This window comes from Osmerus mordax, chromosome 27 (genome assembly GCF_038355195.1).
Source record: "Osmerus mordax isolate fOsmMor3 chromosome 27, fOsmMor3.pri, whole genome shotgun sequence".
Lineage (NCBI taxonomy): Eukaryota > Metazoa > Chordata > Actinopteri > Osmeriformes > Osmeridae > Osmerus > Osmerus mordax.
Genome location: NC_090076.1, coordinates 8,291,276 through 8,361,823, shown reverse-complemented (window position 1 = coordinate 8,361,823; position 70,548 = coordinate 8,291,276). Strand labels below are relative to the sequence as shown.

General features: G+C 44.3%; 5 protein-coding genes across 6 annotated transcripts; 1 reads left to right on the top strand and 4 right to left on the bottom strand.

The window, feature by feature from the left end:
• Positions 1–32,192: 32,192 nt before the first annotated feature.
• On the bottom strand, positions 32,193–35,512 carry lrrc8db (leucine rich repeat containing 8 VRAC subunit Db). Its single transcript, XM_067230746.1, has 2 exons — positions 35,265–35,512; positions 32,193–35,158 (listed from the first exon to the last, which is right to left on the bottom strand). Exon 2 carries the CDS (start codon positions 35,154–35,156, stop codon positions 32,622–32,624), a length of 2,535 nt encoding a protein of 844 aa, XP_067086847.1. The 5' UTR covers positions 35,157–35,158; positions 35,265–35,512; the 3' UTR covers positions 32,193–32,621.
• A 4,139-nt stretch (positions 35,513–39,651) lies between these two features.
• Positions 39,652–46,622, bottom strand: LOC136937036 (volume-regulated anion channel subunit LRRC8C-like). Its single transcript, XM_067230772.1, has 3 exons — positions 46,508–46,622; positions 44,834–44,976; positions 39,652–43,478 (listed from the first exon to the last, which is right to left on the bottom strand). The coding sequence occupies exons 2-3, from the start codon at positions 44,969–44,971 to the stop codon at positions 41,208–41,210; spliced, it is 2,409 nt and encodes an 802-aa protein (XP_067086873.1). The 5' UTR covers positions 44,972–44,976; positions 46,508–46,622; the 3' UTR covers positions 39,652–41,207.
• A 531-nt stretch (positions 46,623–47,153) lies between these two features.
• Positions 47,154–51,021, bottom strand: LOC136936613 (volume-regulated anion channel subunit LRRC8B-like). The gene is made up of 2 exons (XM_067230221.1): positions 48,940–51,021; positions 47,154–47,525 (listed from the first exon to the last, which is right to left on the bottom strand). The coding sequence occupies exons 1-2, from the start codon at positions 51,019–51,021 to the stop codon at positions 47,154–47,156; spliced, it is 2,454 nt and encodes an 817-aa protein (XP_067086322.1).
• A 918-nt stretch (positions 51,022–51,939) lies between these two features.
• Positions 51,940–56,301, top strand: LOC136937037 (kynurenine--oxoglutarate transaminase 3-like). Its single transcript, XM_067230773.1, has 14 exons — positions 51,940–52,061; positions 52,324–52,406; positions 52,500–52,564; positions 52,655–52,799; positions 53,026–53,175; positions 53,259–53,345; positions 53,459–53,584; positions 53,693–53,813; positions 53,918–53,994; positions 54,121–54,210; positions 54,342–54,528; positions 55,271–55,344; positions 55,483–55,569; positions 55,668–56,301. Exons 2-14 carry the CDS (start codon positions 52,326–52,328, stop codon positions 55,725–55,727), a joined length of 1,350 nt encoding a protein of 449 aa, XP_067086874.1. The 5' UTR covers positions 51,940–52,061; positions 52,324–52,325; the 3' UTR covers positions 55,728–56,301.
• A 776-nt stretch (positions 56,302–57,077) lies between these two features.
• On the bottom strand, positions 57,078–69,009 carry LOC136937035 (serine/threonine-protein kinase N2-like). 2 transcript variants are annotated; one of them, XM_067230770.1, is made up of 22 exons: positions 68,708–69,009; positions 66,060–66,360; positions 64,529–64,683; positions 63,968–64,091; positions 63,649–63,803; positions 62,957–63,170; positions 62,486–62,668; positions 62,250–62,359; positions 61,594–61,737; positions 61,382–61,457; positions 61,120–61,294; positions 60,454–60,592; positions 60,210–60,340; positions 60,053–60,122; positions 59,872–59,963; positions 59,544–59,720; positions 59,392–59,454; positions 59,210–59,286; positions 58,971–59,113; positions 58,641–58,748; positions 58,416–58,496; positions 57,078–58,327 (listed from the first exon to the last, which is right to left on the bottom strand). In XM_067230770.1, exons 1-22 carry the CDS (start codon positions 68,729–68,731, stop codon positions 58,124–58,126), a joined length of 2,946 nt encoding a protein of 981 aa, XP_067086871.1. In that variant the 5' UTR covers positions 68,732–69,009; the 3' UTR covers positions 57,078–58,123. The 2 variants fall into 2 exon arrangements, with proteins under 2 accessions (XP_067086871.1, XP_067086872.1); XM_067230771.1 differs by having other exon boundaries at positions 60,454–60,574.
• Positions 69,010–70,548: the final 1,539 nt, after the last annotated feature.

Sequence of the window (70,548 nt, the reverse complement as noted above, 5' to 3'; positions counted from 1 at the left end):
GGAGGCCAGGAGATCTCACAGTGAAGCAGTTTGCGATGAAGGGCCAAGGCATCGGGTACAGGGCACTGATGATGGTAACCCCTCATTAGCTAAAATGGCATAGGAGCGTCCTCCTAGCAATTAGCTTAATAGCATATTTGATATGTTAAAAGAAGTGGGGCCTAATCGAGGGGGCCCTCTCGACTCCTCCCAGACACGATACTAATGACAGGACAGACCTGTTTCCTCTTGAGGTTCTGTGAGGTACAAACGAACATCGAAATGTAAAAACTGTCGTTGAGTAGAAGTAAAAAATGTACGGAAAATAAAAGCATCAATATTGTGATTATAGTGACGTATTTAGGATTTTTTGGGGAGGAGCGAAAATATTATGTTTATCATCCCAGCAGATCACACAACCAAGTCCTTATTTTTCAGATATTTTAATTTCTGTCTTGTTTGCATTGTCGTTCTTCCGTCATCCTCCTTGGACGAGGTCTTATTTTTGTCCCTGACCTCCATAGAAGCAATGCCCTCCCAGACTTGTTCAGCAGCCATCTTCCTACGTAAGCACGCCTCCCTCCCTCTCCTCACACCCTCGTTCCTCGCTCTAATTGACTTCATGCCTGATCATGTACGAGATCCTGCTTTCCACCTGCTCCGCCCTTCTTCGCAAAGTAACACCGAATTCTCCTGTGCTCTCACTCTATTAACGGAGTTGATACCCAGGCTCTGCTCCCTGCTATTAGACTAGAAGATGCTAAAATCTCATTTTCAACTCAATTTAACCTGTCTCAGCTCAAGGGGTTAGCAGTGTTCCATCCTCCCCTGTACGACACCACAATTAAAACAAGATGTGCCTGTGTGTCGTTAAAATCACATATTAACATATTTGTTAGCGCACAGCAGTAACAGAGGAGTAGTTATCTCGAGCAGCACAGCACAGTAGTCTTTGAATAAACTATTTACTGTTATTGAAGTTTCCGCTGGATAAAGCCTGACGGTCTCTGGTCTAATATGTTGTTTGGTATTGTCCTGTAGTGGGGGGTTCATAATTGCATTAGTAACTGTAACTGTAAGAAACTATGGCCTTTCCTATTGCACTTGAGTTCCCCAAAGGTGTGTGTACAAAGGATTTCGACTCTGACTTATTCATAGCGATTCTTCTAGCCTTTGATTCAGGTTTTTCAAGTAGGTATCCCAATTATAGTTAATAATTCAGTATGCTTTATGCAATTAGTTCAAGTGACCTAGATAGCAGTGACTGAATATCAGGATTTAAAATTAAGTAGTTTTCAAATTCCACTTTATAAAATTGAGAATCCCATTACCAGACACTTTACCTAGGTTCAGTGGGCCAGACATAAAGCATAATATTGCATGACTCGCCTAAAGCAATATTACTGTATATATCACATATGGAGGCAGAAAATATAGTCTTTTATCTGTTTCATGCTGAGGAACCTTGTGATATTTAGATTAGAATGCTGGACAGCTGGAATGCACAGACAGAATGGCTGAACTGCGATTCCATATTCTACCCCACACGACATGCGACACAGAGTAACCTCAGTAGATGGCAGGCACCATTTGCATCAAGTCTTTCAAGGTGGAACATTTCCTTCTACCCAGAGTGAAAGGGTCGTTTAGGTAGCATCCTTTAGGAGCTTGTCTCTGGCTGTTGCTTTGGGCTCCCCTGAAGCTGAAACACAGATCCTTAGCCGACACAGTCAGGCTCTGTGTTTAATGGTGCTCCAATACCAGGTTCACTCTGCTGTGGAGGCTCCTGTCTGTGCTTGTGACACGGGGATACTTCCCTCGCAGCTATCGAGCACTGTTACCAGGCCCGCCTGCGACTAAGTGCTGTGCAGTTACCCCAGCTTTAGTGCATTACCCTCTGCACAACCATGATCTTAATGAACCCTCCGGCTTCTTACAGCAAATCAATAATTAAACAACCTCGAAAGGAGCTTTTCTCCAGAGCTATTTGAGGAGTGACAGAAGGTCGGAAAGTTTACCAAGCTTCTTACAGCGCGCGATGCGAAGCACACATTTCTACAAGTCCCGTTCACAAGGGTGGAAGCATATTTGGAACCAGATTTTTTTGTTGCAGTTGACGGTCTTGGCAGATTTCCCCACACATATATACTGTAGATGCAGACATGCATACTAGTATGTGATGTATAATGTATAATAGCACAGCCACCCGAGCAGTAGATGAACACAGCTACATTTTGTAAGTGCACGGTCTCAACGCCATCACACGCAACAGGAGCGACACACAATCGCAAGGACTTGCCCGGGTTTAATGGATGGTCTCAGCCGCGGTGAGACAGCCTTCATTTTCACCTCCTTCACACCTATTGATGTATCTGACTGGCATTAACATGAGGTCGGTGCCCTGGCCTCTGAGGCTGCCCCCTGCGGCCGTCAGGAAGAGGCGTCGGTCTCATCCCCTGGATGAAAGTAGAGGACATCCTCCTCGCTCAGACGCAAATGGGAGTCAGGTGGCTGAGCGGTTAGAGAATCAGGCTAGTAATCAGAAGGTCGCTGGTTCGATTCCCGGCCGTGTCAAATGACGTTGTGTCCTTGGGCAAGGCACTTCACCCTACTTGCCTCGGGGGAATGTCCCTGTACTTACTGTAAGTCGCTCTGGATAAGAGCGTCTGCTAAATGACTAAATGTAAATGTAATGTAAATGAATGACACTTTACAGTGGATGATTACAGAGTTATGGATGTCAAATGCCTGTATTTCGACCGATCTTTACAGATCGACAACAACACAGTGAAGCTGCACATGATACCATACAGTACTGCATGACGGATAACAGTGCAAAGAACCTTTGATTTATGAGCCTATGCAGCATAGTTGTTGATAATTTGCCGTTATAAACAGAGAATGTATGCTAATGTAAAGATTGCATACTATTTTAAAGCTTTACGTACAGAAAGACTTCAAGATCAATATAATTTGTGATATTATAATGTGAAATACATTTGACCAAGCCAGCCTTAGCCTGTTTATATATGAGTCAAACTGGTTTTCATGATATTATGGAACATCCAATCTGCTGGACCAAACACAGACATACCTGCTTCAGAGCGTACTAGGAAGTGATAAATTGCATCCCTGTGTTTACATTGACAGTTCTATTCAAATGAGGCATGAACATAACGAAGGCTTCACGTTTGAGTGTGATACCTGCACCGTCGGTTGGCAGAAAGCAAGTTCTCTCGGTGCTTCCAGTTGAGGAGGTTAAGGACACCAACTCCTAGCCGGTATTCCCCACAGGCACGGCTAGGTTCCTCGGTTCTGTTAGCCCTCTTTATCCACGTACTCTGACGGAACCGACCTGACCCAGCCCTCAGCACCTCTGTGTGCCGTCATCATCCAATCACCAGTGACATGCAGATGCACAGGATGGGAGAGGATCTCCGCGTTCATCCATTATGGATGAACACGCAGCAAGGGTATAAACGCTAGCGCCTTGTTGCGGAGTACTTGGCCTTTCCTACCCCATCCGCAAGGCAGGGAGATGTGCTTATGGATGGAGCTTTCGGGGCTTTTGTTGCTCAGGTTTTGAATGTATCGTCTTGGTGAGAGTCTGTGGACAGGAATGAAGCGGGTTAAAGTTGCTCTTACACGTCGAATAAACTTCTTCTCGTTCACGTGCAGAAGCATGATGTCGTGAACGAGCTATAGCGCTATCTTCCTTCAGCTTTTGTCTGAGTGGAGTTTCCCAGATGTGCACCTGTGTCCCTGGATGAAGTATTATCCTGGGTATGGTTTGTCCTCTGTCCCCCCCTCCACCCCCCACCTCCCCTCCTTCCTCCTCGAGGGAGCGGCAAATCCATCTCCACACAAACTTCCCCATAATTAGCTGGCCTGCGTGTAGTGGCAGAACAGGAGGGATGCTTTGCCGAGAGTGGGAGTTTGAATGACAAGGTCCTGCTCTTGCCTTTTGTTGAATTAAGAGAGGATCGCCGTCAGAGGTTTTGGTAATATTGAAACGTCCATTTGCATATTTGCGGCTATATTAAAGGGATCAGTTTTAGCCAGTGAGACACAACAAACAGACCGAATGAGGACAGCACGGTTTAATATCACAAATGACACCCAGAGAGCAACCCCCAACATTCAAGCCTGATTACAGCTACTTAATTAGGAAGACTGCCCAACGCTCTCTCTCTCTCTCTCTCTCTCTCTCTCTCTCTCTCTCTCTCTCTCTCTCTCTCTCTCTGTCTCTCTTTCTTTCTCGCTGCTCCACCGTGTATGCCAGGAGTTTAGTCCTAGATTCAATATTTACCCTGCACTCCTGCACTTATACCAGGAGTTTCTACTGAGAGGACTTTGGGGGGGAAGAAGGGGTGGTGGTGGGGGGGGGTAATATTAATCATAAAATCTACTCCCCACATGCAGGTGCAAACCAATTAACTAGCTGGCATTTAGAGGACTTTAATTAATATTTTGTCACAGATGAAATCGGATGTCTGATGTGTTTAAACGCCTTAGCCATGAATAATCAGACAGTGAGTGCTGAGTAGTGCATTGGCAGCTGGGAGGGTCAGGGTGTGGGGTTAGGGGTATCAGGCTCCTTCTGTTGAAAGCTGGTGCTTTGTGTGTTCCACAGGCATGAGGAGGACAAGGTCTGGAAACAGTTCAACAATGATACATGAATGTCCTTTTTTTTTTTTTAAGAGGCTCCATTTCTAGGTTTGAGGACCATTCTGAGCCTTCCAGATGTCTGGTTCTTGCGCGCAGTGCGACCTCAAACCCCGGATGAGAAACAGGAGGAAGGAAAATGAAGTGAATTGTCTTAATCGATGTCTGTTAGTTGGTGACCCAGTGCTGTTCTGATTCCTCAACATACCTAAACTCACTACAGATACACCCTCCACCAGGGCCATAATCATAATATATATTGGGGGGACACATCCCCAATATTCAAATCTGGTCTAAATGTCCCCCCCAATATATTGATATAAAAATATAAATAAGATATAAATGTGCTACGTTACGACAGGCAACCACGCACGCTGTCCGAAATTCTCTTAAAAAATGTAATCATATTCGCTACTAAACGTAAAAGGTTTTCGGGGGGGGCATTGGGGGCAGATTTCATCCCCCCCAATGTTACATTTACATTTAGTCATTTAGCAGACGCTCTTATCCAGAGCGACTTACAGTAAGTACAGGGACATTCCCCCGAGGCAAGTAGGGTGAAATGCCTTGCCCAAGGACACAACGTCAGTTGGCATGACCGGGAATCGAACTGGCAACCTTCGGATTACTAGCCCGATTCCCTCACCGCTCAGCCACCTGACTCCCAATGTTGACTCCATGGTTACGGCCTAGCCATCCACACCATAGTGCGGTCTTGGGTGGTCCTTCAGATGGAAGCTTCAACGCTGCCTGCTCCTGTCTGCTCCTGTTCAGGTTTGAGCAATCGCCCAGGAGCTGCAAACTCGCTAGGATTGGATTTGAGCAGGGGGGGCGGGGGGGGGGGGGTGCTAAGGGTCATAGGTCAACAGTCACAGAGGCCACGAAGGACTCTCCTGGGTAAGGATCCGGGATACTTTCCCCTTAAACAGACACACTATGGCCAGGTTTCATAGGCCAGCCCTCCAGTCGCCCTGGGGCTTGAATGCATTGTGAGGTTCATGAGATGCTGGGCTGCTACTGTCTCAAGCCTCTCTATCAGTCAAGAGCTCTTGGGCTACCTTCCTTGTTGATGTCTGCTCGATGTTTCACCCGGGAAACACAAGTTCTGTGTTGTATCTGTGTCTTGCTGTGTTCGATGTTTACAGTAGCCACATCAACATTCTCCAAGTGTTGATGTAAGGTGTATGGTTGTGGTAATGAGCCCCGTGGCTTCGTTTCGTGTGATTGAATGGATTGTTCCCTAGGTCCAGGCCTTGCTCTGTATTCTGCTTGTCAGAAACCAGCTGCTTAAAGAACTCAACAGTGCCTGAAAATGTTCAACGTATGTGAGGTAATATCACAATGTGTTAGTCCTCAACATCCTATCTCACCAATGTACTAAAATGCTAAGCATCTCACCACAAACGACCATTCATTAAGTGTCTAATTCATTTAAAGGACAGTTCATTTGCATGTTGGTCTGTGTGTGTGTGTAATGCCTGCGTAAGGACTGATTGGGAATCCACTCAGCCAGAATGGTATTTGCTCTATACACAGTAGGAAAAAAAATCGTATTAGCAAAAATAAATGTCGGTGGGTTGTTAGAGAGTCTGATTATGTGTGTCCCTGGCAAATTGGCGGTAATGAGTCAAGAGACTGCACTCGTTCACATACATTAAAACAGCGATCATTACGAAATTAGGGCCTAGATTAATCCTGTTAATGACACGCTGGTGCTCGTGGGAACAGAGTCGGCCCCAGATGGCAGGACACGCCGTCGTGATGGAGCATACACTCTGCACCGAGGCTCCTCCTCTCCCGCCCCTCTCTCCCTCTCTCTCCCTCCAGCCCTCTCTCCCTCGCTCTCCCTTGCTTTTCCTCTCTCCCTCCATCCCTCTCTTGCCCGTCTACCACCATCCCTCTCCCACTATCTCCGTCCCTCTTTCTTTCTCTTTCCACGTCTTTCCCTCCCTCTCTCTTTCTCTTTCCACGTCTTTACCTCCCTCTCCCTCCCCATTCCTCTCTCCCTCCCTCTCGCTCTCCATCCCTTTCCCTCTCACCCTCTTTCTCTCTCCATCCCCCCTTCTCTCTCTCTCTCTCTCTCTCTCTCTCTCCCCCTCTCTCCCCTCTCTCTGATGCTAATGCAGGCCTGCTCCTGCGCTGCGCCGCCACTTGAAATGCAAACGAGGGGTCCTCCGTCGACTGCTAATGAGAGCATATCCCCGCGATAAGGAGGGAGAGGGAGAGGGAGAGGGGGAAAGTGCATAAATTAAAAAAAGGAGAGATCTGAACTGGGGATAAGAAGCGGCATCAGGAACTCTGATGTCCCCAATTAGGAGTGATGTCACCCCCTGTCTGGGCCGCAGTAATAAAGCCCTCACTCTGTATTCCAAATCACAAGGCTCCCACACTGTTAACATTCTAATGTCTTGGGCGTGCGCGGTAACATTAATTACTTGGGCATTTGGATGACTCTTGAATCTCCTTTATGTTTGCCACCAAATGGAAATCTGAGCTCAGGCTTAGGACTGTTACATTGAAAAATAATAAGTCATATTTACCCAACTGGCGAGCAGTCATGCCTACGATGCGATTGATTCAACTTTTCTTATTGACTGTTTGGATATACTGGCACACAAAGTACATTATTCTGTGAATTCTAACAAGGAATGATCTCTGCAAATTGAGTAGTTTCTGTATTTTGTGCGTTTGCTGCTGAAACTCAAGCTCTGTGTTTTAAGTGAGGCCATGGCACATTTAGATTTCATTACAGGTGTTTTAAATCAATGCAAATCCCGCTAAGCTATGCTTAACAGGCAATTCCAATAATTTAAGTCAATCTCCCAAAACAATTTCCACTCACATTAAAATTTATGGTCACTTGGAGAATTCCAAGCACATCATGAAAGGCATGTGTGGGTCTGAAAACCCCATCTTTCTTGGCGCTTCTCTTTCTATCTGTGTCACTCTGTGGAACAAACCCTCTTGTCCTATCCTAGTAGATACGAAATTGCACAGGAATGGACATTCTTTGGGATTCACTGACTCCAAATTGACAACTTTCATCTGGTGTAAGTCACGACTGCTGTATTGTTTTCAAAGTGTGGTGAACCCAAACAGAAAAGGGTAAAGCCATTTTGCTGTGTGGTATATACCAGAGATGTGGTCTTTGGGTGGTAATATACAAGAGAAGACCTAGATAAAGGAGAGAGATTACAATTCCTCCCCCTGTGTTGCGGTGGCAGAGTCAGCAGCGAGGCGCTGGAGAGGAGAGGGAGAACGTAATGGTTGTATTACTGCATCCGGCCATGCATTATTAATGCTAACGTGATCAAGGCAGGTGGACAAGCCCAGGAGAGATAGCACTGCTTAATGAACAGGCCTCTCTCTCTAGGCGGAACAAGGCCTGGCAGCTGTTAGTGTTGCACTGTGAGGTGTTGGCTCCTGTGCCTTTGTGGCTGAGGTAGCCTCTATTTAATTTACAAATAATCTACAGCCGCTCCTAATTGACTCTGTTCATGTGTCAGTTCTGCGGTCATGCACTCGGCCCATATTAAATGAGGAAGTAATCAGGTTTGGGGCTCTGTTTGTATATTTCTTTTTAAAAAGCAGGAGAAAACGCGTAGAAAATTGTGCAAGTCAATAAATTACCCTTCCATGTCTGATGCTCACTGTTTTCTCACTGTTGTGACCCAATGCAATTTTCACAGCTTTTACCTCACACTAGACTTTTTGTTGTTGTTGAAAGCACCATTATACTGTTTATCCAGAGCTAGTGTTCAATAGCTCAGAATTTCTTTCTAGTTACATCAGCAAGTTCTAAAGAATGACATTTTGTCCATTTACCATTGTATTTTTTTTTTATCAAACCAATACATGGAAAATAACTGCAAAGTGTACCAAGTCATTTGAAGATGGAGGCAGGACAGCTCACATACTGCCTCCATTTTCAAATGACTTGGTACACTTTGCAGGTTCGGGACAATGCTTGTCTTCGACAACAGTGTCAAACACACAGACACGACAGGGCTCACTGACAATGAAATATATTTTATGGTAAAAGTAATTGTTGTTGTATGGTACCGTTCCCTTAAAGCTTAGCCCAAATATCCAGCAGGCCTTGTTATGACATCAAAACTAAGATCAGTCAGATTAATTAAGAACCAGTGAAAAAAATAACGTAATGATCCAGGTGTTTCGTGTGGTAAAAACGCTATTTAAACATCATATTACTCTGCGAAGTGCCGGATCCTTCCAGATTCTTTGTGAAGGCAACTGAGCAGAGGTCAATGTGTAATCTCACTATTTTAAATCGTACTAACTTAGGAGACTTTAAAGTCTAATTCATTCATCGGTCCAGAAAATAAGGTATCATAACAAATGTGGATAACTGCAATTCTTTCTGAGTAGCCCTGTTAGCAGTACACATCAGATACTCTGATTTGATCCTTCAGAGCCTATTGAGTGTCTTGTAGTTTATGTTTTTAGGTCACATACTGCCCCCTGGTGTACATTGGCCTTATTTCAGGCATAAATCAGTGCTTTTCAGTGATGGCAGATGGCATCTGCAAGTGTTCTGAGGCACAAAGCTGAAAGAATGAACAACAGCAAAAGGGTTGGGCATCTGACACAAATAATTATTTTTTCTAAACAACTGATGGACGGGTGAAATTATACTGAAAGACAGTCCATGTACATACTGTTGACTTTATTATTTATTTTAGTTTGACAATTAATCATGGCTTGTTGTCAAACCCTAACCAAATGTCCCTGTCTTTGAAGGGTATTCCCTACTAACCACAAACGAAAGTAAAATCAGCCCTAACCCGTCTTCCCCCCCAGCCCGTAGCCTCCCTGGTCAGGGTGAGGGTGGTCGGTAGTCTGGGCCTTGGAAGGAGGTCTCATCCACGAGAGACATCCGCCATTTTGTAATGCAGCCCAGTCCCTGGTTTACTTCAAGGATCTCTATTCTGATGAGGAAGGCAGCAAACATAATGCATTAGGACCTAGGGATGGAGAAGAGCTCCAGTCAGGTGTACACACACACGCGCGCACTCACACACACACGCACACACATCCATTGATTCACTCACGTTCAGCTCTTCAGACAGGTATGACTGGGGTTAATGTAATACTTATTGATGTGCTATGTTTGAGACTGAGAGAGAAGGATGGGGGGTGGGGGGGGGGAGGGATTTGGGGGGGGGGGTTGTGATGCCGCTTGGCGCCTCGGCCGAGCCCCCCGCTAACCGGCAGAGCGGCGCTCCTCGTCAGGCCAGATTAGCGGCACGCCCCGGCCGGAGGAGTTGGAAAACACTTCTCCATTTGTGTTAGGCTTTAGTCACGGCGCCGCGACGTTTCAGAAGCGGCAACGGGGTGGACGTGAGGAAAACAAGGGCTGGGATTAGGTTCGCTCTCTGTCAATGTTCTGAATCGGGCGATCGCTGATGGAAGGGATGCAACCGCTCTCCAGAGGTCGTCTCTGGTAGGATGCCAAAGCTACGGCGTCTGTCGTACAAAATGTCAGATAGCTTATAAAAATTGCACTTTCAACTAGTTTAGTCAAGCTGGTACTGACATGCCGGTGCAAGCGCTAGGCGTACCACTCAGATCTGTTCGTTGTGCTCTAACTTGAGGTACAGTCAGGTTTCTGTAGTGTTTAGGTGTGGGGCCTTACTGTCTTGTTATGAACAATTAAGAAAACGATCCAGCATCACCACTCAGAACAAATATTTACCCTGAGAACTATCTTCATATTTCAATAGTTGCAAAAACCTAAACATTACGACTGTGAAGCCAGGAATTGATTGTAGCTTTCGGGAGGGTAAGACTGTAGGTTTGCCCGAGGCGGAAGCTTACCACTGCTTTTATACATACTTTATTCTTACCTGTTCTTTCTCCATGTCTTGGGTCTGTGTGAGAGGCAAGGCTTCTATTCCCAGCCTGAACAATCTGTTTGAATTCACAAGGTTGTGAATAAAACAAGTCTGTTTCTCGTGCTCAGCTTAGTGTATAATTCAGGACCTTGCCATTGGTCATGAATTGACAAAGTCCACGTAGAGCTGTATACCCACATACCTGGTAAACAACACAGGCTGCGCAAATCGCGATGGCCGTTGACCGAGTTAAGGAGTGGGATTTTGTTAATTGGGAAAATGTTACAGGTGTACAGGAAGTGATTTGGGAGTGGCTACCTGTCAGTGCAGTGTGGTTTGCGGTGAGGAGAGGATGGTGGCGTGGAGCTGGATGTGGTGAGCCGTGGGAGAGAGCTGCCATGCTAACAAAGCCACCGCCACCAGCCTGGACTCGGGGAGACGTCGATCCTGAATATTTTATGACTCCTCCGAGCTCAAAAAGACTACAAAACTGGGATGGCTCGATTGGAGAGAGGTGTGCTCACTGAAGGTTGGGACCTGGAGCGGAGGATGGGAGGCAGAAGGCTTTTCCAGGCAAAGGCAAAAACAATACAACCATTTGAAGACCGGCACATAAGACCAGGAAAATTGTGAAGTTCGTTTTTTTGGTGTGAAAAATGTATACATTCCTAGCAAGTACCAAAAAAAAGACATATTCCACCTAACACCACCACCACCGGAGAACGTTAATTTGCGTTACGTGAAGTCGGAGAAGAAAGAAGACAATAACTTAGATATGTCTTGATGAGAGTGTGTTAAACTCACACGAATCGCACAATTCTCACCTTAGCTCGAAAAGAGAAACAACAGCTAGGGCGCCAAGCCCCACGGGGGCCTACGAGAAGCCTGCGACGTTTGTGTGCAAAACCATCCCGTCTCGCCACGCTCCAACATGGCGGAGAACAGCGGAGAAACTCGAGGGCTGTCGACGGCGACAGAGAGCTGGGCGTAGAGCTGCCTGGAATCCCTGCGTTCCTCTTCTCCTCTTCCCTCCCCTAATCAATATCAAACACAACCAAAACGCAAGTGCGAGGAAAGACGCGCGCACACACACACGCACACACACACACGAAACAGGCAAAAGCAAACAAATTCCTGTTCAGTGGGGGGAGAGAATTAAAGCTCTGTGGGTGTCTTTGTCTTACCTGTCGTTATCTGCTTTAGCACTTAATGAGAGCTCCTCTATTGTCGGTCACATCACATTTGTTTTATACAAGTCCCTTTGAACAGCTTAGATATTGAGCCGCCTTTGATCATGGAATCCTTCTGAATTTCAAATCAGAAAGGAACCCCCCTCCCACCACCCATCTCAGGCTAGGTCGTCTTCCCTGTTTGCTGTGACTATTTTGTTTGTTTACACCCCAACCGATGCCAGGAAGAAGGGGGCGAAACGAGAAAAAGAGATGAGAAAGAATGAATCTAACGAAGAAAGGAACGGGGGGAGAGAGAGAGAGAGAGACCAAGGAGACGAGGCCGCGTGGGTTGTGTAAATTTTCTTCATTAATGTTTATAAATTTAACAAAGAGAGAGAGAGCAGGGTTGGAAAAGCTGAAAGAGAAACATCGCCACAAGACTCTCTGGCGCGTCGTCCTTTTTTTTTTTTTGAAGCCAGACGTTTTCTAATGATGACCCTTGGCGGCCAGTGGCACCTGGGACTCCCCCCCCCCCCCCCCCCCCTTGCGTGAGGGAGCCTGATGAAAATTAGCCCATTCTCATTTCAAACAGAATTTCGCCCAGCCCCTGATCACAGTGGAGGAGGGGGTGGGGTGGGGGGGGACCTCGCGGTCCTGGGGAGAGCACACGCACCACCAAGAAGCTCCCCGCCCCGGCCGAGGCCCCCCTCCCCTGGCCGTTGTGGCGGGGAACATGCGGTGACATGACTGGGGGGACACGAGGGGTCTGGATGTTCTCCGGCTGTTATTCCCTGTTAAAAGATTTAAACCATCGGGGTATGATAGGTCCCTTTGATGTTTGTTAAGCACAGAAGCCAGGGAGCGAGAGAGAGAGAGAGAGAGAGAGAGAGAGAGAGAGAGAGAGAGAGAGAGAGAGAGAGAGAGAGAGAGAGAGAGAGAGAGAGAGAGAGAGGGGGAAGGCTGAAAGCGAAGGAGAAAGAGAGAGACAGAGGTTGAGGGAGAGAGAGAGAGAGAGAGAGAGAGAGAAAGAGAGAGAGAGAGAGAGAGAGAGAGAGAGAGAGAGAGACAGACGTTGAGGGAGAAAGAGAAAGAGAGAGAGAGAGACAGAGGTTGAGGGAGAGAGAGAGAGAGAGAGAGAGAGAGAGAGAGAGAGAGAGAGAGAGAGAGAGAGGTTGAGGGAGAGAGAGAAAGAGAGAGACAGAGGTTGAGGGAGAGAGAGAGAGACAGAGGTTGAGGGAGAGAAAGAGAGAGAGAGAGAGAGAGAGAGAGAGAGAGAGAGAGAGAGAGAGAGACAGAGGTTGAGGGAGAGAGAGAGAGCGAGGTTGAGGGAGAGAGAGAGAGAGAGAGAGAGAGGGTGAGGTGGTGGGCCATGGATTTCTTACCAGAAGGCGATCATCTTTTCTTTTTCTTTTTTTTCCAGAGCCACATAGAAGGAAGGAGGGAGGGGTTGTTGGGGGAGAAGTGCAGCCACTTCAACAGAGGAGAGATAAAAGTACAGAGGTTGAAGCAGAGGCCAAGGCCCATTGTGAGGCAGAGATTACTGGCAGAGACGAGAAGTTGTGGCACTTCTACCACTCCGGCAACTTTCGCCTCCTTGAAATCCCACTTTGACTTGTATTTTGGTTGTGTGCAGCCCTGTGATGGGTTATTAGCATCGACCCTGGTTTATACACATAAAGAAAGTAGCCAACATCTAATGAAAACGTTGAATCCCCCCTTCTCTTTGATGTTCCACATATATCAGTTGCATGAATACGCTCTCCTCCTGACCCACCTTCCCTCGAACCAGTCAGAGAGTGGAAGCCTCACCAGTCGCCTCTTTTATGAACTCACCTGAATCCAGCTAGTCTACTACCTCATTGTGTCATTCCCAGGGTGTGTTCAAACCACGTGCATGTGTGTGTGCACGTGTGTGTGTGTGATCTGAGTCCCGTATCAGTGTTCAGTAGACAGATGGAATCCAGTCTCAGCATAGGGAATACCAAAGATCTGGAAGCGTTTTCGAAACAATTAAAATCTTTGATGGTTTAATCTGTTCACATCAAAAGCAGCAATCCCTCTGTTTGATTTCCTTTTGATGACACAGAGTATTCAAACCGATCTTGCCAATTGTCAGTAAACACGGAGCTGGCCGGGAGAAACCCTTGGAGAAGAACGATCCACACATTGAGGAACGTCTAAATGACGACGAACCAACTACACAAGAGCTTCTGCACGTTGAATAACGTCTACGCAACTAGGAACGTCTAAACGATGAAGAACGCCTACACGCTGAAGATCGTCTACGCGATGACAAACTACACAATTACAATTACAACTTAGTCGTTGTGTAACACATTATTCAGGTCAATCGTTTTTTTCTTTTGCATTATATATATGTTTTAGGGTTGGTAAGAAGCAGGGATACACATATCTGATCACACCAGCTAGGGAAGGACAACATGATAGTCAAATGTTTGTCTAAGGGGCGTAGCTATGGAATTTATAATCTACAAAACATTAGAGGGCAAAAGTCTCTCAAACTGCCTGACGAGCGTTATTCTGACCTATTTCCTTGTTCTCTTTTCTGTGCATGCTCATTAGGAAGGTAATCACAGGAGAGAATACTTCCCAGTCCAGAGGATTAGTTGAGTCAGGAAGGCTTTCTGACATTCTGACAAGGCTCTGTTGGGATCACCTCTCCTCACTCTCTCTCCTCCAGAACTCGACTAGGTCTGCCCCTGACTCTGACTGGGCCCTCTCCCCACGAGAGCGGGAATTCATTTACGCAACTGGCCTTTTAATTGAGCGACGCGCACGCCGACAAAAATCCATCCATGCCGTTTCATGTGCATACATATTTTGTGTGTCTGATATGTGTAATTGAATTCCGACAGCTCTTTCAGAATAGTTTGAGCTTTACGCCGTTCAATGAAATACAGTGTTTTCACAGCCGTTGCTTTCCAAAAAAAAGATATGCATTGTTTTTTTTAACATTTCCATTCTAATTTACACATCCTTTGTGTGGAGAAGCATATCACACTGCAGGGTGCCTGGGTTCGATGCCCCTCGCGCTCTGGAGGTTTGCACTTGATTTCAGTTGCGTGCAGTATGTTTACATTTGTCTAAAAGCAGTGTAAATTGAATTCTCCTGAACGTTCCCGACAGTGACTACAAGTGTAAAGTGGTGTATACAGAGTTGTATACGCCCCCTTTGGGACCGAGCCCCCCCCCACACACACACACACACACCCCCACACCCCCTTCATTCCATCCAGCTTTGGAATGACGGGAGGGGAGAAAAATAATCAATAACTCACATGGCATCTAGCACTCCGGAAAAGTCCATTGTAAATTAACTTGACAACAGGGACGTGAAAGAAGGGGGAGGGCGGGGGGGGGCGGGGGGGGCGGGGGGGGGGGAGACTCCTCTGAATATCTGTGTGTCCGCTTTCTCCTACACGTGTGGGGAGGAAGAACTACCAGATAGGGAGTAATTGAATGCAAAGTGCTCTCTTTCTCCCAGTCTTCTCTGCGAGCACAGCCCGCCACCGACCCCTTGAGGCAAGACCAGTCGAAACCCGCATCAGATCACAAGGTGACATATCAAAAACCGTGTCACTAAAAAAGGCAGTAATGGCTGCCAAAGATGTGGCAGCAGTTGGAGTTTTTTTTTTCTTTCTCTTTTCATTTTTCGGCTGGGCTCTTCTCTATCGCTCCCTTGCCTATCGGGGTTGTAGGGTATCAGAGGGAAGCCAGCGCCCAGGCCTGCCGTGGAGCTCTGGGATTTGATCTGGATGGCTTTGTGACAGTTGGGATGAAGGATAGCGGTTAGCGCTGAACAGCAGCCTCAGAGCTGATCAATGGGACCTCTCAGACAGGCCTGTGTGCAGGAGAGTTATGGGATGATGTTTCTGCGTTGTTCTGAAGCCCCCCCCCCCTTCCCCCTACCCCCCCCCCCCCCGCCCACCCCTTCTCTCCCCCCTTCTCTGTAACCGCTCCCTTCTTTCTCCTCCACCTCCAAAAGCAAGTGGATGACAAAGTCATACACCAGCACGCTACATGAGAAATGGGGCCTGCTGTCTTGTACGTCTCTCGCTGCAGGGGTTGGCCTCGTGACGTTTGCGAAGCAGGCGTGGAGTACGAAAGCGAACACATCAGCTGCATTCTAAGTATTTTGGAGAAACCCCAATAGATTATCCATTTGTCAGGGAAATTGATGTCCGGTTATAGCTGTTCGTTGTTGTTTACGAATCACTTCAGATCAACTGACCTTTTTAGACAAGTTGTACAGCATTGCTCTTTGTGCGGTGTAACAGAAAGTTGAGAAGGTAGTTAGGTTAGTTTTCCCCCGAATCAAGGTCGTGGCCTTCAGCTATGACAGATGAGGTTGTGATAAAGGTCTTTAAAATGGGACTCTCTTTCTCGGTCAGAGGCCTTCATCAAAGATCCGCGGAAAAGGGCACGGATGTATCTAGAAGGACCAAAGCATTCCAGCGGGCCACTCCGCCTCAATGGAGGGTCCCCGAGGGGCGGGCCGCGGCGTCCGAGAAAGAAGAGAAACGTTATGGATCAAACGCCAGCGACCATGTGAAATCAGAGCGTGGAGGAGGATCGCCGAGGCACCTTTCGCCATTTAGAGGAAGGGTGCCAGAAGAAGCGGAGGCTTTCATTATGGATGTAATGGAGAGCCAGCCCAGGTCAGGAAGCAATCATCGCCGTGACACCCGGCCCAGTGGGTTGCACCTCTCCTCGGGGCAGCAGGGCTCTGGGCGAGGTGTCCTTCCCAGGGACGCCCGGAGGAGGGTGGGGTCCACAAGTAATGTCACAGGTCACTCTTCCATCCATGGGAGTGCAAAGGACCTGTAAGAGTGTTTTCCCAAAGCAAGCATAATAGGGCCTGTCAGTGTGTGGGGGGATTTCAGGTGCTTGGTGTCAGCCTCAACATTGTCCAACCTGAGTCGGGCTGAACTCTGGATAAGAACGGGACAACATTCTTCATCAAAGTATCGTTTGTTTGTTTTGGGGTTTTATAAAAAAAGAACTACGTTCAACCGTCCAACAAGTCGAAGATCCGTCTCCAAGCTGATACCAGAATGGCGGGATCTAGTCAGGTGGCTGAGCAGTGAGGGAGTCGGGCTAGTAATCAGAAGGTTGCCAGTTCGATTCCCAGCCATGCAAAATGACGTTGTGTCCTTGGGCAAGGTACTTCACCCTACTTTAAGGGAGTCAGGTGGCTGAGCGGTTAGGGAATCGGGCTAGTAATCCGAAGGTCGCTGGTTCGATTCCCGGCTGTGCAAAATGACGTTGTGTCCTTGGGCAAGGCACTTCACCCTACTTGCCTCGGGGGAATGTCCCTGTACTTACTGTAAGTCGCTCTGGATAAGAGCGTCTGCTAAATGACTAAATGTAAATGTACTTGCCGGGGGGGGGGGGGAATGTCCCTGTACTTACTGTAAGTCGCTCTGGATAAGAGCGTCTGCTAAATGACTAAATGTAAATGTACTTGCCGGGGGGGGGGGGAATGTCCCTGTACTTACTGTAAGTCGCTCTGGATAAGAGCGTCTGCTAAATGACTAAATGTAAATGTACTTGCCGGGGGGGGGGGGAATGTCAATGTACTTACTGTAAGTCGTTCTGGATAAAAGCGTCTTCTAAATGGCTAAAATGTAAATGTAATCTACGTGGTCCCCTTCAGGACACACGAGACAGTGCGGCTAGAGGCCAACGTCCAGCCGTCAGTTGGACTCCCTGTAGAGCCGCCCCTTCATTAGCAGGGCTAATGAAGAACAGAAGTTAGACTAATGTCCCCTCTTACCCCTCCCGGGCTCAGCCGGGCCTATTGGCAGGGTGGGAACATGGACCTCTACAGTGCTGAACATGATGCCACTGTACGGCCATTAACCCTAACCCTGCAGCCCCCCCAGGGTTACATCTGGCTCAGGGTTGGACCGGTACCAAGTCTCAGTGGGCGACTGCAGAATACCAGAGTGTCTCATTTGAATTCTGAGAGAGCAGGGACAAATTATTTCCCCAACCACCACCTCGAGATTCCCACACCAGAAATAACAATTCATGGCTTCTTCCTCCTTTTGTTACAGCCAGGAAAAAAAAAAGAACCCATGACGATTGAATATGTTATGCATTGCTTTCACATAGTATTTTTTGTTTTGCCTGAGCTATGTAAAACTATACATTTCGTTGTAGGGCTGGCGAATATGGTCACGCTGTACCGTGAGCCTGTTAACGTCTCCAGCGCGACACACACCTTCCACCACAATTGTATGGAAATGGATTCTGGCTTGGTGTTAGCAGGTATAAATTAATTCTATGATAAAAGACGCCCCTGGACCCGAAAGCAATTGTCCCATAGGACAGCAGTGTATGTGCCTCTGCAGGAAAAACATGATGGGGGGGGTGGGGGGGGGGGAGGAAGAAAAACAACAGTGTGCAAGTCACGGCAAGGAGACCAGCCTCTGTGTATCTGTTTGATCAGCCCTGGTAGCGATAGAAGGAGCAGATAAATATTGTATAAATGAATTTATTGTATAATGTGAGCAATCAAATTAATTAAGGGGGTCCACAGCTGTTGGAGGCCAATAAGGCCCATCAATTTTTCAGCGCTACCACTTCTGCCTAAGATTTCATGCTAAATATTTCTGGAGGTCTTGGATGAATTTTTCATGGCTGAGTGTGGGAGATGAAAGGCGATAGAGGATCCAGGGGACGGCTGCTCTCAGCTGCTGACATGCCACAGAGAGGTGCCTCAGCTCCAATCTTTATCAATGACATCCGACCAGCAGCATTGCTTTAATTACCCTGCTTTGTCAGGGTCCCGGCGTATCATTACGGGCGGCACCCGGAACAAGAAGGAGCCATATGGTCGGCGGGTGATTGGTCGCACTCGGTTCAGACACTTGCATGTCCGGGCCCCTTTAAAAAAAAAAAAAGGAAATGATGCAATAGTGATCAAACGGAGATTCTAGAACAATGCGGGGCCCCTCCTCCTTGTGTGTTTGCAGTCGACAGAATTAGAGGTTCGTGGATGATGCCCTTCAGCGTGAAGCTTAAGAAGTACCTCCCCTGATACAATACCTACACAGCAAGCCAGACAGCTCCAAAAGTCACCTTCAGATCTCATCTGTAGCATTTATGACAGTCATTACCAAATTAATTAAGATTTTGAACGATACAAATCTGTTGTCTGTAACTTAAATGTGTTTCCTGCATGTTTCAAATGACAGAATATTTTATCTGCCTGTCATCTTTTCTCCTCTCAGTCTGTGCTCTGGGGTTGAATAAGACCCCCCAATATTCACCCCCCGGTACCTCAGTTTCACATTGAGGGGGTAAGTTAGGTAAATACTTCAGGAGAGGAAACATCTGGTACAAGGGCAGCACAACAGCTAAACCCCATCTGGGACAGCGTTCACTTTGAGCATTTTCAAGGCCTGTTGAAGCTTGCAAACAGCAAATGAGCTCCACAGTGAATTGCGTTTTTGGTCAACTCCTAGTCACTAGAATGTTATTATTTGAAATATTTTCATCCCGGTTCCAACAATGAAAACCATGTCACAGTCTGCATTGGATTTAAAAAATAAGAAATTTGGAACCGCAAAGTCTGATTGTATGAACCAATTTGTTTGTTGGATTGCTATTATTTTAATTTTGTTTTTTGCACTTATTTAATAAATCTTTAATTAAATGGAACAGAAACTTCCCATGACAAAGATCTCCACTTTGGAGGACCAATTGTTTAATTCCTCTATATTCTCACCGATCAATGCATTCACTTCAAAGCGATGGGAAGCACTCGCATCCAAAGCAGATTGATCAGTTCTACAACAAGTCATTAACATACAAGATGTTAACAAGTAAGGCCCTCTGTACTGTATCTTAGAATCAAGTGATGCATCGATGAAGACAACCTGGAACTGTTAACGTCTTAAAACCTTTAGCGCACACTCTTCCCGGCTGCAGTGAGGGATCAACCACCATTAAACTGATCCCTCACTTCTCTCTCTCCCTCTACATCGCCCATCCCCTCTCTCCCATGCTTCCTCCCTCTGACTCTGTTGCTCTCTCGCCCTCTACATCGCCCATCCCCTCTCTCCCATGCTTCCTCCCTCTGACTCTGTTGCTCTCTCGCCCTTTACTCAACATTGCCACTTAGCTTACATTTAGTCATTTAGCAGACGCTCTTATCCAGAGCGACTTACAGTAAGTACAGGGACATTCCCCCCAAGGCAAGTAGGGTGAAGTGCCTTGCCCAAGGACACAACTTCAGTTGGCACTGCCGGGAATCGAACTGGCAACCTTTGGATTACTAGCCCGATTCTCTAACCGCTCAGCCACCTGACTCCCTGAGCTTCCAGGCAGTGCCAAGGCATGAGACCACTTTACTGATGTTAAATTTATAAGCCAAACTGGGGGGGGGGGGGGTAAAAGTATTAAACAACCTTGTGAATAGCCGGGGTTCACTTTACCAAGGCAGTGTATCCTTTTCATCAACAAAAATAACTCTTCAAAGGCAGTAACAGCATGCTTGGAAAGTAAAAGGGTCGTTTTAGCAGACGAGGCGAATGGTAGAGTGGCAACAGAAACAGTCCACCCATCAACTTCGATAGCCCATAACCACCCCGCTGCCCCAACAGCCCCGCCCTGGGAAGAAAAAGAAGTAGCTAAATCAAGCCTTTGAAAAACATACAGTGTCTTCAATAATTCAGGCTTTAGTGGGTTTGAATAGCTTCTTTAGCGTAGAAATATGCAGTCTCCTGATATCAGCCCAGTTCCCTAAGGAGACCTTCTCAGCATCGCCTGCATGCGCTGCACTGCAGTGTACCTTCTCGTCCATGATCTAGAATGCTCTTTGAGTCACACACACTACCTGCAACATTACAGCAGAGGGGGTATATGCGTCATATGTGCTCCTGTATAGTTTATCAACAGGTTATTTACTTATTGTTGATTCCCAACAATGCCAAAAATAAAAATAAACATGCATTTTAATTTTGCTTACTGCATGCATATACTGTGCGATGTGAACCAATAAATTAAGTGCGAAGTTGTGCAGCACAGCAATTATTGCAGTTGACTAGCATATTTACAGGGGTTGTAGACTAACATAGGGTTGTAAATATTTAACTATCTTTGCACCCAACACGCATTCATATTTCATCTGGTTTTATTCTCAAAGCAAAGTGTTGGACTGCATAATTATTTCAGTTTAGCATTTATTCCAACCTATTACTTTCATAAATACAGGAATTGGAGTTATGGCTCCTCTGAGGGCTAATTTAAGAAAAACATGCATTAATTAAAACAATCTAGATAGAAAAGAAATAAGCTGTTGGTAGATAATCAAAGATGAGTTCACTCTTCAAAGGAAACGGGAATGATTATCCAAGGGACTTGTCGTTTCTGTTTCACCAGTTGCCGGGTGACCGTTCTCTCTCCCTGGTAGGCACATAGATATATATAAACACTAGATGTCCGCATTGCCGGACAACGGAGTCGAACGTCCGCACATGGCGGCCATCTTGCGACAGTCAACTCGCTCACCCATAACATTGTGTTGAATCTACATGAACTTTTTAAATGACCATAACTTGCTCAATTGTCAACCGATTTTGAAACGGTTTGGTTTGTTATCAACGTCAGAGATGTCGGTATGCCACTGCATACTTATGAATAATTATGTTATTTTTTTAAAAATAGAATAGAAGTATGCAGTGGCACAACGACATCTCTGACGTTGATAACAAACCAAACCGTTTCAAAATCGGTTGAAAATTGAGCAAGTTATGGTCATTTAAAAAGTACATGTAGATTCAACACAATGTTATGGGTGAGCGAGTTGACTGTAGCAAGATGGCAACCATGTGCGGACGTTCTAGACTCCGCCGTAAGACATCTAGTGTTTATATATATCTATGGGTAGGTATCTCTTTGGGAGCTTGGGGAGAACTAAGCTTTCTTCCACCAGGTTCCAGCTTGACTGCAGCTGGAACCTGAGTGTGTGAGTGTGGGTGGGGTGGGTTTTCAAGACTACCTGGATATTTCCAAGGTCAGCTCTGATCTATTGATAGCCTTAATAGCCGGCTGCATCAGATTATTCTATGAAAGATAGCGTGGCAGTTTGAAATATTAACTTGACCTTTGCGTATTTAAACCATACAGTGTATCAAATCTTCAATATTTTGTTCTGCGTTCATCCTTTTGTGACTGCCCCGGTTCCTGATCTGGGAATTCAGCGTGTGGAATAATGAAATAAATATCGAACCGATTAATATTTCAGTGCCAACTAGGAGTAAAGTGGAAGTGTTTTTCTGCCAGACCTTGTTTTTTTTGTGTTCCCCCCCCCCCCCCCCCCACCCTTCCTCACAAATGCATTGTGTGCAATGGCCGGCCCAATCCATCACTCTGTGTCTAGCGGGAGAAAAACCACTTTCCCAGGGTGGGTGTTTTTTATTTCTGCCAGCGCTGCTGTTTCCATGGGTACCCGTGAGACCTTGCTGATGGACACTCTGGTCATCACAGGCTGGGTGCTGGGGGACACTCTGCTACCTCCTATCCCCCTCCCGCCCGTCCCTCCCGACGCCCCCTCTCTGTTCCACTCCTGTGTGTTTTGCCAGGGCCTCCCTTTGTCCCGGCAGTGTTACACTCTCCCATGTGACAGCCGTACCTGCCCAGGCCCTCTCTGCTACGTGACTCACTTACCAGAGGCGAGCGCACTAGGCTGTGAGGGGTGTTAGGATTGGCAGGCTATCAAACTGTGACAGTACAGGGACCCGAGGGGTGGGTGGGGGCTGGGTGGGGGCTGGGTGGGAGGAGACAGTGACATTAACAAGACACACACAAACCAGTAGCAAATGAGTCAGTAATTAGCAGGTGAGTGAAAGGTACTAAGACGGTGTTTAGGCCGTCGGAGGCCAAATGGAGGATGGATGCCTGATAGAAGTGTATGTAGCTTGATAATCAGACACTAATGACTGTTTTCCCCCAAGAGACTGCCTTACGTTTCTGCATTTTTTCCCTGGTGACAATTTTATTCCACACCAGAGCAATGAGGAGGGGGAGGTACTCCCAGGCAAAAGGATTCACACTGTTTTACATTTGGTTTGGGAAGATGTGGGGTGGGGGAGGGGGGGGGGGGACTGTGTGTATGAATGATGTGCTCAAAACAATTATGTTGAGGCAAATCTATTCAAATTGAAGTCTGCTCCAGTTTTACTCAGACAAACTGAGATTTGATTTCCAAAATGCTCGCTCGTCTTTTTCCTACACAAAGAAGCCAGTGGGGAGAGAGAGCCCTCGCAGGAGAGATGTGGGCTGGAAGGCAAATGTAGGTGATGCGTATGTTCTTTAAGCGCCCCTGGGTCTATCATGAGTAGGTAGAAACTGACAAAGAGATCTGTGAGAGAGAAAAAATCCTCCACTCTGCTTGAGCATGGGAAATTAAGCCAATATAAAGACTCTCTTACATATACTCCCATCTTCCTTTTTTCTTTTCTTTTTTGTCTCTCTGCAGTGGCAGGAGAAATTACTCATCGTACCATTAGATAAACCCAAACAGCTCTCTTGATAAGACCTCCGGTTCGTCGTGAGGTCCCAGCTTGGTGTCCCAGGGGTGCTCCTTCAAAGGCAGTGCTATTTGGAGCCTCCTGGGGATGTTTAACTCATTGCAATGCCAAGTATTTAGAGAGACTTCAACAAGTTTGGGCCTGTCAGAGCCAAAACCCAACTGTCAGGCAGCATTATGTGGCTGAGGTCCCTGATAGGAAATAATGAACGATTGCATCGCTCTGACAAACGCATTGCCCATGAGCACTGGGACAGACGGCTACTGCTTTCGTACGAGCTTTTTTATTTCTATTTGAAATGCTACTGCTAAGTGTATTAAATGATGAAGATTAGCTGAGATTACAGCTGCAGTGAAAATGTGATTCCCTGTTTTGATATCAAGCACAAATTGAGGCAGAGCAAACAGATTTTTGAAGGGTTGCTGAATAATTTAATCAAGTCAGCAGAGGATACAACAGGAATGTGGTAATGAAGCATTTGTGTGAAATTTTTAATTCAGAAAATTGACACTTGGCACATTGATAGTTGATACACTTGTGATACACAGTATAAGGTTCCTAAAAATTCAAACTAGATTTCAGTCATTATCTACATTTACTTTTATTTAGCAATGGCATGCATTCCAAACACAATGCCTTTGAGAAAAGGAAACACATTGAGAGATGAATTTAAATCACACAATTATGTTGATTGACGTTCCTTACCTAAAACACTTTCACCACATCTACCATGATGGTTATAACTACACTATAAACTACAACTACAACTAAAAACGGATAATGCCAATAACGTTACTTTTTATCCATTAAATCTGTGCTTTTCGATTCAGTGCCATACACTCCATAATTGGAGTTAGGGCGCCCTCTATCTTTTACTGGCGAAAATGACTGAAATGTTATTTCTTAAATATCTCAATGAGGGATAGCTTAATGCTTGCTCTGAAAATTTTAAAACTATTGGATGATATACAGAATTTCCAATCATGACCTAGCCACCGAACATCCATCTAAACATTATTCAGTCTTGTGGCAGCGTGCATTAAAGCAGTGAAGGCACTACCGACTATACTACGTTTCAAACCTGCTGTGATGTTCAGTGTTGTTGAATAATTCATTTTAAAAAATGTGAAAATGTAAGAAGCTGTCTCACACCTTCACTTTTTTTTCTCTCTCTCTCCCCGACAGTTAAGTCTACAGGTCACCCTTTTTGGTCTAAAACTGTTTCATTGTTCTGTCTTTTTCTTGCACTGTTGCAGCTGATGTTGTGTCCATCAGGAGTTGTTGTTGACCTTCTGCAAGGCAACCGGGTAGTTAAAGAAGTCAATTTTCAAGGCCCTTGTAGCTCAAATCAAAACTCCATTATAGATTTTACCTCCAGGGGAACCCGGGGCTCACAAGGTCCTTGGCAATTTTACCTGTGGAAGAAGCTAAAAGGATCGGATTCTCCGAGGACGGTTGAGATAGGAGGGTGTGAGGACGATGATGTGTGAGATCCATACTACGGGACCGCAAGCCCTAATCTTCCTCTGCCAGGCATGGAGCAAAGCAGAGGAAAAAATTGAGATTTGAAAAATTCTTCAACGGCAGCAAACCCCCGAACGTCGGGGTCCACACCGCAGGGAGGGGGGGTGGAGAAACATCCAAATATTGGGGTAGAGATGAAGTCCTCGGAGCGTGGGACTGAGGGATCGCCTCGGGAGTTTTCGTTCCCCTCTCCCAGGGAGAGAAGGGCTCCAAAGAACACACTTAACAGTTATTAGCGGATAACACTGGACTCCCTCCCCACACCCACACCGACCATGTGTACTAACAAGACAGTCGGAGGCCAAAGATGCAGACGGATCACATCAGGACATCTGTCACTTTACAGCAACAGTCTCCTTAATAAGTGACAAGGCTTCTATGCCCGTGGGCATAGGGCCGGGGAGGGGGGCACGGATGGGGGAGGGGTGTGTGTGTGTGTTGGGGGGGGCGGTGACCCAGAGCAGCGACGAGGCAGCGCAGCCGTCAAAGTCATGCGATGCCCTTTTTTAAACGACTTGTCCCAATTACGGCCAATCAGCATCCCTCTGTGCCCTCAACGATCGCCCTGGTCAGCAGGCATCAAAGCCGCCAGACCGAGAGTGCCAACGCGAGGTGCAGTAATTAGTGTACTTCACAGAGCACAGTTTCATCACCAAATGTTTTCAAAATACTCTACATTTTAATTTGAAGAGGGAGGAGGGGGTGGGGGTGGGTTGGGTTTCACACTGGGAGAGAAAGATGCCCTACAGAAATCATTAAAAGATAATTGCAGCTCATCAGCTGTGCAAGTGCTTACAAAGTGCCATCGCTGGAGATCTGCTTCCTTTCTCCAGGCAAACCTGAAGGAACACTCATTCAAACACTTCAAGAAACCGAGCATAACACATAACCATAAACTGAGCTAACCATTAAAGAAATGCTTTCCTCTCAAGTTTACAATTACATACAGTTACTTCCCTCCCACTCGCGTTGCATGTGACTTACTTAAACAACTGAGTCCTGTGTGCTTCTGTCGAGATAGTTTACACAGTTTGTCAAACCTATGATTGTCTTTATTAGTACTTATGTGGCCGCAAACACAGACCTATTTCATGACCATGCGTGTCGGATCTGCAAATATCTCAATGTGTCACACGAAAGTGTCGTCGTTTCAAGGACAGAGCCCTCTCAGGCTCCATCATGGTAAGGCCTCCAGTTTTCCGTGTACAACCAGGTCGTTAAAGCAGCTTTGTCTCCAGGCACGTGTCAACCTCCATGTAGCCGGGATAATGGAGAAGCACAGGCTGAGGCCCCCGGTGGACTTTAACACATCTCATGCCGTCTCTGTCCCCAGGCCTCGTCCTCAGCCGGCGTCCACGTCCACCCTTACGGTCACCTCACGAGCACAGACGCCAGCCGTTTCGCATGAGGGAGAAGCGGGGTGACTGTTTGTGACGAGCGGCTGGGGCTGCTACTCGATTCCAGGGAAATAATGATGTCCACCCCTACGAGGGATGTTCTCCGGCTTCCTGCATGTACAGTCTAATGACGGATTCCCAACGACCACAACCGCAGTGTCGGGGCTGGTCAGGGACACCCAGGCATCGCCTTTCATCCCTCCACCTACGTCATCGCGGGTTACGCGGCATGCGTTAACTCTTCGAGGCCATGCGGCGCGATCACTTCTGTTCGGGGGGGTCAGGAGGCTGAGCGGTTAGGGAATTGCGCCAGTAATCTGAAGGTTGCTGGTTCGATTCCCGGCTGTGCATAATGACGTTGTGTCCTTGGGCGAGGCACTTCACCCTACTTGCCTTGGGGGGAATGTCCCTGTACTTACTGTAAGTCACTCTGGATAAGGGCGTCTGCTAAATGACTAAATGTAAATGTTATGTTCAGGGGTACACATGTCATAGTTTCTGCCCCTTGTAACCAGACAACCCACACCATACACCTGAGAACCTTGCTAATAAAGTAAAGACAGACACAATATTAAAGATATTCGTTAATAGTTATTATAGTATTAGTCATTATATATATATAAAATAAAAAAGATCTGTAAAAGAAATTGTTGAATGACCCAAGGTATAAAATGTGTAGGTGCATGCCACAACATGCCTGGTAGCTGAAATAGGGTTACTTCACACTGTGCCTGGTAAGTACAGACCATTCGATAACTCTGACCATCAAAATACGGTTTCAACTATGCACTTCTGATCCGATATTCTGCTGTACTATGTGCACCATTTGAATGTATTGCACTTACATTATTGTGCCACATGGGGGCGCTGTCATGTAAGAGTTATCACCAGCTTTAACGCTGGCCATAATAAAAGGTTGGAACTCCTAATCCCGTACCCATTTGTCAGGTTTATAAAATACATATTAAGTTTTCACATGTAAAAATCTGCAACTTGTTATTGATTCCAGACTATCATTGATTGTTTCTTAATGACTATTTTATGATTTAATGGTGTAAGAACAGACTACACCTTCTCCTGAAAATTAAAGACAGACATTTTTTTATTCATTTGTGTTTATTGTTATTGTAAAAAGCATACTTCTTGACTGCTGTACATGTTTAAAATCAGATCTACAATGTGGATGAATGTGAGCAAGACTAATTAAAATAAAATGTAAATTCCATAATCTATTCAATTTTTGCCAATATTATTCTTGTTAAGAATACAGCATGAAACTTTGTGCCCTGTTAATAATGCCCACAAGAGGCTAGCTAGCTATAAAACACAATGTGTAGTTGTTCATACAAACAGGATTCTACCCCAACACTGAAAGCATTGTGTATTTGGAATGGTATGTTCGGACACAAGAATAAGTGTACCTCTGTGTATATCTTTCACTTTAAATTTGGTTTAAAAGTTTGCGAACCACATTATATAACTCAGAATACAAACAAAAGTTTCATTTAAAATAAATATGCAAAATCATCAAAGTAGTACTTGGATGGTTGTTTATCATTAGTTTGTTGATTAAATGGTGCATATTAAATACAACCCCCCCTTTTACAAAGGGAGACTTGAACCAGTGACCTATTGATTGGCAGTTAAATGCTCTAACCGCTAAACTAATCCTGCCTCCCACAATAATAAATGTGAAAAGTCACACGTCTATCACTCTCTGATTTGTGAATCACACCTGACAATAATTTGTCTTGATTAATCTAATGATTGATCTAATGCAACAATCCCCAGGATAGAAACAGTTAGCAGATCTAGCTCTAACATTGAGTCTAACCAAGTCCTCAAAACTGACTGCTTGTTTTAGTTCTGTAAGTGCTTTTAAAACTGGATGGGCCTCAGCATTAAGCCAATCACAAACACATTCAACTCTCTTTTTGTGCTCAGAGCCGGATTCAAATTTTACATATTATTATGATTTTATAAATGAGCAATAAAAGTATGTTCTAGATGTGTTCTAGAGTGCTGCAAATACAATTTAAAAATCCATAATCTGGATCTATAAGATTTCCTACAAAGCCCATCCAGTTCGAAAGCACTTACATATCTAAAACAAGCAGTCAGTTTTTAGGACTTGGTTCCCCATAGACTCATTGTTAGAGCTAGATCTGCTAACTGTTTCTATCCTGGGGATTGTTGCATTGGATATAATTTATCTGGATAGGTGGTATCAGTCATGTGATCTTATTGACATTTAACTCAAACTCTTGCCAGGTGTGTTTCACAAATTAGAGGGCGATTGTGAGCAGCCATGACTCACAAGAAGGTTTAGCTCATTGGTTAGAGCACGAGATAACACATCAAGATGTCACAGGCTCAAATCTTCATGTACTGTGTTTTGCTTTGGTTAAAAGCAGCTGCTAAATTCATACATGAAAAATAATCCTAATCTCGTAATCAATGGTCGTTCTAATTTACGTTCACATGCAAGGTCCCTGCTGTGTGAAAATGTGTATTTCTAAACAGCATATTTTACCTTAAGGATGTATTCTCAATGTGTTCACATTTGTTTTTCACACATGAATGCTTGTGTCCCTGATGGCTCAGTGGATAAGCATGTGTACCATGAAAGCTAAGGGTTGTGGGTTCAAATCCTATAAAACTCTGCAATGCTCTTTCCTTGCAGAAACTGTCTCTTTAATGACCTCACACTTAACTTTAAGGATGTATTTTCAACAAGTTCATGTATGCTGGTGTCCCTGATGGCTCAGTGGATAAGTATGGGTACCCTGAAAGCTAAGGGTCTTGGGTTCAAATCCAATGGAAGTCTGCAATGCTCTTTCCTTGCAGAAACTGTCTCTTTAATGACCTCACACTTAACCTTAAGGATGTATTTTCAACGAGTTCATGTATGCTAGTGTCCCTGATGGCTCAGTGGATAAGGATGTGTACTATGAAAGTTAAGGGTCTTGGGTTCAAATCCCATGGAAGGCTGCAATGGTCTTTCCTTGCAGAAACTGCCTCTTTAATGACCTCACACTTCACCTTAAGGATGTAATTTCAACGAGTTCATGTATGCTTGTGTCCCTGATGGCTCAGTGGATAAGCATGTGTTCCATGAAAGCTAAGGGTTGAGGGTTCAAATCCTATAGAAGTCTGCAATGGTCTTTCTTTGCAGAAACTGTCTCTTTAATGACCTCACACTTAACCTTAATGATGTAGTTTCAACGATTTCATGTATGCTTGTGTCCATGATGGCTCAGTGGATAAGTATGGGTACCCTGAAAGCTGAGGGTCTTGGGTTCAAATCCCATGGAAGTCTGAAATGCTCTTTCCTTGCAGAAACTGTCTCTTTAATGACCTCACACTTAACCTTAATGATGTACTTTCAACGATTTCATGTATGCTTGTGTCCATGATGGCTCAGTGGATAAGTATGGGTACCCTGAAAGCTGAGGGTCTTGGGTTCAAATCCCATGGAAGTCTGAAATGCTCTTTCCTTGCAGAAACTGTCTCTTTAATGACCGCACACTTAACCTTAAGGATGTATTTTCAACGAGTTCATGTATGCTAGTGTCCCTGATGGCTCAGTGGATAAGGATGTGTACTATGAAAGTTAAGGGTCTTGGGTTCAAATCCCATGGAAGGCTGCAATGGTCTTTCCTTGCAGAAACTGCCTCTTTAATGACCTCACACTTCACCTTAAGGATGTATTTTCAATGAGTTCATATTTGCTTGTGTCCCTGATGGCTCAGTGGATAAGGATGTGTACTATGAAAGTTAAGGGTCTTGGGTTCAAATCCCATGGAAAGCTGCAACGGCCTTTCCTTGCAGCAATTGTCTCTTTAATGACACTTACACTTGACCTTAAGGATGTATTTTCAACGAGTTCATATTTGTTTGTGTCCCTGATGGCTCAGTGGATAAGAATGTGTACTATGAAAGTTAAGGGTCTTGGGTTCAAATCCCATGGAAGGCATCTGTGGTCTGGCCTTAAAGAAGTAAAAAGTGGCTGTTATATTAAAACATTTCTTTAAAATGTCCACACTTAGCTTTAAAAACTTATTTTTTATCATCTTCCTGTTCCATTTCAAGAATGATGGGAATCAAGCATGATGGGAACCGGGAGCTTGCATGTCGGAGACCTGGCTGTCCAAGCATGATGGGAATTGGGGAGCTTGCATGTCGGAGACCTGGCTGTCCAAGCATGATGGGAACTGGGGAGCTTGCATGTCAGAGACCCTGCTGTGGGTCGGAGGGCCCTGCTGCAGTCCAGGCGTACAGGACTGATGGGAACCGGGTTGCTTGTGTTTCAGAGGCCCTGCTGTATTCCAAGCATGATGGGAACCGGGGCCCTGCTGTATACCTGCTGTGAGCTGGGATTCGATACCATGCCGCTGTGTCTGACCGGCCTACCTGCATGGTTTGCGTGCTTATCCATTACGCCACTGGGGCCCCACTTCCCCTACCTGGAATAGTAACATTTATCCTGAAAAACACCACTAGTTAAAGACATACTATCATGTTTTACATGACAGCAAGGAAGGAGTGGGAACATTGCACAGAGTCCGCCAGCCAGATTCGAACCCGGATGAGCTGCGACCTGAGACCCACGTGGTACCCATGCTTATCCCCTAGGCCACCAGGGACTTGCTTCAGTTTCCTTCAGAATTCAATGTATCTTTACGAAAAGCCCACTTTAAAGACAAAGGTTCAACAGCACCTTGGGGGATATGAACCTCCAACCTCTTGCTCTGCAGTCATACACTTTAACCACTGAGCTATCCCTTCCACCCCAAAATGAGGATGTGGAAAGTCACACATGCTCATAATCAGTCACTCATTTGTGAAACACACCTGACAATCGTTGGTCTTGATTGGCAATCGGATCACATGACCAATACCACCTTCCCAGATGAATGAAATCTAATGCAACAATCCCCAGGATATAAACAGTTAGCAGATCTAGCTCTAGTGGATGCAGATCATCTGCTTTATTTAATGCTACTAATGGAATGATTCATATAATTATTGTAAATTTTATTGTCATGATTTGATAAATGAGCATTAAATATATATGCTAATGTCAAGCATTACCAGTCAAAGTTCTAATGTATAAAGGTTGGCGAAACAAAGGATCATCAATATCCCTTAGGTTAATCATTTGGTTAGGTGGTCATGCTATATACTAATGTACAAACTATTACAGTATATAAATATATTATATCCTGATAAATATCTTGGGAGAAAAGAAACCATATTAAATGCGAGGCACGTTTCTTTGTTCCCCTAAAGTGAGAATAAAATCACAATCATGGCCAGCCAGCTATCTCATTCCATTCCATTCCTTGAACAATACAATATTATTTATCCTCTAAATTAATGCACTGCTGCCTTGTGAGAATGTGAACAATTTGAGGATGTGGCACACAATGATTATACAATTTGGGGCTCCAGAGAGTCATCTGGGTCTAAGAACTGCAGCCAGTCATGCAATACTAACTGTTCTCATCCAGAACAAAAACAATAGGTTGAAGCAGTTGTTACACAATGCATGCAAGGCAAAGTGGATATAATTTGGAGTCAAATGCATCAATAATCTGTGTCATTAGGTCTAGTAGACGGACGTCTGGCTCTCGTTATGCATATTATGTTTTCATGTTATCCGATTAAACATGAAATAAGACCACTATAACAAAAAAACACTAAGGACATTTGAAATTCATAATTCGATTTTAAAAAGTTAAATTAAAATACTTATTATAAAGCTATTGATTGTTTACTTCAAAGACCAACATTAAGATATTCTATTTTAGTTATTTTGGGAGCCGATAGAAAAAGGAAATCTATGCTAAATATTGTTATTATTTCCATTAAGATTAAAGTAATATTTTCCACCATTATAAAAAGTTATGACCTGTGGCATTTTGTTAGAGGCAAAGATATTTCCAGCTACCCACTTGACAAAAGTGCAAGTTACAGACAAACCTTTGGGAGATGTCTTTCACTCTTGGTCCAAAGTATGAACAACATACAAAAAGGTAAAACAAGTTAAAATAGTTGTATTCGTAACTGCTACATTTTGACATTCATGGAATCAGGTTAAAAAGCTTAAAATATCTATAAAAGGTTATAGACAAAACAAAAGACAAAAAGGAAAAAACAGTTAAACTTGAGGCAGAGCCAATCTAGGCATCTATCATTTCTATCACTGCCATTTACAAGTCTGTCATGAGCATCCCTACATTTCTCTTGAACACCTGCAAACACCAACAAAATCACATAGTTATTGCACAAGCATTTGGACATTCCCATAGTACCCAGGGTCTACTCTGCGCATGGACACAGTGCTATTTTCTATCAATACGTTTATTAGATCATCTGTTCATTCAAGAAGAATCAGCCCTGAGCAAAACCTTTCTTTCAGGTGACATGCAACAACCCGTCAACTCTTCCACTCATCAACTCCACCTACACTCCATTTGGAAAAGAGACATTCGATTCCTGATTGATGCCCTCCTTAACCTCCAAGGGGAGCGAGTCGAACAGATGATCTTCCACCACGAGGCAGTTCCTGCGGAGCAGGTGACACTGGCCAAGCTGGGCCGGCAGGCGGTCCAGGCAGTTTCCTTTCAGTTCTAGTTGTGTTAGCTGCACCAGTTGGCCTATTTTCTCTGGGAGGGCAGAGATTGAGTTGTGTCCGAGACATAGAGTCCTCAGTTTGGTGCATTTGAACAGCTGCTTGGGTACCACATCAACCTTGTTGCCTGTGATGGCAAAGTGCTGAAGGTTCTGCAGAAACCCGATCTCCAAAGGGATTACCGCTATGGAGTTTTGACTAACATCAAGGTACCTCAGTTTGAGCAGGTTGAACAGAGGTATGGGCAGCGACTCGAGTTTGTTGTGAGAAAGGTAGAGTGACTCCAGGTTTTTGACATGGCTTATGGACAACGGTATGGTTATTATTTTATTGTGCCAAAGTTTGAGACAGATGAGCCTTTTGAGGTGCTGAAAGCTGATGACCTCTTCAATCGTGCGGATATGGTTGGACTTCAGATCCAGCTCCTGCAGGTTGGTCAGACTGAAGATAGCATGAGGGATCCTCTCCAGTTCACAGTTATGAAGCTCCAACTCAGACAGGTTCATCATTTTCTTCAAGCTGTTTAAAACCAAGAGTTTAGTGCCGTCGTTGTGCACCACCAGCTTGAGCAGGTGTGGAGAGAGATCTGTGATGTTGGTTGGGATTTTCGTGAGGTTGCTTTTGAGATGCAGAGTCTTGAGATGCCTAAGATCTCGGAGGGACTCCAAGCCAATCATTTTGTTATTTTCCGAGTTAAGATTCCCCACCAAATATAGCTCCCTCAAACTTTTCAACAGGTACACCCATGTGGGAATTTCAGCCACGTCCGTGAATTTGACATGAAGGCACCGGAGGTGATCACGAAGGAAACTGAAAGCAGTCTGCTCCACTTTAGCAGGGCAGTGGTAGAAATGAAGCTCCTGAAGGTTTATCATTTGGGAAATCTTAGCTGTTATCCTGGCTTCAGGAATCAACTCCAGCTTGAGTATCTCCAGATCGGTGAGGTCAAACACCGCGTCCGGAACTCCCGACAGCATGAAAAGGTGAAGCTCCAATTTATCCTGAGCGTTGCGAGTAACGTGTTGTCGCAGTTTCTCAAAGGTCCATTCGTGGTTCAAGCTGATTTCGCGCAGCTTGTTCTCACTGACCTCCGACAAAAAAACACCGAAACGTTTGGAATACAGCTGGTCGTACTGATCAACCATGTGCAAGAGAAAAGCAAAGTCGTTTTTCACGTCTGGTATATCACTGAAACTACTCTCCTCTCGGACTTTTTCAAATGAATACTCTTTGAGAGGCCGCCGAAAGAGCCAAAACAGGGTGTAAACACAGATCATGCCATAAACACTAATAAGAGAAATATAGCTAATGTGTAGCTTCTTTAACATAAATGCCATGTTATGTGTACACTGGAATTTAGCATAGCCAATCAAGTGTTTTATGTCAGGCTCACATACATGGTCAAAATCAATGGCAGCAACAAATGTCATAGTGTAACACAAGATCAGAATGAATTTGATTGTTTTGATTACTGTCTGTGCAACATAGAACTTGTAAATCAAGTCACTGTCTTCCACATGGGCACGGAATTTCCTTACTTTTTCAAAAAGTGCTTTCGCCTGCTCACCGTCCTTCTTGTCTAGAATGGTCATACAGGGAACTTCGATGACAGGCTTTTCAGCAGAGAATTTGACGCCAGATTTGACAAGCATTGGGGTGGACTGGTTTGGACTGCCCTCTTCACTGCTGGTGGAGAAATGTTTTGGAAGAGAGGTGGCACCAGTGAGTCTCTGTTTATTTTCCTCAGAGTCCTCGCATGCGGTTTCTGACAACGCTTTAGTTGTCCACGGAGACTCAAAACACTTTCCCAATATTGAAACGAAATGTTCAATTTTTGAGCTAGTCTTTGGGTATTTGAACCAAAAGTTGCTACTGACCATGAGTATAATAGTGTGGATGAGAGCAAGGTATGGAAAGTATTTGGAGTACCATGGGAGGGCCACGTGGTAACACATCTGGTTAACAAAAACATATTGCTGAAAGTCCAAGTTTGTTTGGACACCTGTTGGGCGAGGCTGGCCAACAGCACTTGCCTGTGCAAAGTGAATCTGATGGACAACGTTATCCGGTAGATCTCCAGTCATCCGGGGCGCTGCAGCCAGAGTTACCCTGCTTGCTCCGTTCCCTGCACCCACAGTGGCCTCCGGGGGACGAAACGTCGTAAAGCCGCTTGGTTCCTCTGAGGTTTGCTCCAGAACAGGAAGGCAAACCACTTGGTCTTTGGTCAGCTGCATCGTTCCAGCGAATATCGCCAGCATTAGCATAACAACACCAAGATAATCCATAAACACGTCCCACCATGGTTTCAGGATGCGATAAGTTGGCTGGATGTCATTCAGGGAGGCTACCTCAGTGAGGGTAAACATTCCTGAAACAGAAAAACAGAATAATCTGAAAAATTGTTCACCAGAAACAGTTCCTGGTGTCATTTAAGACCAACAAAGCATTTTCAAGTCACAAAAGGCTTTGCATACCAGACCAGTAGAGACCTGATTATTCTTCAGCTTCAAAAGCTTGTCTTGACACGAACCACCTCACCAACTCAATACCATTCCGTTCTTCAAGAAACACAGCAGGCATCACCACCTATCCAGTTTTGTTCCTCTCTACAGAAAATGTATTTACCTTTGATATCAATAAATACATATGCACTTTAAACTTTCAAATCCTTAAGAAGTCCCACCCAAGACACATCATGGCTGTTATGTTTTAACGTTTCTAAGAAAACTTCACTGTTTTGTATAACTCCACTCCTACTCATTATTTCTAACACTGGCAATTATACCCTGAGCACATTTCATCACCTTCAAAGGTTCAGCATTCATTCATCCGGGACATCAACCCTGCCAACCAAAATAGCACATATTCCCCAGACAGCGAGTGCAATCCACCATAGTCTCAATGTCCTTCATGCCTAAACCCCAAAGCTTAAGAAAGACAATAGGAAGAACTCACATTCGTATTTACAGACTGACCTGTCTTAATGGCTTAAGAAGTGTGAACCCCACATAGCATCAGCCGTCCCACCGCACTTCGAATTTATGTGGCTCAGCAGACTGCTGCCCTGGTTCAGTCAAACGTGTCTAACAAAAATGATGGTGAGAGTAGTCATGTGACATAGACAGCATGCTTTCCTGACCCAATCAGTTCAAAGGATGCGGGGGAACCATAGTCAGAGGGGCCTCTTGAGAAATATATTGCTTCTCCATTTGAGAGTTGGCACATTTCTGTATGTTAGATCATGTGCATTATGAGAAATCCTTGCATCTCCACAAGATGGTGAACATAACATGCACTGTCCACAACTCCACGAGCATGGCCTTAGTTGATCTCATACTGGGCACACATTTAAGTAGGTCAGGGGATGACAACGAGGGGGATGTTAAGGTCAGACCAGATGATGATTGCCATCAAATGCATCCAATCATGTCTCTCGGTACAGACAAGCAGTTCAATGAACAATAGAGGCATTGCTGTGTGATCTCCACTGGTCAGAATCAGAATCAGAATGGGATTTATTCGCCATGAAAGTTTGCACAGACAAGGAATTTGCTTTGGCAGGAAGGTGCATACAATAAACATATACCTAAAATATGTGGACTATCTATACTAAGGGTACATAAACTAGCAGTACTAAGTGGGATTAGAATTGAATATAAAATTACAAATATTACAAAAAATACAAATGTACAAGATACCATTATTGTAATGCAGTGCAAAAAGCAGTGTGTTTTAAGCAGTGTTGTGAGCAAAAACAAGACTGTGACTGCAGACACATTCTGTGACCTGCCCCTCCCTGTGATTAATCACAACAGTCAACAAGGAGACAACGTTCTTCAAGATATCTATGCTTGAATGAAGCAATGAACCTAGACGATACCAAGAACAGTTTAGAGTGTATATAAGTGGAAATAGACATAGTTAAGTGGTACCATCCAACAGTATAGCCTATGACAGCATCACTGCCTCATGAGAATATTTACCCAACGTCTACCAGAAGAAAATAATCATACATACATCCTACTGCTGGCTTGGTTTAAACAAACACATACAAGTGCACATACTGTACAATAGTTATTGGATAATTCTGCTGATTGAGTGCAAAGTTGTTACACAAGATTGTAGCTACATAGAGAATAAGCACATCTCTGCAACTGGATGTAGCCTAAGAATCAACTAGTTAAACCAAAGACCATGGCAGAGTCCATGGCAAATCCAGATGTGATGAGAATGAGGTTTTATCATTGGCCCAAGTAAGCTACTGCATAACATGACATCAACATTACACACACAAGGCATTTAACTGGTGCGGCACAACAGATTATGACACATTGGATACATGCTGGTCCACTATAAGCAATTTCATAGTGACAGAGGAGCCAACGGATCTGTGACACACAGTCTAGCTGCAATAGTAGCCCAAAGACTATTACATGCAATTGACTCATCTGCAAGGCCCATTTGTTTACATGGTCCAGATTATTTAAACAACCACATATGAGTCAATCTCATAGTCTCCTTAGCCTTTATGTTTACTGACTGTGTTGCAAATATGTGCCCACTCCAAAGGTTATGTGAAAGTAGGCCTACTTCAACCAACAACGAACCAGCTACATAAATGAATACCGTATAAACTTGACAAAATACGATATCTGACTAGCCACAATGGCTATGTTAGAATATACATGTCTATTAGGTATTGCTATTCAACTGGACACGACGCCATGCCTGCTTTTTGACAACTGCATAGGGTCGTGGGTAACCGGCATTTGTGACACAGCAGTTTCATTCACAGTGAACATTGATATTGATCCAACTAATATTAGCCTATAAACTTATTCCGTAATTGATTTAACGTTTTGCTATGGACATGTTCTCTGTAGAAGACGTTCTGTTGGTCTGTGGATGATTGTTTTTTTCTTTTACAATAAACTTGATCACCGTAAACGAGATGCGATGAAACAGTTGTATCTCGGCAATGTTTCTTTAATACTTCCGATTCAAATTAATCACATCGCTAATCATTTCTTTGTAATTGTTTAGATATGATACATCTTGTGTCGGATAACCTATATATAAGCAACTATGATCCAAACAATATCAGAATTAATGTAGAAATGTCTAATAAACTGTGATTAGGCTATAACTATCCGCTTTGAAGATCTACTTACATGGGCTTCTATCCATTTCTTGCCTACTTTATTTTCCTTACTGCATGTTAGTGTGATAAATATTAAGCAACATATGGTGCCGTTATTTATAGAAATCGTCTTACATAAAATAAAGCAAGCTCGTAGCCTAGCTGCCTCTGTCAGCGTCTAGGGTAGCCTAGGCTATGTCGAATACGCACCTTCAAATGATTTGGTCCAACTAACCCGATACCTCTACCAATACATGACTAGCTCTATTCTTTGTACATCCCATGTTTCGATAAAGCAGGGTAGGCCAAGAACAAAGCGGTTCTCCTATCTAGTCAAGCGTGAACCGGAGCATGTACGGGTCGGGTATAAGCAGATTAGAATGTCTTTCGGATGCTTCTCAAGAGCGACATGCTGCGGTGCCGGAAGGTTGTACAGTAACAGTTACATTAGCCATAGGCCTACTGTAAAATAGGCTACTGTGTGACAATATGTTTTGTCTTTAAGTAATGTTTTTTTTATATATATATATATGTGATAAATCTACACTGCTACGCTTACAGTAGGTAAATGTCCACTCGCAAAATCTTCTCAGGCCTATTGTCAAATATTTGATGAATAATAGGCCTATAGGCTATTACATTTTAGTTTAAGAACTTAATTTTTAAGAAGTTATAGGCTATTAAAAGTGCAATATCATTTACTAGTAGGCTTTTGGGATCCAATACTCAAAACACAGCAGTGTCATCAAGCTTTTGTTGTACACCTGGCTGCACCTTCCGGTCAAATCCTCAATATTCAATTGCGTATATTAGGCCTACTCTGTATACGCAACACTCACGCCCGGATGAGACCGCCTGTAAAACCAGTTGTTACCTTAGAAACCAGGAATGTATTGTTGCTTGGGTGACAGGAACTTGGACCCTAGGGGCTTGAAGTAGGCTACTTGGATAACCCCAGTCTGCACTCAAAGGCCTACTAAATACATATAAAACATTCTCATTATTTTATCAAGAATATTTATCCAGGGGTTTTACTGTAAAGATGTGTTTGCGTTTTTGTAAGAAAATATCCTTCCCTAGTTTTTTTCTTACGTAGAAACTCCAAATTAAGGCCTATGATCCTGCCGAAATTCAACACAACTTCAGACATGGAAGTCTGCCAAGAAATTAAACAAAGGCGTCTGGAACATCTGAACGTCTGAACGATTTCACTTTGAACTGTATTAGTCATTGGCCATTTTAAAGTCAGCATTCACTATTGTGAATATATGTTACTATAATAACTATGTTTCACTCTTAGATCATCCAACTGTCTTAACCAGACCAACTTTAGACTTGTTGCCTCATGCTCTTGCACTTATCACTTAAGACTAATTTAGTTCATAAAAATGTACGTGGTTCCCATCATATCACAGATGAATAGCCTACACAACATAGAGGGACACATGTACACCATTACCATTTAAGATTTATGTCGATAGATTGGATTATATTAAAATGCCTTTGCACGTTCTCTGCTTCTACGTTTAAAACCAAATTATTTAATTTTTGCACAATGCTGCCATCTTGAGTGACATAATAGACTGCAAGCTATCTGATGCCTTGTAAATATTGTAGGCCATCATCTGAGACTTGTACACTGACGTACAACTTGTTTCTGATATCCTAATTGGGAGTGACAACTATAGGCTACTGGGACTATAAATAACACATCGTAAAAAAACTGTTAAAGCAGCTGTTTATTCCTTGACAAAGAAAAAAAACTAACAGAAAATAGTATAAAACGGTACAAAACATCACTATCCTTGCACCTTACAAGTTAAGCTTTACATAGTGGAAAAAAAGAAAACGTTTTTGATCCTTCATTGATATGCTATAAGCGAAGCAACATTTTCAGGTGATTGACTCATGAATGACAGCTGGCGCGTCGCTGTTGACAAGAGTATTTGCACACGCGCACGGTGCCTTATGATTTAAAATTCCAGAAATACTTTTTGGACCCTGCAGGCGACGCTGCAAGCTTCAGCTGCTGCTGCTGGTTTTAACTCTGCTAATAATAGACATGCACGTTTACAACCTACTCTCGTGCTGGTTGGTAGCTGCCATCCCACCCCAGCCCAGCCCACATTTCTGGTTCGTTTTAACTTTCCCTTATCAAGCAGATGTTGTAAGCAGACTCCACCAAAGTTGACATGGATCTGACACATCAACTATAAAAATTAAATGCATTGCAATGGACATACACATAGAACTTCACTTGGGATCAATAAAGTGAATTGAATTTAAGCATATGGCTCACATTTTAATTAATCTGCCAATCGAGGTGTCATAATTTGGTTAGTCTATTTAGATGCAGCTATAATGTGATTGAATAAAACAAGACCTTGTGATGAATAGGAAAAGATCGATAACAATAGTGGACAACTGCTCAACCTTTCACTTGACATTTACTTGACCTGTATTAATGGAAATACTGTCTTGATTTTTAGAGTCACTTCAAGAGCCTGCCTGAGTAGAGGAACACAGTCATTAATTTGATACTAATTGCCTGGTTTTTCATTCATTGAATAAAGACCACTTCGGAAATAACACAACGTCTTTAAAATGAATAATATCAAGCCTAACTAAATACATCATGGTAAACAACGTCATAGACATAGAACGGTTTATTGGTTAGGCTTTGCGTGAAGGAGATACTGTATATTGGAATTGGAATTCCCAGTGCAATGTACTGTAAGCTTAGATTGTTTTTGGAACTTGACCTTTTTTAGAATACTATGCATTAATAGTTTGAAAAGGAGAAGGGCATACGATAAGTATGAATACACCGTGGCTGCCTTCATCACCACGGTGATTTCGTACCACCGTCACTACATTTGGAGTTGAAGAAGCTTGGAAAAGGCAGAGATTCTAGTGCGCTCTAGAATTACAATGCAATACATGTTGTCATTCTAAATATAGCACAATGACAGTTCATTGAAATGTCCTAGAAAATGTAACTGTAAGAAAATAAAGTCATAAATAAAAAAAAAACTAAATGCCACTACAAAAAACCTTCATATACTGAGGTTGAAATCCTCGGAAACAATGAATCAGTTTTTTTGTTGTTTTTTCAACGTGCACAACCAAAACATAGTTCATTAGGATTCAAACTAAACAATTGATGTAGTACTTGAGTTTGTTGATGATTCATGTACTAAGTAAAAACTACCATTGTCACAGATTGTACTGTCGGATTAAGACAGTCGGCACTTAAGATCTAAGACAAAAGGCAGCATCACTCCGTCTTCATTTGGTCCCTGATATCAGAAGGCAATGTCTCAAAAAGGAGATCCTCCACCACAAGGCCACTGCGCTTCAAGGCCCGACAGAGGCTAAGCTCTGGTGGGAGGACCTCAAAATGGTTTCCCTTGAGCTCCAAATGTGTCAGCTGAACCAGGGAGGAAATCTTTGGTGACAGCAAGGACAGGGTATTCCTACCCAGCTTGAGGGTTTTCAGTTTCTTGCAAAAAAATAACTCATCGGGGAGATTCTCAATCTTGTTGCACGAGACAGAAAAGTACTGTAGGCTCTGAAGAACGCCGATCTCTGGTGGAATAAAGCGAATGTCGTTGTTTGACATGTCAAGATGGCGCAACTTGTTGCATAAAAACAGGTGCGAGGGCAATATCTCAATCTTGTTGTGGCTAAAGTAAAGGCGCTCCAAGCTGCCAAGCTTTTTGACATGCTCCGGGATGTAGGCGATGCTGTTGTGCCATAGCTTGAGGCACGTGAGTTTGCGCAGGTGCTGGAAGCTGATGATCTCCTCTATGGAGCGAATGTTGTTCTCCTTCAGGTCCAGTTCCTGTAGGTTCGAAAGGCTAAAGATAGCGTGAGGGATGCGTTCCAGATCGCAATGCACCAGTTCCAGATCGATGAGATTCACCATCTTCTTCAGGTTGTTCAGCATGACCAGCTTGGTGCCATCGTTGTGGATGTAGAGGCGCTGCAGATGATGGGACAGGTCTACTATAGACTGGGGGATTTTGGTGAAGTTGCTCTTGAGAGACAGAATCTTCAGGGACTTCAGCTCTCGCAGGGACTCCAGAGTGACAGTCTTCTCCTTGGTGGTGTCGGGACTTAGTGAACCAATCAGGTAGAGTTCCTCCAGGTTGCGTAGGCCGTAGAACCAGTTAGGCAGCTCCCTGCTGTCGTCGAACTTCACTCGAAGGACTTTGAGGTTCTCTTTCAGGAAGGAGTTGGCTGCTGTGTGCACCTTTAGGCAGCACTGGTATAGGGAGAGCTCCTGAAGATCCTCCAGTTGGGATATGGAGGCGGGAATGGTGACGTTGTTGATGATCTCCAGCTTCAGCGACTGGAGCTCAGTCACCTCGAATATAGTGTCCGGTAGCCCAGACAGCATGAACAACTGGAGTTCGAGCCTGTTGTTGGAGTTGACCTGCAACTTCAGACGCAGCTTCTCCGCTGTCCACTCGTGGTTGAGGTTAAGCTGTTTCAGTTTGTTCTCACTGACTTCGGAGAGGAACACGGCAAACCGTTTCGAATACAGGGGATCATACTGGTCAATCATGTGGAGCATGAAAGCAAAGTCATTTTTCACATCTGGAATATCATCAATGCCTGTTTCTTGCCTCACATACTCAAAGGAGTATTCTTTGAGAGAGCGGTAAAACAGCCAGTAGGATGTGTAAAGGCACGTGAATCCATATACAGCCACAAAGCACAAGTAGCAGTACGAGAGCTTGGAGAACAGATGAGCCATGGTGTGGTTACACGAGAAATGCTTGTAGCCTGTCATTTCCTGTATATCCACATTGCAGTTAACTGTAATCTGTACCTCAGACACGAGAGCACTGTTGTACGCAATTATAAGAAGGAATTTTAGCACCTTGATCACAGTCTGACGAACGTACATCATGTAGAGGATGTCTCCTTCCTCTACGTGTAAGCGGAACTTCTTGACCTTCTCAAACAGAGCTTTGGCTTGTTCTCCTTCTTTCTTCTCAAGGACACTTGCTGAAGGCTTGTCCACCACAATCTTCTCTGGGATAGACTTGAGGGACTGTGTCTTCTCTAGATTGGCCCCCACAACCGAGTCGTTTATGTCACACTTGCTGCCCTGGTTCTGTTTCGGGTCCTTTTCCTCTGGGTTTTCACCGGAAACTTCCGATAAGGCCCGTGTGGTCCAGGGGGAGTCAAAGCACTTACCCAGGATCGAGACAAAATGCTCTATTTTAGAACTAGAGCCTGGAAATTTGAACCAGAAGTTGCTACACACCATGAATATGACTGTGTGTATGAGGACTAGGTATGGAAAGTACTTGGCGTACCAGTGCAAAGCCTTCTCATAGCACATCTGGTTGATGAAGCTGTACTGCTGGAGGTCAAGGTTGAACTTGAGACCCTTCATTTCCTTCGGCAGAGGAGACAGATTTGTGGCGGTGGGTAGAGATGACTCCATCGCTGACTCATTGTTATTCTGCATTAGAATCGATTGGTTTGGCAAAGACGTTCTCTGTGGAAGGCAGATGATTTTGTCTTGCATCACCTAAAATGAAACACAGAACACGTAGGTTAGGATTTGAAATACAACAGAACTTGATCAATGTGTGAGGACGTTTTATGCCACCAGAGGGCATCACGTTAGTACAAGCACTGTAAAACAAAATGTATTACGAAGTACCATGAGCCAGCAGCATTGAACACAGTTGAGTAGTATATCTAATCTTCACTTCCTGTGATAAACACGGATGCAAGGAAATGACTCAGACAGGAAATGGTCAATTAATTTCTTGGTGGCAAGAGACTGCAAAAATCAAGTATTTGCCCGGTTTGATTGGTAGGACATCATTTTTAGTTTGAGCTTTAACAGAGGCACAACCTATATTATACATATTTTTCATGTAATGTTGATGGTGTATCTGCTTTAAACAAGACAATTAGCTGACAACGTGAAGGGTAAAGGGTGGTGCTGTAGTGAAACACAGGAAGTGCTAAGTCAGAGGCTTCCAAGAGGGCGGCTCAGCAGAATCTTGCACTCCAATAGCAGTTTCCCTGGACACAAGGAGAGCTTCTCCACATTTCTGACACACTGATTCTGTCTAAATGCTGTTTACTGCCCTTTCTTGCATGAAAAACAACATTCTGGCAGGGCAGTGTAATGTTTACCCCGACCACTTTAGAGAGAGACACAGTTCCATAATGACTGGAAATGTATTCATTACAACAATAATGCCTGCTTTCACAATGCGCAGGTCATTATGTAAACTCCAGAGAGTCATAAACATAATGATAAATAATCCACTGTATTTACAAACCATGAAAATACATTTCTAAACAGTACTGCTACTACAGTCCCCCAAGGCAAAACAGAGGATGTCATCACACAAATAAAGGGTTCCTGTCAATAAGGGTGGGTTTATAATCGACATATGAGATTTAAACCATAATTGTACCCAAGGTGTACTGTCCCAGACTGGTCAGAGTGACAGGACAGTGGCCCTTACAATCAAGTGTTTATAAACATGGGGTGGGCGGAAAACCAGTCAGTGGTGGGGTGCAGGAATGTGTCCCCCTTTCCGTCGGTAAACTCCCACTAAACTGACACACAGCTGGCTTTATTTTCACAAAGTTGTTTGTGCCCGTTTTGACACAAATACACTTTGGCGCTGTGTATCTTAATTTCTCAAGGGTTCAGCCCATGTGAATCAACATGCAAATCTTTTGAGGAGGAGAACTTTCAATGATACGCACATGATACATTTACTAAGTCAAATGAAGCAACACAAAACACAATTATACATACATACCTACATACTATATAGTACTGTGGATAAGTCAAGATTTTGCACGTGAATACTGTCTCTAAATCTGTTTTTTAACGCATGTTTAAGCAACGCTGACCTGCAGAGTGCATCCAAACACACCGATCATCAGCATGACTACCGAGAGGTAGTCCGTGAACACGTCCCACCATGGCTTCAGCACACGGAACGCAGGCTGCTGTTCAGTGAACTGACGGAACTCTGTAACCGGAATCATGGCTCCTGTTGGGACACAAACAGGCTAATTAGTCATCGTAAAATGTTCACCCTTCCCTTATCATGGCAATGTGCTTACTCTAAGCATCTTCTATACTTTCAAAAATGCATAATACACAAACTGTCGTGACAAGTGTGTTCAAGTTCTTAAACAACTATGTGCGTGTTTTGGGTCATGATTGTGTGTGCCCCTGCTGAACCTACTGGGTTTTAACATACCATGACCAAACCTCATAAAAAGCCTTTTTTAACTTGCACACTGATTTAGCAGCCTGGCATAGCTCAGTTACTTTAGACTCAGCAGCAAAGTTTCCATGAACTAGCCTAATCTGTTATTTTCAAACAGGCTGTATATTGAGAGATTCATATTATTTGGATTGGATACTTGAACAGATAAATGGTATCTTGAAACTTTATAGTCTTTCGGGAAAAAGAAAGACTGTTCCACAATGTTTGTCTCAAGCTGAAGTGACAGAATAGCACAGCTGCATTGGTTTATACTACTGCAAATATACAACTATACGGAGACCAATCTGTTTATCTTTTTGCATGGTCTTTTTGACTAAGATGTATACTTCACCAAATTGCATTTTTTAAATGTTTGAAAACACATATATCCTTGGTTGAGGAATATTTAGAGGAGTCTGTCCTTCAACAGTTGTGTCATGACTTGCAGCTGACAACACTAATCAACACAAAGGTGGTTTACAGTCATTCTAGTGTTGATAGTACTGCACTTAAATACAGAGGTATAGCATAACGATGAGTAAATACATACTCTGAATATATTAATAAGGATTGTACATTTGATCCTTTTGACCTTCAGCATTATCACCATCAAACAAGACACATGTACCAGCCTCTTCCTGACAGGAAATGTTGCAGCCAAAAACAGAATACTCTTGTCTGGATCACACCCAGCCCCAAGGATACCCATACTTCCGATGAGACCATGGAAAAACACTGTATTAGGAACTCAAACCAGGGTCCGACTGGGAGACCACGCTGAAGAATGCCATGTTTCTGGTGGATCTCAAGGGTTAAGGACACAAAATCTTGTTTTTATTTGTTAGAATGGGAAACACATCCCAATGTTTGCATTCGTTTGGAATATCCGGCAAAAATGAGAAATCAATTTCTGATTAACTTTTATTCTTTAAACCCTGTCATTTCATTTTTATTTTCTCAAATAGATTGCCCGCCACAAATAACTGGGCAGTTTCATTTATCAATGGAAATCTTTTCACATTGATGGTCCTTGTTTTCCTGGCATATAAGGGAGGGCTCATGGTTTTCAAGACACGCATGCAGTAAACTGAAGCCGCACTTTTAGCTAGTACACACACAAGACCATGATAAAACATACCTAATTTGTGTGAGATGGTAGCGGTGCATGAAGCAGCGCGGTTTTCATTGTCATGATAACATGTAGCTCACCTCAAAGGTATGTTGGTATAACTTCAAGCCAAATAGATGTTACAGTTCTCATTTAAAAGACTACAGCAACTAAATAATCAGGATAAAAAGATTACCTTACCTTATCAATGTTCGGCTGTGACGTTCGTAAGCGACTGGACTTTTTAGGGCAGTAGCATATTGATGTCCTTGTGGAATATGTGTTCCTTCCCGTCCCGTTATTGCTACGATGTTTCAGTGCTCTTGCTTGTGAATCACTGAAGACTGCTGTCTCGCATACGTTGTCAGGGCGGGGACTTGAGTTTTGGCAAGAGATTTTTAATAGAGAAGGTCCGCCTTGCAAATTGTATAACAACACCAAACACGGATTTATGTGTTTATAAAAAACCATAACACTTTATTTATAATCCAACACACTGTGCAAGGGCTTCACAATTCATCTTTGGCATACTATCAACTAAAAATAGCGCTTGGACGTTTCCTTGTAACCACGTGAGGGAATATTTCCCGAGGTATACGGGAATGTTGAGGGGTCTATTGTGCTATAAACTGCGCCAGAACATTAACATGTACCGGTTGGCTATTACAAATTAAACAGAACCATATAACAAGTATGACTGATTATGAAAATACGATTTGAGTAGTAAGTTAATTTTAAGGTGTAAAACAATCTTTCTAAATACGCTTTTGAACAATTCAAAATATACAACAGTCAACAATACAAAGGCTTACACAAAGGTGTGCGGTTTCAACAATGTGGTCACATATCACATAGAGTTCAAGAGACTGCTGTCTCCATAGCCTGCATTGCAGATTATCGGGTTGCAGTTCAGTGAATTGCTTGCACTCTCTGTTTCACACTTGCCCAAGTACTCTCTGTCTGACCTCTGGAAACCTTCCTTAACACTGGGGGGAAGAGAGTTGAGAAGACACTCCTCAACCACTAGTCCATTGGGCATGAGGCACTGGCATGCTTCCAGCTCTGCAGGGAGGCTCTCCAGCTGATTTCCCCTCAGGTCAAGCAGTATAAGGCCGGTCAGCTCACTCACCAGGCTGGGCACCACAGCCAGGCAGTTGTGGCTGAGCAGAAGGGACTGAAGGGTCTTGTTTTTGAAAATTTCATCTGGAAGCGTTTCAATCTTGAGAAGGAGAACAAAGGATAAAAAGAAATTGGGGGGGGGGGGGGGGGGGGGAAGCCACTCTTGAGTCATCTGTCGGCTGTTCTGAGGACTGGCGATCAGAAGTGCTTTTCAGACCACGTCAGAACACCACAGAATGAAAGAACGCTTCAAAACACCACTTTTCACATTTGCGCATAATAACGGATTCAGTCATTCAGACATGCACTCTCTTTCTCAATCACATTTATGATGTTTTCTACAAACATCTCAAGAGGTGAGAAAGCAGGGAAGATGACATACCCAATGTCAAGCTAAATTGGAGCACTTAAATCCACTGTTACATTATCCCCACAGAAAAGTGTAGTGATGGACCTATTTGAATTTGTATTCATCCAGGTTTCCCTTTGTTGTGTTTATTTCTTGCATGTTCTGTAGCCTGGGTTGTACCTCCAGACTTGGTGTCATTTTTGAAAGTATGGTTGGGTACTTAAGAATGGAGCTAACACACATCTGCTTGCATTTAGACTGAGTTTAGACTCCTCTTAATGAGCCTTCTGCAGACTCCTGAGTAAGGCACACAGTATTGGAGTTCTGCTTTTTTCCTCAATTTTTTTTTAAAACATGGTATTCTTCAACTCGATTAAGTTCAGTAGCTTCAAATAAAGGGTTATTATAATTATTATATCAATATAAAGTAAGCGAGAATCTGTTTGTTTCAATGCAACTACTTTCAGTTAGAAAGCCTGTTTTATGGAATAGATTTGGATAGACCATGCACTACATACACCCTCTACCCCTTATTTGTAATTTACACAGTTACATTTTTATAATTTAATCAGGTATATCTGCATAATAAAGGTGCATGTCGGTATTCTTGAGTAAGGAGCTGAATTAACATGTAGTTATTTAAATAGCAACGGGGCAGGACTTGAGGGGTATTGGGGTAATTGAATGCTCCTTTTTAGTGCTGTGTTTCATGTGGCTGGATGCCTTGGGTTGTAAAGGGGGATATTGCTGCCATAGTCTGGGTCTTTTTGTTGTGTTTAACTGTTGTAGGGTGAGATGGGGCGGGAGATCTTTCCTTGGTGGCATTCAATAGGCTATGGGCGTGAGTATAGCCTATTGCTCTCAGTTTATAGCTCAGTTGGAGAGCATTTGACTGAAGACAAAGAGTTTGCAGGTTCAAATAATCCCCTGCACGTAGCTATGGATGAAAACGTCTGTTAAATCAATACATTATATACATTAGTATGATAAACAACCTCAAAGTTATCTCTCTTTCTAAATACTTGTGGACTGTGCTACATCATCATGCAATGCCAGACCAGTGCACTGGTCAAAACGCAAGAACTGTTATGAAAAAGTCAGCCAACGTTCATTTACATTTAGTCATTTAGCAGAAGCTCTTATGCAGAGTTCACTGCATACTCACGTTGTTGTTCGACAAGTTTAAAACTTGGAGCCTTTTCAGGTCCTGTATTTCATTGGGAATGACAGAGAGGTTGTTGTAGCTAAGGTCGAGATGGCAGAGTCTGCTGCAAAGGAAAAGTTGAGAGGGTATACAGCTGATATGATTGTGACTGAGCTGAAGATACTCCAGACCCTGTAGGACTCCGATGTACACTGGGATGTACGTGATGCTGTTGAACTTCATTTTCAGGGTATTAAGCCTTGGCAAGTGTTGAAAACTGATGATTTCCTCAATCGTTTTCAGGTTGTTCTCTCTCAGGTCCAGCTCTTGCAGGTTCTTTAGACTGAAAATGGGGCTTGGTATCCTCTGAAGGTCACAGTTTAGCAGCTCTAAGCTGGTGAGCTGCGTCATCATTTTTAAACTCTGCAAGACCACGAGCTGGGTGCCTTCGTTGTCTATGAAAAGCTTTTGTATTGAAGGAAGTGAATTTGTGATCACTTTAGGCAATGCCGTGAGACTACACTTAAGGAATAACACTTTCAGATTCTTTAGCTTTGGTAAACCGTTGATGAAGGCCGTATTGTCCTGAGAAAACATGCTTCCATACAGATAGAGTTCGCACAGGTTAAGCAAGTTGACGATCCACCACGGAGTTTGGTCCACCTCCGTGAATTTCATCCGAAGAATCTTCAGCTTCTCCGAGAGAAAGGCCAGCGCGTGAAGGTCCACTGTCGCTGGAGAATGGTCCAGCCACAGCTCACTAAGTTGTCCCAGTTGAGTGAGCTTCTGTGGGAGTCTAGCGTCCGGGATGAGCTGCAGTTTGAGAACCTCAAGGTCCCTAATGTCGAACACAGCATCAGGGACGCCGCTGAGAGCAATCAGGTGGATCTCTAGCTGGTCCTGCGTGTTGCGCACTAGCTTCAGCGTTAGCTTTTCCAACGGCCAGAGGTAATTCAGATTGAGCTGCCTTAGTTTCTTCTCGCTGACCTCAGATAGGAACACAGCGAAACGTTTGGCGAACAGGGGATTGTATTGATCAAGGAGGTGCAGGATGAAGGCAAAGTCATTCTTGACGTCGGGAATGTCACTGAAACTGCTTTCTTCACGCAAAGATCCAAAGGAGTATTCACGGAGAGAGTTTCTCATCACCCACCAAAAACTGTAGAGGCAAGTGGAGCCATAGACTATCATCAGTACCGTGTACACTAAGGACAGGAGCCAAAAAATGGTGGCCAAAGAGTGAACACATTGAAAAACCTGAAAGGGCATTAACGCCTGTGTTTTAACCACGCAGTGCACATCAAACAGGATGCGCGAAGCTGCGTAGGGGCTGTATGCCAGGGTGAACAAAAGAAACACAATCTTTACGACAATCTGCATCATGTAGACGTGATAAATGGTGTCTTTATCCTCAACGTGCACTTTCAGTTTTTTGACCTTTTCAAAAATGGCTTTGGCCTGCTCTGCTTCCTTCTTGTCGAGTACGCTGAGCAGCTCAGTTCCCATTGGCTTCCTGCTCTCGTTTGAAGCTAATGTCTGAGAGACATCGGGAGGAGAACAGATGCTCATAGACGGCTGCGATCCTTGCTCTGCCACCGTCTCTGACAGGGCACGGGTAGTCCAGGGCGAATCGCAACATTTGTGTAGGATGGAGACAAAGTGCATGAGCCTGGAACTGGTGCTCGGGTACCTGAACCAAAAGTTGCTGATCATCACGAGGGCCAGTGTCTGTAACATCACAACGTAAGGGAAGAACTTGCCAAACCAGTGTAGGTGCTGTTCATAGCAGACAGCATCTACATACGCATACTGTTGAAGATCCATCTTAAGTGTTGCCATGGAGATAACTGAGAAACTAGATTCAGCAGCACTGTCATTCAATGAATCACCTTGGTTGTTGACTGCCCCACAAAAGTCATTTGATGTGATTTGACAAGGGACACAGACAATCTTGCGTAGTGTAAGTTGGAGGGTACCTCCTAGAGTGCCGATCATGAACATCATGATGGTTAGGTAATGGCTGAAAACGTCCCACCATGGCTGAAGAACACGATACAGGGATTGCCCACGAGCAAAATCTTTCAGCTCTCCATCAGAAAGCATCTTGGTTGCCTACTGTAACAAGAATCCACAGATTAGGAAAATCCCTTACTTGGCAACTTTATTATGACTTGTGTCTCTGATAACAATGTTGTTAATGTGGGTCAACTGTTAGCTAGTCTATCTTATTAAAACTGGGTACAGCATATAGTAAACTGCCGGAAGTCCGCTAGTTCGCACTACCGTACTAGAGCTAGCGTTCGCTAACGTTAGCTAGCTGCCAACGTTTTAGACTTTGTGTATTTCTTACAAAACAGTACATGTACCTTCAGAGTTTTTTACACTGTCTTGATGTTGAAACCTGTTTTTCAAGTGGATACGTATATCTAGCTTGTTTCAAAGCAGAAAATAGTGTCAAACGGCGTCTTTGGGTGTTAGGCTAGTCAAATGCCTCCTGCCTGGCAACCGGTTGAATGCAACATATTATTTATATTATCCACATAAAAAGGTAGAGCTAAATCAAAATATTAAACTTTACATATTCCTGCCCGTTACTGACATAAATATAACTAATTTGAAAAACATATGTAAGATCTAAGGTTAACTGAGCCTTAGTATAAATGAAAAATTAACAAAAACTAACATATTTGTAACCAAAACACGTTTATAGTCCTGACATTTAAATAAATATTTTTATTTATTTATTTATAAAAAAAAATAAAAAAATAATCATTGGCCTTTTTGCCGAGAAGTATCTGCCCACCTAAAATCAATTTTAATTTGATGGGTTTTTATGAAAAGTCACGATCATCCCGACCTCGACTCTCCAACACAGTGAACAGGATACACATTGCATCAAATGAACATCATTGGTCAACCAGCTAAAAACAACCGGTTCGCGTTACTGTAAAGCAGCCATATGCTCTGGCCATACATAACTACAGCAGGGAAGTTGTTCTTGATACAAACTGGCATAATTCATTCAGTCATAATGAATACATCCTCCCCTCGAATGATACGTTGACGTAAAAAGTGCCACCTTATTTTGCACCTTGTGATTGGCCAGAAGTAGAGGAGGGGAGATTGTTTGTTTCCGGTAGACTGTAAGTAAGTGCTCGGCGTTATAAATCTATTTTTTAGAAAAGCCTTTTTTTTTTAAACGAAATGGGATTTGTCGTATTAAAGAGTCAGTATCTTGCAACATGCATTTTATGTTGAAATACTTAGTGTGTGACAGATTGCCCTCTGTTGCACCCTTTACGAAGGTTAGCCTTTTGATAGCTGAGTGCAAATTAGGTAAATGAGTGTTGCTTCTTAGCAACGCGCTTTGTGTTGTCCTACAGTAATCGGGTTTGTAATTTGCAGACATGAACAGCCTAAGGTGCTATACTAGGTCGGCAAGTCATTTCATTAAAAGCATCTGCAACAGAACATTTTCCTCCTCACAAGTACGTATCACACATCTAAACCAGACTTTTAATTCTGAATATAAATTAAATTGTATCATACATGTGTCATTCTTTATGTTCTTATTTCTTCAGGCTGTAATGGCATCACAGCAGCATAAAAACTCCAGAAGGATTGAGGGACTTGACAAGAATGTGTGGTAAGGTGGTTGTGTCAGTCATATAATTATGAGGAGGACACAGTAGTTAATTCCAACACAGTCAACTTGTAAAAAATCTTTTAACAATAGGGTGGCCTTTACATCGGTAGCAGCCGACCCCTCGATTGTCAACTTGGGCCAGGGTTACCCAGACATCCCTCCGCCTCCCTATGTAAAAGAAGGTCTAGCCCAAGCTGCGCTAGTGGACAGGATGAACCAGTACACCAGAGGCTTTGTAAGTGTTTTTATTGTTTGAACCATCCTGCATTGAAATGCGATACCATGCATTAGGGTATCCATTAGCTACAGCGAGACATTCGAAACTGGCAAGCTAGGTTCATATTGAACCCTTCATTATTCTCGCCGTTATCATGTGGAAGAATTTCATGCTCCCTCAATCAGGTTTCCGTTCTGATATCGCGTCATCCAGTTATGTAGCGCATTTGTGTTTGTCATCACAGGGTCATCCATCTTTGGTGAAGGCTTTGTCTCAGGTTTATGGGAAAGTCTATGGCCACCAGATTGATCCATTCAAGGAAATTCTCGTCACAGTGGGTGGCTACGGCTCCCTGTTCAGCACCATGCAAGGCCTGGTAGAGGAGGGAGATGAGGTTCGTTGTCAGCCATAATCAGTAATGACTGTATAAGAGCCTGAGCGTGTTTTGTGGACGCATACTAACATGTGTTTCCATAGGTCATCATCATTGAACCCTTCTTTGACTGTTATGTGCCCATGGTTCGAATGGCGGGTGCCAAGCCTGTTTTGATACCATTAAGACTTGTGAGTGAACTTCCATTCAACATATTGCTGATAGATGTTATGAATCACAGTAAACGTTTACCCCTATGCTTAAGTACGAAAAAATCAGGCCACATTGTGTTATCTCGTATCAGAGGCCTCGTGATAAGAACAATGTCTCCAGCGCTGATTGGGTGTTGGACCCAGATGAGCTAACAAGTAAATTCAACTCCAAGACCAAGGCCATTATAATCAACACCCCCAACAATCCCATAGGGAAGGTATGTTTCAAACCAAATTGTTCTAACCTTTTTCCAAGTTCTTTAATTTCCAATACTCTCCTACTGTGGACAAGTCAGTAGTTTCATCATGGTTTTAACCTACAACAGATATTCACCCGGGATGAGCTGCAGGTAATCGCTGACCTCTGCATCAAACACGACACCCTGTGTTTCAGCGACGAGGTGTACGAGTGGCTCATCTACAAGGGACACCAACACGTCAAGATAGGTACTGAAGTGCTGTGTGTTGAAGAAGGAAGAATTCACTAAAGGAAGCAGGCTTCGAAGTCTCATTCAGCGGGCATGTTTTCTCTTTCCCTTTTGTTTGGGTAGCTACCCTTCCTGGTATGTGGGAGAGAACTATCACTATCAGCAGTGCTGGGAAGACGTTCAGTGTGACAGGCTGGAAGGTTAGCAATGCCAAGAAAATCCTGTTATATCCTGTTTAATTTTCAGTGGTAGACTATCCTATAAAGTCTGCGTGACAATACTGAAAATGTTTCAATTGTTATTATTTTCTTCTTCTTTTGTGGCAGCTTGGTTGGTCTATAGGACCAGAACACCTGATAAAACACCTCCAGACCGTGATGCAGAACACCCTGTACACCTGCCCAACACCTTTACAGGTAAAGCCAACCGTGCCACCTAGGTCCAGAACTAGGAGTCAATCTTCTCACACGTCAGTGTACTCATTCCGTCTATGACATCAGACCCTTCGTTGATTCCGTGGGTCAGTTCAGTGTCTGTGTTTGCACAGGAGGCCGTGGCCCAGGGCCTGCTCCGGGACTTCCCTCTCATGGGCCAGCCTGAGTGTTACTTCTCCTCGCTGGCCGTGGAGCTGGAGGGGAAGAGGGACCGCATGGCGGCCATCTTGCGTGACGCCGGCATGTCTCCCATCATCCCGGAGGGCGGCTACTTCATGGTCGTGGACGTGACGCCTCTCAGTGAGTTAATAACTCATCGGGTTGCGAAGGAGCATTCACGGTGCAGTGCTTGAGAGCTATGTGGGAAAAAAGGTCTGGCCAAAGCTGCACTAGTGGAAAGGGATACCAGCACACAAGGGGCTTTTGTGCGGTTTTTGCTTGAGGTGCATTAGGGTGTGCATTAGCTTTGCCCATTAGCTTGTGGTGTCGACGTTTTAAACTGTCAAGTAATGATTTACGGAGCCACGTACGCTCTTCCTTCTGTTTGCTTGTTGATTACCTGCAAGATCCGTCAAGTTAGGCTTTCTGTGTATGCTGCTTTGGATAAAAGCGTCTGCTAAATGAATACAATGTAAATGTGTGTATTGGCATAACATGATCTGACCAGGTACTAGCATATGTATTGGAATACAAATGGCATATATTAGGCTAGCTAACACCAAACAAGTCCCCCCCTCTCTACTTACAGTTTTGTAATATTGGGTGTTCTTGGCTCGATAAGGATAATGATTTAGCTCCCTCTGCTGTCTGGAAGGCCCCTCAACAAGCTTATTGGGTGTTTTCTAACCTCACTTTGGCGTGTGATTTAACAAGGCATAACCACCAATCTGAATGGTTAAAACCTAAAAAAAATTGCCTTCATGACTGTGTGGTCCCTTAAACCTTGTTTTACATTTGAAACCAATCGAACAGATCTAATTCATAGTGATGAGGACTTACAATGTGGGGCAGATTTGTGATGGTCTCTCTCCATGTTGTTTAGATAAGGATCTTTCACACATGGCGGACGATGAACCGTACGACTACAAGTTTGTAAAATGGATGATCCAAGAAAAGGTAAGGAGAGTGAAGCGACACAAGGAATAATAGCCTATTTTATGCTTTTGTGATACCGGGAACATGCAGGGTAACGTTGGATACAGATTTGCCATCTTTATTGTGGGTCTTTAGATGTTTGTTTTCTTGTGGTTGTAGAAACTGGCTGCTATTCCTGTCACCGCATTTTGTGGGGACGCCTCCAAAAAGCAGTTTGAGAAGTACATCCGCTTGTGCTTCATCAAGGTAAACTCAGACCGGAGTTGGAGCCGAGTGATGATTATGGACATTTTTACCTCCATCTCAATTTACCTTCATGCAAATTCCTTTTTATCGTTCTGCAGCAAGACGCCACTCTTGATGCTGCTGAGGCCATCCTGAAGACCTGGAACAAAGATGTGTGATGCAGTGGTTTGCTTTGAGGCCTTATCTGTCCATGCACAGTTCATAGAGAACCTTCCCCCTTGGAACATGGCAATATCTTAACTAGAGGAACAGGGATGTGACTTTCTTGATAGTGATTCTGTAGGGGGATAGTTTGCGTTGGGTCCAGTCACTGTTAGAATATGACAAGTACATCACTTTTATATTAATGGACCCGATCTTAAACTTTCTTCTATTTTTTGGGTGACTTTAAGAGCATGATAAAGAACTTCTGGAAGTGATGAATGGACTGGCTCATGACAGGGACTGACTGTTATGAACAGTTTTCATTTTTCCTGTGTACGGTTTACCTGACTTGAAAGTTAAAAAGAATGAAAAAGGGAGATTTGATCTCTCTGATAGGCTTTGCTTGCCTGTTGCACCTCAAACAGTACAGCCATCCTTCTGTACCACTGTGAACCTCCACCAGATGCCCAATCAGCATAATGGGTTGTGTTCTTCTGAAAACTGTACTCCACATTTAATGTAATTCTGAGAGAAGTTCTAATAACGTGATTAAATACATTTTGAATGATATTTTTACACAGGAAGGTCCAGTGTCCCACACTGAATCATTGGTCTTCAGCCCTGGTACTCAGGATCCATTGTCCTGTACGATTTTGATGTTAAGTACACAATTAAGAACACAGCATATAAAGTGACACATGATGTACACCATTGAACACATTATATAAAGTAGCACGATTAAAAATGGATCTGCAGATGACGAGGTGCGGGGGAAGATTTAGGTGTGATTGATGTGAGAACAAACCATGTTGGGTATTCTGGATTCTTCCGTCATGATTCTTACCTCATGAAATACTTATTTTGTGTATGTGTTTGAACTGTGTTACTGTGGAGCTTTGTTTTTTCCTTTCAAACGAACCTTTTCGACCTGGTGGACCTGTTTGGCAGGCTCCATCACCAGTCTTAAAGACAGTTGGAAAAACTATGTCCTGTTACATTTAATGAGCAGTTGAGGTGAGGTCCTGTTACTCTGGTTAGGAGTTACGCAACAAAATGTATGAAACATAGAGGTGTGTTGTGTTTTTACATTCATATGAACTCACGTATTTTAATTACTTGGGTCGGCATGACGATTAAGCAGTCAGTCAGGTCCCCTGAAAAGTAACCCATGGCTAAATGTGAAGATCTTTCCTTTGGCTTGAAGTTCAAGGTAGTGTAACAAGTTTGACCAGAATTACTGGTTGTGCATTCTCCCATGAACCTTGTCACCTTTCAAATGTACTTTGTTTAACGTCTATCTTTGTGAAATGTCAGTAACTCTATGGCAAAAGTAACTGACACACCACAGACTTTCAAAGTCCACCATGAATTTAATGAGTTTTGGGACCATTTTGAAATCTGGTCTCACTGCAACATTTGTTTCCCAGGAGATTTATCTGACATCCCATAATCAGCCCCAGTGCTGGTAAACTGGTAAACATTTGAGATCATAAATCAATATAATCAAAAGCCAGTTTTTCTACACAGCATGGACTATTTATCTTGTTGACAAAAGTAGGCTGTCTGTCGTTCTACATAACCAGACTACGTTGCATTTAAAAATACAGTGTCGATCTACTTATATTCTGCCAGTTTTAACCAGCCATATGATGTAAACATCTCTATCATATACATTCCTTTTAAAATTCTGAACTTGCAACATTGAGCTGTGCATTTTGCTTATTTTAAAATGCCTCCTTCCAGGAATTCTATAAAACACTATACATCCGATTCGAGATTCTGGTGTGCTTACAAAAATAGTATAAAATTAATATTTTTCCATTATACCAAAACACATCATGGAATGGTAATGGTGATTCTTATTTCGACACCAAATCTGGAAACCATCGAGTATTGCAGGAAACACCTGGCCGAGTCCAAAGAAATCGAATGAACATTTGGCAACTTTGGTAGGTTTTCAGTGATGGTTACTACAACGTTTTGTGTTACGTCAATGTTTAAGGCATCTTTAAATAAAAACAAGAAACATAGGACCAGATTAGGTCATCGGCAGACAAACGGTTTTTGTCTGCCAATTCTTTAGCAGACACAATTCAAGCCATTCACTCGATCCCCAGTCCATCCTTTTTTCATATGAAAGTGGCCAAGAGCTGATGCAGAACAGGTTCATATGACAAGAGCAACATGAGTGATAGAAGACCTCTACCTTAAAAAAATGGTCCACTTAAAAACCTTTTTGATGTCAAAACTTTCCGGGAAAAAAAATCTGTTTAAATCCCTTATGGCACAGACAGCAGCATAGCAGGACCCAACCACGGGTGCTGTCATTGTTTTGTATCTGCTGGGTGCTGCTGCTGCTCTGGTGCCGTTCACAGTGTCGAGGAGGGCGCAGGGTGGCTGGGTGGAGGGCTTAACACCAGTCTGCAATGTAGTCAAAGTCATCAAACATTTCCTGTTCGCTGGACGTCAGAGCCCGGGGCTCCTTGGGCGGGGTCAGGACGGGAGCCTCCGAGGTGAACTCCTCATCAAAGTTGCTGACGTCTTCCCTGCCCTTGATGGTGGGGACAAAAGGTGGGCGGACTTTCTTGGCGAGCAGGCCGTCCCAGTCCATGTTCTGAGGAGGAAACGCAAGAGACAGGAGGTCAGGAAGATAAACATAAGTCTGTTTCGGCCAATGTAAACAACGTATGGGGGGGACGTACTCGGAAGAAAGGATGCTTTTTGACTTCCTCTGCGTCTCGCTCGCCCGCCCCGAGACGTCTCTCCGGGTTTCTTCTCAAAAGCTGGGGATGGAAATGGTCCGAAGATCACGTTACGTGCATCAGTCAATCGACGGTAATATTTTCTGGGTGCAGTCATATATATCAAGTCCTAAGTTCTGAGTACGGTATCATAAACTAGACAAGATCCTTCTAATTAAATCTCACCCGTCTCATAATAGAGATAGCTTCCGTGGTGAGGAATCTGGGGTAGCGAACTTCATCGTTGACGATGCTGTCAAATACCTCTTCTTCATCGTCCCCTGGGAAAGGAGACTACCATCACGGGGGAAAGAATACAAAAATGATGATGTAAATATGAGATATTTAAAGACTGTGTTTTATATGGTAAGTTCTGGTTGGTGAAAAGCCTCAAAATAAAATAAATCCAAACAGATAACGGACCATTACAACCGCTGCGGTTTCATTAGATTCAACTTGTCATTCTTTGAAAACAACAGTGGCAGGCTAGCTTAGTTACCATGGTAAAGCACTCACCTCCCCAACCAGCATCTCAAAGATGAGCACCCCCAGGCCCCACCAGTCCACAGCCCGCGTGTATGACGTCTCCGTCAGCACCTCCGGAGCAAGGAACTCTGGTGTGCCGCAGAATGTACTAGTCCGGTCTTGAAAGCCCATCCCTGCAGGGGGAAAAATATCCAAAAGATACGTAAAAGATTCACTACAACACTCGATACAGCGGCCTTACGGCGACAATCTGAATATGTTTTACCGACCTTCTTTGCAAAGGCCAAAGTCAGCGATCTTCACATAGCCTTCTGTGTCCAGCAACAAGTTATCAAGCTTCAGGTCTCTGTTGAGGACATTCAAAGGTTAATCAGAAGGCTAGGCTGAGGGGCCAGGGGTCCTTTTTAAATGACCAAATGTCTCTGTAAGGGCGCTGAACGTATAAACACACCTGTAAACAATCTTATGGTCGTGAAGATACTGTAATCCGAGGACGACACAGCCAGCGTAGAACCTGAGGGGCAGAGAGATGGAGGAAGTTTGACACAGCCGGTTTCCTAACGGACTGTGGCGAGGATGAAGAGGATGGAGGCCTTTACTCACACCGCCCGGGGTTCGGAGAACACGTCGGCGTGGATGTGCATCATCAGGTCTCCGCCCGCCGCGTACTCCATGACGAAGCACACATGCTCGCTGGTCTGGAAGCAGGCAAAGAGGTTGACCAGGAAGGGGTGGCGGATGCTGTTCACCGTCTCAAAGATCCTCTTCTCACACATGAGGCTGCGCGGAGGAGGGAAGTCAGATCAAGTCGCCTGAACGATCATCTTGGAGGGTTAATGATCACGGCCAAACGTATCACCGCTGAACACCATGGGTGGATCGAAGAATGTAACCGCAATCATATCTTTGCTCGTTTTAAAAGATGTCATACCTGTCCACCTCATCACGTGACACAATGTCCCCTTTCTTCAAGGCTTTAATGGCGAACATCTCCCCTGTGCTTTTGTACTCTGACAAAAGCACCTGTTGAATGTCAAGGTGATTAGAAATCTGTCGACGGCATGTCATCGTGTGACGTTAATGAGTCAGTCAGTGAGACAGGGTGACCGTACCTTGCCGAAGTGCCCCCGGCCTAAAACGGACAAACATCTGAAGTCCTCCAAACTGAACTGGGACTCTGGTCTAGACGAGAAGAGCAGTCACATTTAGATTCACATCCAGGTGCTTCACATCTAAAACACACTTGGAGACTTAAGTCTGAGGGCAAACCTCGTTTCTGTGGTGTGCTGGGTAACGGGGGGCTCGCGTTCGGATGGCGGCTCCACTTCCTGGTCCAGATCTGATCGGCCCACCACGCTGTTCCTACTGTCATTCAGGAAGTCGAATGTAGACAGGGCATCCTGGGGGAACATCCAAACATAAGTTCAAAAAGTCCAGAAAGGAAAATCACGTTTGTATTTTAAAAGTATGGAATACTGCACATTCCTACAGATATAATACATCCCATAACCACCTGAACTTCCTGTCCTTCCTCAGCTTTTCTCCCCAACACTGGTGTCTCCAGAAGCTCTGTGATATCCAGAGCCATAGAGTGTCGCTTCAAGGGAGTAAAGAGATCTTCGTCATAGTCCAGTCTGGACACCGTTGAATCACTTTGAGGAGAGGGAGAGATATATGAGAGAGAGAGATATGAGAGAGATGGAGAGAGAGAGAGAGAGAGATATGAGAGACAGGAAGAGAGAGGGAGAGATGAGAGATATGAGAGAGAGATGGAGAGAGAGGAAGAGAGAGAGAGAGAGATATGAGAGAGAGATGGAGAGAGAGAGAGATATGAGAGAGAGAGGAAGAGAGAGGGAGAGATGAGAGAGAGATATGAGAGAGAGAGATGGAGAGAGAGAGAGATATGAGAGAGAGATGGAGAGAGAGAGATATGAGAGAGAGAGGAAGAGAGAGGGAGAGATGAGAGAGAGAGATATGAGAGAGAGATGGAGAGAGAGAGAGAAAGATATGAGAGAGAGATGGAGAGAGAGATGGAGAGAGAGAGAGATATGAGAGAGAGAGGAAGAGAGAGGGAGAGATGAGAGAGATCAGGGGGTTGTTCAAGAGCTGGCCGACAGACAACATACATCTTATATCTCCATCTGAGTGACAGAGGAGGCTGAGAGGTGAGGGTGGTCACCTGATGGAGCCAGGCTTGGGGGCTAGCTCGGTGTATGTTTCAGGGCCCAGGTCAGAGGTCAGCTCCGTGCCCTGAGGGCTGAAGGAGCTGTTGACGGACGGGATGGCCCTCCTCACCAGACGACCCCAGGTGGCTATGTTGATGTTCATCTGGGGAGCCCGCAGGAAGGTCTTACCTGAGGGACGCGGCACGATACAGGGTGAGTACAGGACGGTGGGAGAACATCTAACCTTCATGCAGTAAACACAAACACCAACCGCACCTTGTTGTTTTGAGAAGATTTTCTTTTGCCTTTGTAGCTTCGGTCTCCTCTCGATGACAGGGTTGAAAAACGTCACCTTGTCGGAATAAAACCACAAAACACGATTACAAATATCGAACATACATGCGGGCGCGTGGTTATTAGAGTGTACGTTCCATTACCGGGGTACATTTGGCGGGAATGGAAGATGAGGAAGAGAGCATGTGGCGTACCTCAGCAAAGAGTTTGCCCTGGGGCTCCAGGTAGAGACACATGCCATGACGCTGGTTATCCAGAAAGTCTTCTAGCCGGAGGAACTTGACAGCGCACAAGTATCTCCAGTCCTTCCAGTACACAGCGATCTCCAGCTCACGGGACTGTGGGCCACACACAGGATCCGTCATGATTCTATTACTTTTTTCCGTGAAAGAAACTAAACTTTGGCCCCCTCAACGGCTGTATAGACGTACTGTAGATCCTTCTCATCTAGCAGGGTTAGTTTGGGACACTGGGAAACTAGTAGGTTTTGTGTAGTTGTAGGGTAGTTGTAGGGTTAAGCAGAACTTTGTCCTCAGTTAAACACCCACTGGTTGAAAGTCATGTCTGACTAAAAGACTACTGAGGGCTTCAGAGGAGACTAAGGCAACTTAGCGGCGGCTGCCCCTGGCCCCTGAGGAGCTTGCGCAATTTCAGATTAGCTAGCAGCCCTCACGTTGCCTGTCGTGAGACAAACTAGAGCTGTTCCACAAAGAAATTTGCAACACCAAGCTGATAGCTTGAGGATATTTGAAAAGGTAAATCCAGATATACCTTGGGCATATTTACCTATACTCTGCGTGCGTGTGGGTTTGTATCGTATGTGTGTGGGTGGCGACTGATAAGACTGTACCCTGTCCAGTTCCAGTGTGAACTTCTGGTCCCAGGCCTGGTTACTGGCTGGTCTCCAGCTGGTCTGTCCCACCATGGCGTTGTCTAGCTTCAGGACAGCGCTGATCTCATCTTAGGGAGACAAAACACCAGACAAAACTTAACATCGACCAGAGCTTTCCGTCACTCTTCTCCCGTGAGCCAATCGGCAGTCACGGTAGATGTGCGAGAGGCGGGAACCGGGTGCGCCGACTCAACTGGATAGGTCGTCAGACTTGGAGAGGGCGCGGGCGCTGACCCCCCTGGTTTTGTTGGCGCGGCTCAGCAGGGAGGAGCGATCGGCGGGGCTCCAACCGGGAAGGGAAGTGGACGGGGCTTTGGAGCGACCGGGCACGCTCTCCAGGAGGTCCTGGCACCCCATCAGCCTCACCTCCAGGGTGCCTGGGGGACACGGGGACCACAGCCCTACACATCAACCACTGTTTTCTGAGACGATTGTAGTCTTTTTTTTTAAGGCCTTTTTTTCGGTTGTATTTATCGATAGGACTGTCTGAGAGAGACAACCACAGGAGTGCAGGGAGGGAGAGAGAGAGAGGGGGGGAAGACATGCAGGAAATGGCCTGAGCCGCATTCGAACCCGGGCCCCTGTGTTAAGGGCATTGGTTACCGGAGCGCCACCCATCCTGAGAAGAATTTTTTTTTTTTGTTAGCCATGGAGGGAGAGCTTACCTGTTAGCGCTGCCGGCTTGGTGACTGTGCTGTACTGGTTGTTGGCAGAGTAAACGCTGTGGCGCGGGCTGAGGGCGGGAGACACCACCAGCGCCAGCTCCTCCATGATGAGGGAGCTCTTGGGATGGTTCTTGGGCAGTTCGCTCAGCCTCTGCTCCAGAGAGAGCTTGAGGAGGTCCAGCTTCTGGCTGGACTCGATAAACTGGGTCTGGGCCTAGACAACGAGGGGGCGGAAAAACATGACAACAAGCACTCAGGTCACGTTCCACGCTGGCACAACACCATGGAGTCAGGTGGCTGAGCGGTTAGGGAATCGGGCTAGTAATCAGAAGGTTTCTGGTTCGATCCCCGGCTCTGCCAAATGACGTTGTGTCCTTGGGCAAGGCACTTCACCCAACTTGCCTTGGGGGAATGTCCCTGTACTTACTGTAAGTCGCTCTGGATAAGAGCGTCTGCTAAATGACTAAATGTAAAATGTGAGATACACACACACACCTGAACCTGAGATGTTAGCTGTGTGTGTGTGTGAGCGACTGATGGTCACGTCTTCATAGAACTCCTCCATCTCAATATTTGAGTTCAATGGACCACTACATAGCGTATTCTATACAGATAACTGTGATAACAATCACTGACTGTCCAGTGGTGAACAGTGATTAAGGCACTGGAGACAGGGATTAGGATGGGATCACCTCAGAATAAGCCTTCTTCTCTGTGATCTTGCCAGAACCCAGCAGCTTCATGACGTTTCTGGCACCTTCTGCGACAGCAGACTCGATCCGGAAGTGATGTCGCAACTCCTCCAACCTCATGTCCAGAGCACTCGCCATGGGTTTGGCCACAGAGACTGTGGGGTCAGAGTCAAATGATCAATGTTACGTGATCAATGTTATGTATATCGATTTCCTGTAACTGTACTGTAACTGTACTTGTAAAGTGTATGGAAACTTTCTGAGATAGCTTTAGAAAACATTCCGGGTGAACTGGGCCTTAGTTCAGACTCTACAGTACCATCACTGTTCTCAAAGGCCATGTCGTTGTTCTGGCTGGCTTTGAGAATCTGCATCCTGATGAACTCGATCTTCGTCTTGCTGTCCTGGAGCATCTGCTGGGCGGTTGCTAGCAGCTTTCGATCCTGCGGAGGCACATTTGAACCTTACACACAACGGCGCATATTCCAGGGACTAAAAGGTTGCACTGTCCTCTCATTTTGTCCAATGACCTTCACGGTAAAATGTGAAAAAAGCTTCTGGAGGTTGAGAGAATATGTTTCGCTCGCGCCCACTCCCTCCCCGTGGCTAGAGAGCTGTATAGTATCTTAGTCCCTGCAGACCTCTCTCTCTGCCATTTAGACGGGAGGGGTTGAGCTCTTAAACAAATGACTGCTGCCTGCCTTTGTTGCAAGCAACGCTGAGGAACAGGAAATTCAAACACAACCAAAAGGGCAGTTGGTGCAGTATAGTCGGGCGGTAGGGAGCTGGCCTTGAAACTGGAATACAGTCATAAACCAAGGCTGGGCCATATGCAAACAGACACAAACAAACAGTCGCTAGGTGTGTAGGATGGAAGTACCTTGGAGGATCCGTTGGAATACATTTGGATCATGTTTTCCGCCCCTTGTTTCACTTTCAACTCGATGTCGTTCTGTTTCTTCAGGGCCGCTAATCTACTGCTGCTCATCTTCGACTCGCTGCACGGGGTGTCTGGGTTATCCTGGCACATTGAATCTACACACAACACAACAGGAGGTCAGGGAAGTCCGAAGGTGGTTGGCCTCTGGTTTAGCTGCCCTGCCCGATGGGATCACAGAGAAGAAGGACGGAGAGCTGATGCTAAGCTGCGTCTGTTTTCTCCTCCAGAGATGAGATCTGTGTTGCGCTGAAGCTTGAAAACGTCATGGCTAGATAGGGTTAGCGGAGAGGTTAGCAGAGAGGAGACCAGTCAGAAATCACACTGGAACAGGCCAGGTTACAGGCTTCTCAAAGTCATAACACGAGAACATGCAGAGAGCCTTGATTGTCTATTGTGAAACTATGAAACTATTTGTTCACACTCACATTTTTTATCAAGAGTTGAGGAACGCAATTAACGATCCGACAAACAGTGGGACATATTCAGGACTTGTGTAGACAAGCTCTGTTTTTGTGTGTGTGGGTATGATACAGGGTTCTGTCACTTTCCCAGGTGAAATGGAAAAGCATTAACATCAATGGCAAACTTATGTAACTGACAAACAGAGTCCTGTCCTGGAAAAACACAATAATACAACACCGTTTTCCTCACGTGACCTCATGTTCAAAACGAAAGCATGCACAATCCTTTCCTTCAACGCAAAATCCTTTGGCCGCTTTAAAGCATACACGATTATGACATTATCGCAAAAAGAGGAATAGAGTTAAAAGGTATATTATTAAATGTTAAGAATAAATTAAACATTCAATCTGGGTTGCCCAATACTTCCAATGTGTCATAATCTCTTTATCTTCAAAAGGCCTCACTGAAATGTAAATACGTAAACATATTCCCTGCACTCTAAGGGATAAATCGATATAATCAAATAGGTGACACCTACGAACCCAACTATTGGTTCCTCCTCACCAAATTAATTTGCTTACTGAGGCCATGTGATTTATTGTGGGACACTGAAACTCTGCCAAGCCTTTATAGGCTAACCAGCACTGGGAAAAGACTTATGAGAGTATTATGCAATGGTGATTGATGTGGAGCAGGGCAGGAGTCCACATGCAAAGTGTGAGGCAGTGCACAGGGAGAGAACAGCAGGACACAGATAAACCCAACGTGTCTGAATGGTTCAACAATAGAAAAAGTACGAAAAAAGAAAGAAAGAAAAAAAGAGAGAAAGGAAAGAAAAGTCTGGCTATCGCCTTATCGTTTATCTCATAACATAACTCTCTCTCTCTCTCTCTCTGTGTTTCTCTCTCTGTGTCTCTCTCTCTGTGTCTCTCTCTCTGTGTCTCTCTCTCTCTGTGTCTCTCTCTCTCTGTGTCTCTCTCTCTGTGTCTCTCTCTCTGTGTCTCTGTCTCTCTCTCTCTCTCTCTCTCTGTGTCTCTCTCTCACACACTCACACACACACTTGTAATACCTGGCAGGTCTTCTGGGTCCTTCACCACAATGTGGGCGTTGAGCTCCTGCAGTTCGTGGTGGAGTTCCTCCAGCTTCTTGTTGGACTTCTTCAGCAGGTTGTCCACGTAGGCCAGGCTCTTCTTATCGGTGGTGACCCTGCGGAGGTTCTCCGCCCCCTCCTTGATCTTCAGCTCCTTGCGGATCTCCCTCTTGATCTGGTCTTTGATCTCCTCCAGTCTCTGCTGCACCATGGTGTCCGACAGGTCCAGGTTCTGGCCCAGGCCCAGACGCTCACACACCATGAGACTCCTGGTGTCTCCCTGGAAACGAACCGGGGGGGGGAAAAAAGGGGTTATTTTGATCCCGTCTCCCGACTATTGAAATTGTCATAGATCAACCCCAATATGAGGTCTATCACCTAATAATCCACTGTTTCCCCCCCTGTGATTTGCCTGTAGATTGGTAATCTGGCTGTGGCGTCATGTTCTGCTTATGTAACGATCTAAAGTGGACTCTAATCTGCGCCCGGAGAACACAGAGCCTCCCCAGTGGAGCTCCTTTTCAATGACCTCAAACACACCAGCTGACTTCAACAAAAGAGCACAGGCCAGCCAATGACTAGGAATGCCTGGGAACGCATCACAGGCCCGAAGCACTGTTACGCACAGACGTACACACACACACACACACACCGTGACGGGTTTTTATGAACGCTCCTTGCGTCGAATCAAATTCATTCAAGAACTGTGTTCCGATTTCAGAATGTTGCTGGCACCTTGCAAGTCGACATTCCCTCAAGTGAAATCAAGACTTCAGTGGTGTTTTTTTACTCTCTGGTTTGGGCTACAGCACAGCCAGACCAAAGCTTACTCACAACAGGGATTAGTCTGTTGGCTGAGCGGTGAGGGAATCGGGCTAGTAATCCGAAGGTTGCCAGTTCGATTCCCCGGTCATGCCAACTGACGTTGTGTCCTTGGGCAAGTCACTTCACCCTACTTGCCTCGGGGGAATGTCCCTGTACTTACTGTAAGTCGCTCTGGATAAGAGCGTCTGCTAAATGACTAAATGTAAATGTAATGTAAATGTACATTAAGTTGGTGTGCTTCATATGATTTAGAAGCGTACGGCCACAGAGCTGGGTGTTCATAGCCTCTGCCATCTATGGAATAGGGTGACGAGACATCGCTATAACAACTAAGTTACATTTTAATATATGTTTAAAAACCTCATCTAAGATGAATTCATAGCTTTTAAACATCTACTACTTTGATTTACAAAGCAAGGTGACTGACTCATTTAGTTCATTCTGAGTTATGGGTAAACATAGGCTATTTATCTATCCTGATAAATGCAAGAATGCTCTATCATGAGAAAAAATTTAGCTTAGCCTATGACAAAAAAAAACTTTAAGGAAGTATTCCAGACCAGATCGGAATATTTTTTGTACAGACCACACCAGTTGTGCTTGTTCTGCGCAAATCACTCAATGCTGAGGAACAACTAGGCCTGTAGAACAAGAAGCAGAGTCTGTCTGACTGTAATGCTCTGTATTTTCTCTCCACTGACATCAGAATAGCTGATAAGCAGTTTGGAGAGGGCAAATCCTGCTAAGCCTTCAGACTGGATAAGATCCCATTGATGTAAACAGGCAGGTTAAGAGTTGGGTTACAGGTAAGGGTCTTAAAATCAAAACCAACGTGGGGTCCAGACACCTGGGCCTGTGTTCTTCAACAGTCTTGAGTGTAAGACCTGATCTAGGGGCCTTGAAAGACATGTTATGCAGCATGGTCCTGATGTTGTATCAGCATCAAGGCCTTAGTCTTGATAAACAGTCCCTGACTTCTGCCACCGTCACATTTAAATCAGACACCCATTCATCGTCTCAAAGACTGGTGTGTTTCCAGTGATACTGTATCAAAGATGGGGCCACAACATCAGAAGACAGTCCATTCGACCGTAACATATGAGGGATAGGCTAGTTTGAACTTTTGTTTAGTTACCTCTCCCTCTCTCTCTTAAACCCTTCTGCCTAAAGCTGTTCTTGGATGGGCGAAGAGAACTTTTGTACAAAGCCATACTTTATTATCGCTTGACTAATGTTAACACTGTAACAGTGGACACACGTGGTGTTACTCCAGGGGAAATAATTTAGCCTACTGTAGGTATGTCCATGTATAATCCACTTAGCATGCCAATTGCTTTAAGTATCGATCCCAGCTTGAATAAAAGAAGGCTTTTAAATCCTAGGCTTGACCACAGTGTTTAAAACACGATTCTTCGCAACGGACAGCCTACGTTTCGGTGTAGGGAACTTAGTGTTGACAATCACCACAATTACCGATTCCACTGAATATCAGAATTGAGAAATGTCGAGTCATTGATTATTTATTTAAGATGATAAATGTTTCAGTTGCGGTTCCTGCAGCTGACCAGGTTATAGGCTAACTCCATTCTGGTGTAGCACTAACATCGACCGAGGTACCGATTGGACACATTGGTTGTTATCTCCGGGACAGAAGGATTTAAAGTAGAGTAGTTTAATTTAAAACACTGATGCCTCCAGAATGTATAGTATGTACGTCTATGGTTTAACTGTATCGCAGACAAATATTCAGCAAGTGTAATAACCCGTTAAATCTATTTATCTAGTTGAATGGAGTTGCTTACCTGTAGGGAATCGGCCGCCGCCATCTTCTCGCAACTTTCAAACTCGGGACAGAGGATGTTGGGACAGCAACAGTCCTACTGAAGGTAGCCTAGCCTTGATTAGGCTACATAAGGAAACCCACTTCGCCTATCCTGGATTTACCTTGGATTTACCAATATAGAATATCTATACTGTGACATGATCAGTAGTTTAAAAAAGCCCCGTGCTGTAGAATATTTCCTTTTCGAAGTGCTAGAGCTAATTAAACAATCACAACCATCTTAAAATCTTGGACGCACGAAATGTCACTACATAACCACCGGCTTCTCTAACGATTGAGAGACTTAAGTTTAACATTAGGTTCAGCAGTTGCACAGAATACACTTCGAGTCATGTGATCAATTGTACTACTGTACACGCTTTTTGCCTGTGTGAGTGTGAGTGTGTGTGTGTGTGTGTGTGTGTGTTTTTTTTTTTTTTTTGTGTGTGTGTGTGTGTGGTGGGGGGGTTATAATCACCTACCAAATCAAAAAGGTGCCAATGACAACAGTAGATTGTTGGGATATGCCTTGTCACCTGTTACCTTATTTTCCATCAACTAGGATATCTTTGGGTTCATATAGGCTATCATAGGATAGGCAGTTTATATCCGTCCGGTGAAAGGCCTTACTCTACTTTGTGCATATAATCTGTTTATGTTTTCGAATCCTTTTATTCAACATAAACATTTAGTAATTAGCACAGTACTTTCAATAATGATGAGCCTTTAAGAGATTATAATTCTTCTTTCATATTTGTCAACAGATTTAGAAAACAGATATTTCATCTTGTTTGCAGCATTCAAAGGAAGTCAAAAGTGCAAGGGCAGTTGTAACTAACTTCCTCAGCAACCTTCAGAACAATGGTATTATGGCAGATTTGACTACAGTGAGGTGAGTAACCTATTCCAATTGTATTCCAATTGTTGAATCTCTGTCACCCTGTGCTTTCTTAAACCATCTTTAAATATACAGTGGGATACTAAAGATGCCTGATATCTAGTATTAATAATGAATCCCAAATCATGTTAATACAGTACATTAAATCTACACCGCGCTAGTATAGCCAGTATTATTGTCATCACTAGAGCACTGGGCAACAAGCAGAGGATTCCTATAGCATACTCCAGCTTCCTGTTTGCGCTGTGCTGTCACAAACAAATAATATCCCAGAGGCTAATTTACCGGCTACATATTGAAACTCTACTACAGTGACACAGAACCTGACTGTATCACACTCAATGGGCACCTGTTTTTCTCTCTTCAACCCCGATTCTCTGGGCCCACAGTCCGGCATGTTTCAGATGTTTCTCTGCTCCAACACACATGATTCAAATGAATGGGTGTCGCCATCAAGCTCTGCAGCAGCCTGATAACGACCATGAATCAGGAGTGTTGGAGCAGGGAAACATCTGGAACACGCAGGACCGTGGTCCCTTAGGACCAGGTCCCCCACCCCCTCTTCCCTTTATAACTTCCTCTCCCGAGCAGTCCACACCAGCCAGTCAAGGAGAGTTTGAAGTGCTTACCAGCAGATTAGGTAAAATCATGTCGGTTAAATCCACAATCATACTTTCATGCTACAATGGCGCCCCCTGGTGGTTGGATAACAGCAGGAATTAAAAGGAAAATTCCTGTTAAAATAAATTTTAGAAGCTTTATTTTATTAAGGGTTTATTATATTCTAAATGTTCATTTCTATCAATTACCATTTACACTTTTCTGTTTAAGTAGGTATTTTTTCAAGGCTGTTTCATAAAGTCACTAAAGGTGTGTTGCATTTCCATGAATAACCACTTGAGGGAGACAAAGTATATCTAATA

Coding starts and splice junctions, on each gene's coding strand:
- lrrc8db (XM_067230746.1), bottom strand. CDS start 35,156: ATGTTTACCCTCACTGAGGTAGCCTCCCTGAATGACATCCAGCCAACT.
- LOC136937036 (XM_067230772.1), bottom strand. CDS start 44,971: ATGATTCCGGTTACAGAGTTCCGTCAGTTCACTGAACAGCAGCCTGCG. Junction 43,479..44,833: donor TGTTTGGATGCACTCTGCAG/GTCAGCGTTGCT, acceptor GTTTCATTTTAG/GTGATGCAAGACAAAATCAT.
- LOC136936613 (XM_067230221.1), bottom strand. CDS start 51,021: ATGCTTTCTGATGGAGAGCTGAAAGATTTTGCTCGTGGGCAATCCCTG. Junction 47,526..48,939: donor TAAACTTGTCGAACAACAAC/GTGAGTATGCAG, acceptor CTCCTTCTCAAG/ATTGAAACGCTTCCAGATGA.
- LOC136937037 (XM_067230773.1), top strand. CDS start 52,326: ATGAACAGCCTAAGGTGCTATACTAGGTCGGCAAGTCATTTCATTAAA. Junction 52,407..52,499: donor GAACATTTTCCTCCTCACAA/GTACGTATCACA, acceptor TTATTTCTTCAG/GCTGTAATGGCATCACAGCA. Junction 54,211..54,341: donor CCTGCCCAACACCTTTACAG/GTAAAGCCAACC, acceptor GTGTTTGCACAG/GAGGCCGTGGCCCAGGGCCT.
- LOC136937035 (XM_067230770.1), bottom strand. CDS start 68,731: ATGGCGGCGGCCGATTCCCTACAG. Junction 60,593..61,119: donor CCCAAGCCTGGCTCCATCAG/GTGACCACCCTC, acceptor CTCTCCTCAAAG/TGATTCAACGGTGTCCAGAC. Junction 60,123..60,209: donor CAGCACACCACAGAAACGAG/GTTTGCCCTCAG, acceptor CTTCTCGTCTAG/ACCAGAGTCCCAGTTCAGTT.